The sequence below is a fragment of the Moschus berezovskii genome, chromosome 1, assembly GCF_049115385.1.
Source record: "Moschus berezovskii isolate FMDL1 chromosome 1, NW_MosBer_1.0, whole genome shotgun sequence".
Lineage (NCBI taxonomy): Eukaryota > Metazoa > Chordata > Mammalia > Artiodactyla > Moschidae > Moschus > Moschus berezovskii.
The window spans coordinates 139,191,432-139,263,520 of NC_142460.1; the positions used below are offsets into that span (position 1 = coordinate 139,191,432).

General features: G+C 39.7%; 1 pseudogene; it reads left to right on the plus strand.

The window, feature by feature from the left end:
* The first annotated feature begins 26,435 nt into the window (after positions 1-26,435).
* On the plus strand, positions 26,436-26,724 carry LOC129553891 (U2 spliceosomal RNA; annotated as a pseudogene).
* Positions 26,725-72,089: the final 45,365 nt, after the last annotated feature.

Sequence of the window (72,089 nt, forward strand, 5' to 3'; positions counted from 1 at the left end):
AAGCTCCAATACTTTAGCCACCAAATGTGAAGAGCTCACTCATTATTAAAGACCCTGATGCTGGGAACGATTGAAGGCAGGAAGAGAAGTGGATGACAGAGGATGAGATGGTTGGATGGCATCACTGATTCAATGGACATGTGTTTAAGTAAATTCCAGGGGTTAGTGAAGGACAGGGAAGGCTGGTGTGCTGCAGTCACAAAGAGTCAGACACAACTGAGTGACTGAACAACAGCAGAAATAACAGTGAGTAAAGACAATGATAAATTATATTGGTAAATCAAATATTTTGTTTTAAAAAAACCTACTTGGTAGTGTTTGCTTACAAAAATAAATGAATAAATAGCTCAATTACTTTGTAATTGGATAATAAAGGGCTTATTAACTGGTAAGTTAAAATATGGTAGGGTCCTTTTTCATCTTCAGGTGAAAGACTGAATTGCTGAATTAAGATCTGGTTAGAAAAATGTTAATGTTTTCTAAGAATTTAAGAATGGAATCTACTGATTCCTAATGAGCAAAGAAAAAACAAACAAATCTGTCTTCAGAAAACGTCACTTCAAAGAAGCCCTAAAGGGACTTCCCTGGTGGTCCAGTGGTTAAGAATCTGTCTTCCAATACAGGGGACACAGCTTCAATCCTTGGTTAGGGAACTAAGATCCTACATGCCGCAGGTCAACTAAGCCTGTGCTCTGAAGCCCATATGCTACAGCAGAGAGCCCATGTGCCACAGCTGAGGCCTGACACAGCCAAATATAAATAGAATGATAGATAAATTCAAAATTAAAAAGAAAAACAAAGAAGTGCTAACAGCAGGAAAAAAAGAAACAAGAACAAAAAGGAAAACCGACAAGAAATTTACCTATCAAAAAGGAAAGATTATCATCTTGGATAATTTTAAAATCTACTTGTAGTCATCCATAAGAGAAAAAAAGATGAAAAGAATAAAGCTGTACTTGTATTCCACTCTCAATCTGAAATTAAATACTGTTGATAGAATTGAAAACTTTTTACAGAATTTGCTTTGACAGCATTCTCCTCGACAACCCACCCTCTCCTGAAATATTCATTCAACTTCTCTTTATATTTGTATGGACTTATATTTGTATGACTGCATCCCTGAACAATATACTTATTATTTTAAATTTAACATGGATGGGGATACTATATCATGTCTTCTACAACAGCTTGCTTCAACATTATATTTGTGAGATTCATATATATGGGTTTTCTCATTGTTGCTGATGAATAGTATTCTATTGTTTGAAAACACAATTTTTCATGCTGAATATTTAGGGGATTTTTCTCCAAGTTTTTGTAACTGCAAACAATGCTGCTATAAGTTTTCCTGTACAAATTTCCTTGCTCACATATGTAAGAAGTCCACTGGAGCATACACCAAAGAGCGAAACTGTTGGTTTATGACACATATTTATATACTCAGCTTTACTGCTGCTGCTGCTAAGTCACTTCAGTCGTGTCCGATTCTGTGTGACCCCATAGACGGAAGCCCACCAGGCTCCCCCGTCCCTGGGACTCTCCAGGCAAGAACACTGGAGTGGGTTGCCATTTCCTTCCCCAATGTGTGAAAGTGAAAAGTGAAAGTGAAGTCACTCAGTCGTGTCCGACCCTTAGCGACCCCACGGGCTGCAGCCTACCAGGCTCCTCCATCCATGGGATTTTCTAGGCAAGAGTACTGGAGTGGCTTGCCATTGCCTTCTCAGCTTTACTACATTTCATCAAATTGTGCTCCAGTATAGATATCCCAGATTATGTCCCACCACCAGCAATGATAATTCCCATTAATTTGCATTCCCATTAATTTGGTATTGCAAGACTGCTTAGTATTTATCAAACTTATTGGTGTGAAATAGTTTCTAGTTGTGATTTTTATTTGCATTTTTTGTATTTCAATGAGTTTGAGCATCTTTTCGGAGAAGACAATGGCACCCCACTCCAGTACTCTTGCCTGGAAAATCCCATGGACAGAGGAGCCTGGTGGGCTGCAGTCCATGGGGTCGCTAAGAATCGGACACGACTGAGCGACTTCACTTTCACTTTTCATTTTCATAGATTGGAGAAGGAAATGGCAACCCACTCCAGTGTTCTTGCCTGGAGAATCCCAGGGACCAGGGAGCCTGGTGGGTTACCATCTGTGGGGTTGTACAGAGTCGGACATGACTGAAGTGACTTAGGAGCAGCAGAGCATCTTTTAGGCTATGTGTATTGGCCAGTTGGTTTTTCTACTTAATGCATTTCTTTTTCATATCTTTTGTCCATTTTCGCTTTGGTTTGTGACTGTGTATTTTCCTGATTAGTAAGAAATCACTATATATTCTGAATGATAATTCTTTGTGGAATTTATGCACTTTAATAAATTTTCTGTTATTTTTTCGCTTTCCTTGTGAGATCAAGACTTCTTAATATTAGCATCATCTAGTTTGCCAATCTTCCCTTGAATAAGATATTCTTTTAGAGTCTTAAAATTCTTCCTTAAATCAAGATCATGAAGACAAGTTTGCCATATTATCTTCAAAATGGCTAAGTTTTGGTGTGTTACATTTAGGTTCTTTGATACACCTGCAGCAATGGTCAATGCAGAATTATTACTTAGGCAGATATTATGAGCACAGAAGAAAAGTCTGTTGGGGAATACTTTTATCCAGTATCTTACTGATTCGTGTCCAAGTCCCTGCAGCTCTTTGTGATCTGCTCTCACCTTTCTTACACAGTGTTACTTCCTATGGCAAGCATGCTTCTGGAGCTCTTGGTTACTGTTCAAAATTTTGCTCCCTCATAAACCTACATCCCTTCTCTCCATTAGCCTCTGGTAATTGACCACTCATAAGATGGCACCCTCTTTTCTCAGGACAACCCATTGTACTAACTTCCTAGGAAAGACTTTACTCAGGGATTTCTGATCTTGCCTAGTGTGACCCATTCAGTAGTTTTATCCATCAAATTAAACAAAAGAAAAGAAGAAAATAAACTCATTAGTTTAAACTCTAGGTTAAAGTGATGTGCTCCACTCTACAACCATTGATGCTTCGACCAGCTAATAAATATATATTATTTACTTTCAGTCAATCCACACTTTAATGAATATTATTTTTATGTTATGTTTATATATGTATGTGCTCAGTGGTATCTAACTCTGCAACTCTATAGACTGTAGCCCATCAGGCTGCTCTGTCCATTCAGGCAAGAATACTGGAGGGGGTTTCCATTTCCCTCTCCTGGGGGATCTTCCCTACCCAGGGATCAACCCATATCTCCTATGTCTCCTGCTTTGGCAGCTGGATTTGGGGTTGCAAAGAGTCAGACATGACTGAGAAACTAATCCACAACCACAACTGCATATATATTTTCTTTTATTTATATATGTTATGGGCTTCCCAGATGGCCCTAGTGGTAAAGAACCCACCTGCCAATGCAGGAGACATAAGGGATGCGAGTTCGATCCCTGGGTGGGGAAGATCCCCTGGATGAGGTTACAGCAACCCACTCCAGTATTTTTGCCTAGGGAATCCCATGGACAGAGGAGCCTGGCAGGCTATAGTCTACAGGGTCACAGAGAATCAGATGTGACTGAAGCAACTTAGTACATGCACATGCATGTTATATATATATATAATATTTATGTTATTTACCAAATATATAAATATTAGGGCTTCCCTGGTGGCTCAGACATTAAAGAATCTGCCTGCAATGCAGGACAACTGGGTTCGATCCCTGGGTTGGGAAGATCCTGTAGAGAAGGGAACACATACTCACTCCAGTATCCTTGCCTAGAGAATTCCATGAAAAGACAAGCCTGGTAGACTACAGTTCATGGGGTTGCAAAGAATATTATATCTTATATTTATGTCATTTATCAAATATATAAATATTAACATGGACAAAAATCCCTGTTGCAATGTTGAATTTCATCTTTACAACTCAATTTTGTTATAGATAGTAAAAAAATAAAATTCCTAAATTGAGCTCCCCCAAATTTATGTGCTTCCTTTTTCTCTCCTACTTGCCAGGAGTTCATTACTGGGGTTCCCTTGGCTCCCTCACGTAAGTTCACCACCATTAGAGGAGTCTTCACGTTGTTGAGGGCTTTGTGTCATGAACACCGAGGTTAATATGGCACCCATGTTCTTCATGTTACAAGTCAAGGCCACTTTATACACAGTCAAACTAGGTCATTGGAAATACTGGGGTTAGACTCCCTGGTTTTACCAAGTCAACTCAGCCTAATACATGCCTTTTTATAAACAACCAGGAAAAAGGAGTTGAAAAATTTCTCAACTCTTTTTACTCAAAGGGGAAAAAAAAATCAGGCATTCTAGAGAGGGTAAGGAGTCAAAGATGTGAAACTTTGAGATAAACGCAGCAAGCTGATTTTCAATGCATTCCAGGTGCTTACAAGTCAGAGAATGAGGAAAATTTGTACACTTTAGGAATATCTGCTAGGAGGAGAAATGCATTTTGTGTTCACTTTATAACACAGGAGGAGACTCTACACGTGGACATCACCAGATGGTCAACACCGAAATCAGATTGATTATATCCTTTGCAGCCAAAGTTGGAGAAGATGTATACAGTCAGCAAAAACAAGACCGGGAGCAGACTGGAGCTCAGATCATGAAATACTTATTGCCAAATTCAGACTTAAATTGAAGAATGTGGGGAAAACCACTAGACCATTCAGGTATGACCTAAATCAAATCCCTTATGATTATACAGTGGAAGTGAGAAATAGATTTGAGGGACTAGATCTGATAGATAGAGTGCCTGATGAACTCTGGATGGAGATTCGTGACACTGTAGAAGAGACAGGGACCAAGACCATCCGGATGGAAAAGAAATGAAGAAAGCAAAATGGCTGTCTGAGGAGGCCTTACAAAGAGCTGTGAAAAGAAGAGACACAAAAAGCAAAGGAGAAAAGGAAAGATATAAGCATCTGATGCAGAGTTACAAAGAATAGCAAGGAGAGATAAGCAAGCCTTCCTCAGCGATCAATGCAAGGAAATAGAGGAAAACAATAGAATGGGAAAGACTAGAGATCTCTTCAAGAAAATTAGAGATACCAAGAGAATATTTCATGCAAAGATGGGCACAATAAAGGACAGAAGTGGTATGGGCCTAACAGATGCAGAAGATGTTAAGAAGAGGTGGCAAGAATACACAGAAGAATTGTACAAAAAAGATCTTCATGACACAGATAATCATGAAGGTGTGATCACTCACCTTAGAGCCAGACATCCTGGAATGTGAAGTCAGGTGGGCCTCAAGAAACATCACTACAAACAAAGCTAGTGGAGGCGATGGCATTCCAGTTGAGGTATTTCAAATTCTAAAAGATGATGCTGTGAAAGTGCTGCACTCAATATGCCAGCAAATTTGGAAAACTCAGCAGTGGTCACAGGACTGGAAAAGGTCAGTTTTCATTCCAATCCCCAAAAGGGTAATGCCAAAGAATGCTTGAACTATCACACAATTGCACTCATCTCACATGCTAGTCGGAGAAGGCAATGGCAAGCCACTCCAGTACTCTTGCCTAGAAAATCCCATGGGTGGAGGAGCCTGGTAGGCTGCAGTCCGTGGGGTCGCTAAGGGTAAGACATGACTGAGCGACTTCACTTTCAATTTTCGCTTTCACACATTGGAGAAGGAAATGGCAACCCACTCCAGTGTTCTTGCCTGGAGAATCCCAGGGATGGGGCAGCCTGGTGGGCTTCCATCTATGGGGTCACACAGACTCGGACATGACTGAAGTGACTTAGCAGCAGCAGCAGCACATGCTAGTAAAGTAATACTCAAAATTTACCAAGCCAGGCTTCAGCAATACATGAATCCTGAACTTCCAGGTGTTCAAGCTGGTTTTAGAAAAGGCAGAGGAAACAGAGATCAAATTGCCAACATCCACTGGATCATTGAAAAAGCAAGAAAGTTCCAGAAAAACATCTATTTCTGCTTTATTGACTCTGCCAAACCCTTTGAGTGTGTGGATCACAATAAACTGTGGAAAATTCTGAAAGAGATGGGAATACTAGATGACCTGACCAGCCTCTTGAGAAACCTGTATACAGCTCAGGAAGCAACAGTTAGAATTGGACATGGAACAACAGAGTGGTTTCAAATAGGAAAAGGAGTACATCAAGGCTGTATATTGTCACCTTGCTTATTTAACTTCTATGCAGAATACATCATGAGAAAAGCTGGGCTGGAAGAAGCACAAGTTGGAATCAAGATTGCTGGGAGAAATATCAATAACCTCAGATATGCAGATAACACCACCCTTACAGCATAAAGTGTAGAAGAACTAAAGAGCCTCTTGATGAAAGTGAAAGAGGAGAGTGAAAAAGTTGGCTTAAAGCTCAATATTCAGAAAACTAAGATCATGGCATCTGGTCCCATCACTTCATGGGAAATAGATGGGGAAACAGTGGAAACAGTGTCAGACTTTATCTTTTGGGCTCCAAAATCACTGCGGATGGTGATTGCAGCCATGAAATTAAAGGATGCTTACTCTTTGTAAGGAAAGTTATGACCAACCTAGACAGCATATTAAAAAGCAGAGACATTACTTTGCCAACAAAGATTTGTCTAGTCAAGGCTTTGGTTTTTCCAGTAGTCATGTATGGATGTGAGAGTTGGACTATAAAGAAAGCTGAGCGTAGATGAATTGATGCTTTTGAACTGTGATGTTGGAGAAGACTCTTGAGAGTCCCTTGGACTGCAAGGAGATCCAATCAGTCCATTCTAAAGGAGATCAGTCTGGGTGTTTATTGGAGGAACTGATGTTGAAGGTGAAACTCCAATATTTTGGCCACCTGATGTGGAGAGCTGACTCATTTGAAAAGAATGAGTTCATGCTGGGAAAAATTGAGGGCAGAAGGAAAAGGGGATGAAAGAGGATGAGATGGTTGGATGGCATCACCAACACCTTGGACATGGGTTTGGGTGAACTCCAGGAGTTGGTGATGGACAGGGAGGCCTGGTGTGCTGTCGTTCATGGGGTCGCAAAGAGTCTGACCCGACTGAGCGACTGAACTGAACTATTTTTTCCTCATCCTTTGCATCTCTTACAATTAATTTTTACTAATTAAATTCCAGGGAGCAGAAAAGAAATAAAAGTTGGGTGGAGATACTTGGAAGACAATTTCATAAGGGACTCAGAAGGAATCATGTAGGAAAAAGTACGGCTCCAGAAGAGGTAGGATAGAAACTGAAGCTGTTTTCTTAATTGGCCTGAAGAAATCTCTTAGGTCCTAGAGGAACTTCCTAGAAGTAAAGATAAAAGACATAGTTCTGTTATTGCATCTGTTAGGATAATATCTGTTGAAGTGATAATAGAGGAGTGAAAAGGGATGATTTTATGTAAAAGAAACAAAAACGAGGCTGAATAGCAAACTAACTCTCAGGTTGTAAACACTTAGTCATATTGAAAACAATTTCTGGTGGAAGAAAACTGATAAATATCCACATGTCTGAATCGTCAGAAGTTTTTGGATTATAAACTGAACTAACATCTTGAATGCTGAAAGGATCATTTATAATATTTTGATAGAGTTAAATTTTCAATGAAGAAAAATGAAGTCAGATTTTAAAATAACTATCTGTTTGGTGATTTGGTCCACAAATTACAAATATATATGATAACTTACATTGAAAAAAGTAGAAAATGAAGCAAATCAAAAGAATAATAAATATAAATGTTATCACTTCATAATAGTTTATAATATTCAGATTTAAAACATATGGTTCAGTTCAGTTCAGTTCAGTTGCTCAGTCATGTCCGACTCTTTGTGACCCCATGAATCACAGCACGCCAGGCCTCCCTGTCCATCACCAACTCCCGGAGTTCACTCAAACTCATGTCCATCGAGTCAGTGATGCCATCCAGCCATCTCATTCTCTGTCGTCCCTGTCTCGTTCCACCCCCAATCCCTCCTAGCATCAGACTCTTTTCCAGTGAGTCAACTCATCGCATGAGGTGGCCAAAGTATTGGAGTTTCAGCTTTAGCATCAGTCCTTCCAATGAACACCCAGGATTGATGGTTAAAGTGTAGCAATTCTCTTTAACTTGAAATTTAAAAAATCTCTCTATAGCATACACACAATATATGCTATGAATGAAATAAACATTTACTTAAATGTTTGGAGGTGCCCCCTGTTACAGATAAGAAAAGCTGCTTATACACATGCAACTGATTCAGATAATATTTGTAAAACATTTTCTAAGATAGGCAGATGGGAATACTTTACTACTATGGTATTTCACCATGACAAGGGAGACACTCTTGCAAAGAATATCAAGTCCATCTTATCTTTTTATTATTTGAAAATCAAAATATTAAAAACTTATTAGATGAGTCCTTGTTTCAATTTTTGCTTTAACTGGTCCACAAGACATTTTTCAGAGATCAGATTATTGAAAACGGAGAGCATATTGCAAGTGAATAACACTTTCTACTAAAAAAAAAAAATTCTCAAATATCTGGTATAATGTTCTGTAGTCTCAAAGCAGATACATCATGCTTTACAGATATATGTTCTATTAAACTTTAAATTAAGTTTGAGTATTTAAACTCTACTTTACGATTTTTATCATAAAAATAAATGTGGACTTCCCTAATGGCTCAGACGTTAAAGTGTCTGCCTACAATGCGGGAGACCTGGGTTTGATCCCTGGGTCAGGAAGATTCTCTGGAGAAGGAAATGGCAACCCACTCCAGTACTCTTGCCTGGAAAATCCCACTGATGGAGGATCCTGGTAGGCTACAGTCCATGGGGTCGCAGAGTCAGACACGACTGAGCGACTCCACTCCTCATTTAATTTTTTAATAAAAATGAAGCATAGTAACAGAGACATATTATCCTTGACAAAAATTTGATTCTTTTAACAAAGAAATTTAGAAAGCAACTGCTGCTGCTAAGTGGCTTCAGTCGTGTCTGACTCTGTGCGACCCCATAGACAGCAGCCCACCAGGATCCCCTGTCCCTGACTAGTCAATTATATAATTTAATTATGACAACGTTATGGAAAAGTTTATAACTTTCCATACATTCTCCTCAATCTTTTGTAAGCATTTTTTTTTTCTTGGCAAAGACTGTGAACTCACAGTCATTAACTAAAACACAAGCCCTTTTTTCTTTAATACATAATCTATTTTTGGAATAGTTAAATAAAGGAATCACTTTATTAGGTCATCAGGTCAAACTCATCAGGTCAAACTCTAGTGCTTTTCACCAAAACCCTCTGTGATTTAAAGTCACTTTTCATAGTAAGGTCAAAAAAATGACATACATTAGTAAACCCCTAAATTCTGAGATTCTGCTAACTTTTTTTTTTATCATATATGTTTAAAATGTTATATCTCTAGGGCTAGTGAGTACCTTATTAGCTTACTCTCAAATTTCCATATTTATCTTAAAGTGTCCAGAAATAAGCTTGATAGTATTTTAATTATGATATAAGAAAAAGATAATATGTTACAAATAATGGTCATTAATAAACTCAGAATAATCTTACTAGTTATTCAACATTATACTAATCATAGTTCAGATCTTGCAATTGATAATATGCTATTACTTTTATGGTTCAGTTCAGTTCAGTTCAGTTCAGTCGCTCAGTCGTGTCCGACTCTCCGCGACCCCATGAATCACAGCACGCCAGGCCTCCCTGTCCATCACCAACTCCCGGAGTACACTCAAACTCATGTCCACAGAGTCGGTGATGCCATCCAGCCATCTCATTCTCCGTCGTCCCCTTCTCCTCCCGCCCCCAACCTTTCCCAGCATCAGAGTCTTTTCCAGTGAGTCAACTCGTCGCATGAGGTGGCCAAAGTATTGGAGTTTCAGCTTTAGCATCAGTCCCTCCAATGAACATCCAGGATTGATCTCCTTTAGAATGGACTGGTTGGATCTCCTTGCAGTATAAGGGACTCTCAAGAGTCTTCTCCAACACCACAGTTCAAAAGCATCGATTCTTCGGCGATCAGCTTTCTTCACAGTCCAACTCTCACATCCATACATGACCACGGGAAAAACCATTGCCTTGACTAGACGGACCTTGGTCGGCAAAGTAATGTCTCTGCTTTTTAATATACTATCAAGGTTGGTCATAACTTTCCTTCCAAGGAGCAAGCGTCTTTTAATTTCATGGCTGCAATCAGCATCTGCAGTGATTTTGGAGCCCAAAAAAACAAAGTCTGACACTGTTTCCACTGTTTTTCCATCTATTTCCCATGAAGTGATGGGACCAGATGCCATGATCTTTGTTTTCTGAATGTTGAGCTTCAAGCCAACCTTTTCACTCTCCTCTTTCACTTTCATCAAGAGGCTTTTGAGTTCCTCTTCACTTTCTGCCATAAGGGTAGTGTCATCTGCATATCTGAGGTTATTGATATTTCTCCCAGCAATCTTGATTCCAGCTTGTGCTTCTTCCAGCCCAGCGTTCCTCATGATGTACTCTGCATATAAGTTAAATAAGCAAGGTGACAATATACAACCTTGACGCACTCCTTTTCCTATTTGGAACCAGTCTGTTGTTCCATGACCGGTTCTAACTGTTGCTTCCTGACCTGCATACAGGTTTCTCAAGAGGCAGGTCAGGTGGTCTGGGATTCCCATCTCTTTCAGAATGTTCCACAGTTTATTGTGATCCACACAGTCAAAGGCTTTGGCATAGTCAATGAAGCAGAAATAGATGTTTTTCTGAAACTCTCTTGCTTTCTCCATGACTAGATCTGATTGATAGAGTGCCTGATGAACTCTGGACGGAGGTTCGTGACATTGTACAGGAGACAGGGACCAAGACCATCCCCATGGAAAAGAAATGCAAAAGAGCGAAATGGCTGTCTGAGGAGGCCTTACAAATAGCTGTAAAAAGAAGAGAGGCGAAAAGCAAAGGAGAAAAGGAAAGATATAAGCATCTGAATGCAGAGTTCCAAAGAATAGCAAGGAGAGATAAGAAAGCCTTCCTCAGTGATCAATGCAAAGAAATAGAGGAAAACAACAGAATGGGAAAAACAAGAGACCTCTTCATGAAAATTAGAGATTCCAAGGGAAATTTTTATGCAAAGATGGGCTCGATAAAGGACAGAAATGGTATGGACCTAACAGAAGCAGAAGATATTAAGAAGAGGTGGCAGGAATACACAGAAGAACTGTACAAAAAAGATCTTCACGACCAAGATAGTCACGATAATGTGATCACTGACCTAGAGCCAGACATCTTGGAATGTGAAGTCAAGTGGGCCTTAGAAAGCATCACTACGAACAAAGCTAGTGGTGGTGATGGAATTCCAGTTGAGCTATTTCAAGTCTTGAAAGATGATGCTGTGAAAGTGCTGCACTCAATATGCCAGCAGATTTGGAAAACTCAGCAGTGGCCACAGGACTGGAAGAGGTCAGTCTTCATTCCAATCCCAAAGAAAGGCAATGCCAAAGAATGCTCAAACTACCGCACAATTGCACTCATCTCACACGCTAGTAAAGTCATGCTCAAAATTCTCCAAGCCAGGCTTCAGCAGTATGTAAACCGTGAACTCCCAGATGTTCAAGCAGGTTTTAGAAAAGGCAGAGGCACCAGAGATCAAATTGCCAACTTTTATGGTACATAAACTAAAATGTGTCACTAAAATTGTAAGTCCTTCTATCACAAAAATGGGACTGAAATCTTAACTTCATTAGCTTTTTCAAACTTCATTAAATTAATCAGCTTTCAGCATTCATTCAGCTTTTTCTATTGCTAGCTAAATGTTAATATATTGTTGTATTTATAATATGCTAAGATATAACAGTTGTATTTAATTTTAATTGAATAATTTCCATCAAATTATATATTATGATGTATATATAGCATGTGTGTATAATATACAATACACAAATAAAATTTGATAAACATTATTCATGGTAATTGCTACATTGTATTTTAGTTTATTATATATATACATGTTCAATTAGTACAAATTATGTTTTATAGAATAGCTTACACTTTTAGAGTTTTTCAGGCATTTCCACAGTTAAGTGCCTTCAAGTTATCAAAATTAGAAGATTTTTAATGAGTAATATAAATAAAATATAAGTGAAAAGGAAGAATGCCAATATATTGAAAGTTCTAATAAACTACATATAAGCATGTAGTATGTTAAAACTGATTGGAGTTTTTTGGATAGTTTAAGTCAGAAACTCCCTCCTCAGTCTTTTCTGATTACTACAAAATAGTTTTCTGTTAATAACCAAGAAATTTAAAGTAGATAGAACATGCAATAAAAACTAATAGATTGCAAATAGAGTAGAAGAAAAGAAAATAGAGTATAAAAATAGAGTATAAGAAAATAGAGTATAAAAAGAGATCCTTTTATTTATAACAGCTTTATAGCTATAATATTTTTACAGAGCTATGAAAAATTAATAATTTCTATTTTAAGAAATATCAGGTACTTAGAATAAAATGGAGAAAGTTTGTTCCATGCTCTTATGCAATTCTACAAATAATATGAGCTTATAATTTAATTTGACAAACAATAACTCCATCTACATAGTTTCTAGCTACTAATTGGAGAAAGTGAAAAGTGAAGGGAAAGTGAAAGTCTCTCAGTTGTGTCCGACTTTTTGTGACCCCATGGACTATACAGTCCATGGAATTCTCCAGGCCAGAATACTGGAGTGGGTAGCCTTTCCCTTCTCCAGGGGATCTTCCCAACCCAGGGACTGAACCAAGGTCTCCCCATTGAAGGCGGATTCTTTACCAGCTCAGCCAAAAGGGAAGCTTAATTAGAGAATGACTATATTTATTGATAGAATAAATTATTAAATTATACAATAGGATAAGCAAGATTTTTTCTTTCAATTTTGTTCTTAGCATCTAATATTATGTTTAAAGATAATGATATGGTAAATGATTTATGTTTTCTTACTCAGCAATTAGTTGAGTCTAGTATCTACATAGTGTGGTTATAACAAAATTTTCTGTGTACCTTTATTTTTAATAGACTATTTTTTAGAGTACTTAAGGAAATGGCAACCCACTCCAGTGTTCTTGCCTGGAGAATCCCAGGGAAGGGGGAGCCTGGTGGGCTTCCATCTATGGGGTCACACAGAGTCGGACACGACTGAAGTGACTTAGCAGCAGCAGTAGCAGTAGGTTCAGAGCAAAACTGAGTGAAAGAGTTTTCCACATACTTCTTACCCCCATACAAGCATAACCTCTCCCATTATTGGCATCCCGCTGGGCTGGAGGAAGCACAAGCTGGACTCAAGATTGCCGGGAGAAATATCAATAACCTCAGATATGCAGATGACACCACCTTTATGGCAGAAAGTGAAGAGGAACTAAAAAGTCTCTTGATGAAAGTGAAAGAGGAGAGTGAAAAAGTTGGTTGAAAGCTCAACGTTCAGAAAACTAAGATCATGGCATCTGGTCCCATCACTCCATGGCAAATAGATGGGGAAACAGTGGAAACAGTGTCAGACTTTATTTTTCTGGGCTCCAAAATCACTGCAGATGGTGATTGCAGCCATGAAATGAAAAGACGCTTACTCCTTGGAAGGGAAGTTATGACCAACCTAGATAGCATATTAAAAAGCAGAGACATTACTTTGCCAACCTTTGTTACATTTCCGTCTAGTGCACTGAAGAATTGATGCTTTTGAACTGTGTTATTGGAGAAGACTCTTGAGAGTCCCTTGGACTGCAAGGAGATCCAACCAGTCCATCCTAAAGGAGATCAGTCCTGGGTGTTCATTGAAGGACTGATGGTGAGGCTGAAACTCCAATACTTTGGCCACCTCATATGAAGAGTTGACTCATTGAAAAAGACCCTGTTGCTGGGAGGAATTGGGGCAGAAGGAGAAGGGGACAACAGGAATGAGATGGCTGGATGGCATCACTGACTTGATGGACATTAGTTTGGGTGAACTCCAGGAGTTGGTGCTAGACAGGGAGGCCTGGCGTGCTGTGATTCATGGGGTCGCAAAGAGTCAGACACGACTGAGAGACTGAACTGAACTGACATAATGGTACTTTTTTTTATAATTGGTGAACATAGTTTGACACATCATTATCACCCAAAGCCCCCAGTTTACTTTACATTTCACACTTCATGTTTTATATTCTATGGGTTTGGACAAACACATAATGATGTGCACCCACTGTTATAGTATCCTACAGAGTAGTTTTACTGCCTTAAAAATCCTCTGTGCTCTGCCTATTCATCCTTCTGTCTCACCTAACCTCTGGCAACTATTAAATTTTTTACTGCCTCTATGGTTTTGCATTTTCCAGAGGCATATTTCATATGGTTGGAATCATTCAGTATGAAGACTTTTCAGATTGGCTTCTTTCACTCTGTAATATGCATTCAAAGTTCCTCCATGTCTTGTTATGACTGGATAACTCATTTCTTTGTAATGTTAAATAATATTCCATTATCTGGATGTACTAGTTTATTTATCCATTCGTTTACTGAAGGACATCTTGACTGTTTCCAAGTTTTAGCAATTGTGAAATAAGCTTTTATAAACAGACTTTTGTGCAGACATCAATTTTCACCTCCCTTGGGTAAAAACCAGGGAGTTTGAGTGATGAGTCATATGGTAAGAGTATGCTTAGTTTTATAAGTTGTAACATTTTTAAAATAATAGAATTCTAAGATAAACACTAGGATAACATCTGTATAATCAGATTTTAAAAATACAAAGAAAACAATGCTGTCAAATTGTTTTCCTTGAGTGTAACTAAACAAGAAAATAAAAATTTAAAAAGCAAAAATGTTTTTCTATCACTTAAAAAATTAGATGCACAAATACAGCCACCTGAATATTCCAGAAATATGAAAAAAAACCACCATTAAAACAAACTTATAGAAAGTTTCATTTCCAGTTGTATGGTTACTTAGTTCATTAGGTAGACTCAATGAAAATAACTAGAGTATCAGATAAATTAAAATAAAACAGTTTAAATATGGGGAGGTACTCACAGGAAAGTGAGAAATACTCGTCAAAGTCCATCTGAAGGCAGGAATCTTCAGGTGACTGTTGAAGAAGTAGAAGCACTGAACTTTGCTGTCCATACCTCCGTGGCAACAGGGACTAGAAATGGGTTTCTGGGCTTCTTTATCAGGTAGAGGAGTCTAAAAGGAGACATATCCAACAAACCTCCTTCCTTCAACTTCAAGACAAATGTATTATCTTGAATCTCAGCACTGAAAAAAGAAAATAGAAAAAACAAAAGAAAAAAACATATGTCTGCCTCTAAAACATAATCACAAGCCTACCTTACACCAGTTTGGAGTTAGAATTCGTATTAGTATGGTCTGAACAAACTCAGGTCAATATTTTAATTTTCTGTTACCTCAAATAGGTAATGCACTCAACTTCTAAAAACTAAGAGAAATCCTCTGAGAGTCTACTTTTAACCTAGTTCTCAAAGAATTTCTAATAGGATTCCAGATAACTGAAAATCTTGACAAGTCACAGTAAAGAGGCAGCAGCAATAATAATAGGAAAATACTTTATATACAGGAATTGTCAGACATAGCAAATGAAATAAAATATGTGATAACTATAAGATAATTGTGAAATAATTTTTTCAAGGACTATGAAATTATAAAGAATAAGATGGCATTTTGGATGAAATGGAATAAGCACATTTCACCTTTCCCACTAAGTACATCTACGAAACCAGGACAGAATGCATGGAGCACCTGTGGCAAGTCTAAAATTTCTCTGCAGTAGGAAGAATAGAGACGAACACTACAATTTCAAAGTAACACTGAATAGACAGTGAGTTTACAATTTCTTTTCCACCAGTACTCTTGACTGAATGCAGTGCAGCTGTAAACTCATGAGTGTGACCTGTGGCAGAGAGTGAGAGCTTTTGGATAAGCTCTCTAGTTCTGTCTTGAAGACCAGAAACAGGAACTCCTAATGCTGAGAGGAAATATAGAAATTCATCATTATTTTTTTCCTCACTGCTTGGTTCTATTTTCTTGCCCCAGTCTTCAGGGAACTCTTTTGCAGGAAATACAGAGATATACAGAAAGCTGAAAAGGCTAAAGCTCTGAGGGAAGGGCACATTTTTCTCCTTTGATTGTAGCAGTAGCTTCAAAAGAATAGGACTGGCCCATTGCTTTATATGTCTCTCTGTCCTCACTCCAGTTAGGCCAGAGTGTGGGTCCCATCATGGAAGTACATCACAGAGGATGACAAGTGATTTCACTAGAGATCCCCACCAAAAACTGAAGCTCCTGGAAATCAAAGTACAGGAGGAGATCATGGAGAGGGAGGAGCTTATAAAAGTGATCCAAAAATATAGTTTAGGAAAATCAGGGCTTCTCCTTAATCTGTATATGCATAGATCTCATCCCATTTGTTTTAAAAACTAAACTAAAAAGTTAGAGTAGGTCTTGGACTGACCACTGTGGGACACACATCCAAGAGAGAATTAAGAGCATAACAAAGGTTTTAAAAACTTAAATAACACTAAAACCATAGCTCACAAGGTGTAGATTACAACATGTGGCCTGAATTTACTAAAACAAAAATACCAATATTCTGCATAGAGTTCAAATAAGAATTAAAGTCTCTTAAATTGCAGTCATGAAATTAAAAGACGCTTGCTCCTTGGAAGGAAAGTTATGACCAACCTAGATAGTAAATTAAAAAGCAGAGACATTACTTTGCCAATCAAGGTCTGTCTAGTCAAGGCTATGGTTTTTCCTATGGTCATGTATGGATGTGAGAGTTGGACTGTGAAGAAAGCTGAGTGCCGAAGAATTGATGCTTTTGAACTGTGGTGCTGGAGAAGACGCTTGAGAGTCCCTTGGACTGCAAGGAGATCCAACCAGTCCATTCTAAAGGAGATCAGTCCTGGGTGTTCATTGGAAGGACTTATGCTAAAGCTGAAACTCCAATACTTTGGCCACCTCATGCGACGAGTTGACTCACTGGAAAAGACTCTGATGCTGGGAAAGGTTGGGGGCGGGAAGAGAAGGGGACGACAGAGAATGAGGTGGCTGGATGGCATCACCGACTCGATGGACATGAGTTTGGGTGAACTCTGGGAGTTGGTGATGGACAGGGAGACCTGGCGTGCTGTGATTCATGGGATCACAGAGAGTCGGACACGACTGAGCGACTGAACTGAACTGAACTGAAAGTAATTCACAATATGTCTAAAATGACTTGGTATACAAATAACCACAAACACTTCAATTCATCTGGGAAAAGACAATCAATAGACACTAATGTTATGAGGATACAAATGTTGGAAATATCTGACAAAGACTTCAATGTAGCTATTATACAAATGCTTCAAGAAGCAGTCATGAACACTCTTGCAGTAAGTGTTAAACTGAAAAGTTTCAGCAAAGAAATTAAGAAGAATCAAATTGAAATTTTAACATTGCAAAATATAACAGTGACCTCCCCCTTCCCCAATCTCATTGAATGGGCTCAGTAGCTGAATGAACGTGACAGAGGAAAGAGTCATTCAGTAAACTTGAAGACTGAACAATAGAAATAATTTAATCTGAACAAGAGAGAGAAAAACAGTAAGAAAAATAGTCTCAGGAATCCATGGGAAAATACCAGGAAGCCTAACAATACACCAATAGAGTTCCAGAAAAATAGGAGAAATAAGATAGTGATGAAAAAAAGATTAAATAATGGCTGAAATCTTCCCATGTTCGGGGGAAAAAAATCAAACAAAATGAAACAAACCAACAACCTTAAATCTAGAGGTTCAAGAAGCTAAGGTGAAAAATAAAGCAAAAGTGTTAGTTGCTCAGTGATGTCTGACTCTTTGCAACCCCATGGACTGTAGCCCACTAGGTTCCTCTGTCCATGGAATTCTCCAGGCAAGAATAATGGAGTGGGTAGCCATTCCCTTATCCGGCGAATCTTCTCAACCCAGAGATCAAACCCAGGTCTCCTTTACCATCTGATCCAGGTAAACCCAGAGAAATCTATGCCCAGATACAGCATAATCAAACTGTTAAAATCCCAAAATAAAGAAAAAATATTGAAAGCATTCAAAGAAAATGACACATCAACTAAAGAGGGAATACACATTCACACAACTGAGATTTCTTATCAGAAAACCAAAAAAAACAAAAAGAACTGGTATAAAATTCTTAAAATGTTGAAAGAAAAAAATGTCAATCTAGAATTTTTATCTAAATAAAGTATTCTTCAGTAGTGAATGTAAATTAAAAATATTCTCAGAGGAAGAAAAACTGAGAGATTTATATCTATCTGCTTTGAAAGAATTTTCTAAAAGGAAGCTTCTCGGAAAGAAGGAAAATGATTCTAGAAAAATACTTGTGACTTTAGGAATGAAGGAAAAGCAACAGGAAGAGTAAATATATAGTCTTGAATTAATCTTAAAATTTTTAACCCAAAGGAAACTGGAAATGGGAAGCAGAATAATGCAAAGTAAAGGGAACACACAGAAAAAACAGAAAACAAAACAAAACAAAAATGATAGTTTTAAATCTAAACATATCTATAATTATATTAAATATATGTGATCTGAAGATACCATTAAAAAGCAAAGATGGTCAGAACAAATTTAGAAAATTAAAAAAATTTTAAATTACTTTCTAAAATTAGTCACTTAAAATGTAATGCTATAGGTAGGTTGAAATAATGATGAGAAATGATATACTATGCAAGAACTAGTCAGAAGAAAACTGGACTGACTGTGCTAATATAACAAAGCTGTTCTGTTCAGTTCAGTCACTCAGTCGTGCCCGACTCTGTGACCCCATGAATCGCAGCACGCCAGGCCTCAGACTTCAGAGCAAAAAACATTGCCAGGAATAAAGGACATTACATGATGGAAAAAAGAAGTTTCGACTTACCAAAATGCCACAATAATTCCCAATGTATATGAACCTAACAACAGATATTCAAAATATACAAAGCAAAAACCTACAGAGCTAAAAACAAAATTATAGTTGGAGACTTGAACAGTCTTTTTCAGCAATAAATAAAAGTACTTAAAAGAAAGTCAGCAAGGATATAGAACAAAATAATACTACCAGCTAACCTGATTTACTTCATATTTATAGAACTCCACCGAAGAACAGCAAAATACACTTTCTTTCTGGGAGCACAGGGAATATTCACCAAGATGGATGAGACTCTGGATTATAATACACACATTGACCAATATATAATAATGGAAATCATACAAAGTATGTTCTTTGACCATATTGGAATTATAATAAAAACAATAACAAAAAGAAAACAAGAAAATTCCTGAACACTTGAAAGTTTAAGTTCATGATTCAAAATAATCTATGCCTTAAATAGTCTGTCTCAAAGGAAATGAGAAAATATTTTAACTGAATGAAAATGAAAATATAACATAGTAAACTCTATGGAATTCAGATAAAGCAGTCTTCAAAGAGGAATTTGTAAATGTTTATAACATAAAAAAAAAAAAATTTAAAACTTCTGCTCTGTGAAAAATAATGGCAACAGAATGAAAAGATAAGCCATAGGCTTGGATAAAATATTTGCAAAAGACTTTTGATAAAGGGTTATATAAAAATACACGAAAAGCTCTTAAAACTGAACAATAAGAAATGAACTGGATTTTAAAAAATGGCAAAAAGACCTTACAATATCTCACCAAAGGAAGTATACAGATGCAAATAAGCATATGAAAAGATATTTCACATCATAAAACATCAGAAAAATGCAAATTAAAACAAGATACCACCACATACCTAGTACAATGGCCATTATCTGGAACATCTACAGCAAATGCTGATGAGGAGCTGAACAGTAGGACTTCTTATACATTGCTGGTGGGAATGTGAAATGGTGTAGCCATTTTGGAAGACAGTTTGACAGTTTCTTAGAAAACTAAACATACTCTTACCATATGAATCAGCAAATGCATTCTTTGGCATTTACCCAAAGAAGTAGAAAACTTACAACCACACAAAAACTTGCACACAGATGTCTATAGAAGCTCTATTCATAATTGCTAAAACTTGGAAACAACCAACACATCCTTCCATAGGTGAATGACTAAATAACCTGAAGAACATCCAGACAATGGAACATTATTCAGTGCTAAAAAGAGATGCACTATCAAAACATAAAAAGGTACAGAGGAACTTAAATGCATATTACAAAGTGAAAGAAATCAGTCTGAAAAGATCTTACTCTGCATAATTCCAACTACATGACATCCTGGAAAAAGTAAAGCTATAGAGACAATAAAAAGATCAGTGTTTAGCAGGGTTTGAGTGGGGAGAGATATGAATAGAGTGCAGAGAATTTTTAGGGAGGTGAAACTACTCTGTTCAGTTCAGTTCAGTCGCTCAGTCATGTCTGACTCTTTGGGACCCCATGAACCACAGCACGCCAGGCCTCCCTGTCCATCACCAACTCCCGGAGTTCACTCAAACTCATGTCCATAGAGTCGGTGATGCATTCCAGTCATCTCATTCTCTGTCATCCCCTTTTCCTCCTGCCCCCAATCCCTCCCAGCAACAGAGTCTTTTCCAGTGAGTCAACTCTTCGCATGAGGTGGCCAAAGTATTGGAATTTCAGCTTTAGCATCAGTCCTTCCAATGAGCACCCAGGATTGATCTTCTTTAGAATGGACTGGTTGGATCTCCTTGCAGTCCAAGGGACTCTCAAGAGTCTTCTCCAACACCACCGTTCAAAAGCATCAATTCTTCAGCGATCAGCTTTCTTCACAGTCCAACTTTCACATACATGCATGGCCACTGGAAAAACCATAGCCTTGACTAGACGGACCTTTGTTGGCAAAGTAATGTCTCTGCTTTTTAATATGCTCTGTAATGATACTATAATGATGGATACATGTCATTATATATTTGTTCTAACTCACAGAATTATAGTACTAAGAGTAAACCATAATAGGCTTTGGGTAATTACGATCTGTCAATGTAGATTCACCGACTGTAACAAGCGTACCATTCTAGTGAGTAGTGTTGATAATGGAAATCACAGATGTGTGGGGATAAGGAGGGATATGAGAAATCTCTGTACTTCCACCCAGTTTTGTTGTGAAATTAAAACTGTTCTTAAGTTCTTAGTAAAAACAAAACAAATAACAACAAAAATTTATGATGACTCTAAACAGGAAGTAACTAGGAATGCCTTTAACAAAAGATGTGCCAGACCTTTGTGTGTGATATGATTAAATCTCAGTGAAACAACTTAAAGGAGATCTAAATAAATATGTACTAGGATTGCTGCTGCTGCTGCTAAGTCGCTTCAGTCATGCCCGACTCTGTGCGACTAGATGGCAGTCCACCAGGCTCCCCCATCCCTGGGATTCTCCAGGCAAGAACACTGGAGTGGGTTGCCATTTCTTTCTCCAATGCATGAAAGTGAAAAGTGAAAGTGAAGTCGCTCAGTCGTGTCTGAGCCTCAGCGACCCCATGGACTGCAGCCTACCAGGCTCCTCCGTCCATGGGATTTTCCAGGCAAGAGTACCAGAGTGGGGTGCCGTTGCCTTCTCCATTTACTAGGATTAGAAGATGGGAAAATTGTTAATGTTCCTCAAATTAATCAATAAATTCAAGCAACAACAATCATATTGCCAAATGTTTCTCTATTGTATTTGATTTGCAGGTTATAAAATTGTATTTGGTAGTTTAAGGGCCAAGAGTAACTAAGAACATCTTAGAGAAAAAGACAGAATTGAGACCTCCCTAGCAGATAATAAAATGAATTACATACTGACAGTGCGGTATGTGCATGGGATAAAACATTGCAGCTAGTTAAAAAGTCCAAAAACAAACCATTGTTATATAAACTCTTGATATACAAGGACAACATGTAGTTATGTATAGAAAGAAGTGACACTCCAATAATGGTACTGGAATGACTATCAGAAAAAGAAAAACACATCAATTTTTCTAGCCCACTTTATACACTAAAAATCATCTTCAAGTGTACTAAAGAAGTAAACATGAAATATCTTAAAGATTTTGAGTTTAAAAGTTATTTTAAATAAGGTCTGAAAGATTTTTTGAATATAATACACAATGTACAAGTCTCATAGGAGAAAGTGATATATCCAATGACAGTAATGTTTAACACGTATCTTCATCTAGACACCGTGAAGAAAGTAAAAGCAAATAAAAACAAATAAAGAAGAAAGTTTTTACTATTGATAACAACCAAAAACCTGGAATCCAGATTATATAATCACATAAATCACTAAGAAAGTTACAACCAATAGAAAATCGAATAGCCTTAAATAGCATATACCAAAAAGGAAATGAAAACTAGTCAATAGCATGAAAAGATGTTCAATGTCATTAGTAATAAAAAGTAAATGCAAGTTAGAACCATGGAGTCACCATTTCTCACCCCAATTTTCAGGCAAAAGTTAAAAATCTGACACTGTTACATATAAGCACACATATAGAACAACAGGAACTTTGGTACAATGGTGGTGTGATGTACAAACTGACTCAAGCACGTTCAAAACCAGCTTGGAATTCCACAGGAAAGGTGAATGCACACATAATGTATGCTCTCCAGTTTTCATTTATGGAGTAAATATGTACTAATATTAATAACAAATTACACGAAAGCCAAAATGTCCATCAAAAACAGAATGGAAAATAATCTTAAAATGGAATACTATTTAGTGGGGACACTGAATGAAGGACAGCTACACACACAAATGAATCTCCCCTAAATCGCATACTAATTGAATAAAATAAATTTGACAAAAAAGCTATAGTTTATATTCATTAAGTTCATAGACGGAAGAGATATATTGATAAGCAGTAAAATTATTTATAATGAAAAGAAAATTCAGTTCCATTTTATTCAGTCACTCAGTCATGTAAGACTCTTTGTGACCCCATGGACTGCAGCATGCCAGGCCTCCTTGTCCATCACCAACTTCCGGAGATTACTCAAACACACGTCCATTGAATCAGTGATGCCATCCAACCATCTCATCCTCTGTCGTCCCTTTCTCCTCCTGTCTTCGATCTGTCCCAGCATCAGGGTCTTTTCCAATGAGTCAGTTCTTCACATCAGGTGGCCAAAGTATTGGAGTTTCAGCTTCAGCATCAGTCCTTCCAATGAATATTCAGGACCGATGTCCTTTAGGATGGACTGGTTGGATCTCCTTGCAGTCCAAGGGACTCTCAAGAGTCTTCTCCAACACCACAGCTGCAAAGCATCAATTCTTCGGCACTCTGCTTTCCTTATAGTCCAACTCTCACATGCACACATGACTACTGGAAAAACTTTAGCTTTGACTAGACGGACCTTTGTTGGCAAAGTAATATCTCTCTGCTTTTCAATATGCTGTCAAGGTTGGTCATAAATTTTCTTCCAAGGAGTAAGCATCTTTTAATTTCATGGCTGCAGTCACCATCTGCAGTGATTTTTTTTTTTTGCTTTTGGAGCTCTCAAAAATAAAGTCTGTCACTGTTTCCATTGTTTCCCCATCTATTTGCCATGAAGTGATGGGACCAGATGCCATGATCTCAATTTTCTGAATGTTGAGCTTTAAGCCAACTTTTTCAATCTTCTCTTTCACTATCATCAAGAGGCTCTTTAGTTCTTCTCTGCCTTCTGCCATTAGTGTGATGTCATCTGCATATCTGAGGTTATTGATATTTCTCCCAGCAATCTTGATTCCAGCTTGTGATTCATCCAGTCCAGCATTTCTCATGATGCACTCTGCATACAAGTTAAATAAGCAAGGTGACAATATATAGCCTTGATATACTCATTTCCCGATTTGGAACCAGTCCATTGTTCCACATCCAGTTCTAACTGTTACTTCTTGATCTGCATACAGATTGCTCAGGAGGCAGGTCAGGTGGTCTGGTATTCCCATCCCTTTAAGAATTTTCCACATTTTGTTGTGATCCACACAGTCAAAGGCTTTGGCATAGTCAATAAAGCAGAAGTAGGTGCTTTACTGGAACTCTCTTGCTTTTTCAATGATCCAACAGATGTTGGCAATTAGATTTCTGGTTCCTCTGCCTTTTCTAAATCCAACTTGAACATCTGGAAGTTCACAGTTCATGTACTGTTGAAACATGTCTTGGAGAATTTTGAGCATTACTTTGCTAGCGTGTGAGATGAGTGCAATTATGTGGCAGTTTGAGCATTCTTTGGCATTGCCTTTCTTTGGGATTGGAATGAAAACTGACCTTTTCCAGTCCTGTGGCCACTACTACACTTTCAAATTCTCCAGCATATTCAGTGCAACACTTTCACAGCATCATCTTTTAGGTTTTGAAATAGCTCAGCTGGAATTCCATAACCTCCACTAGCTTTGTTCGTAGTGATGCTTCCTAAGGCCCACTTGACTTGGCATTCCAGGATGTCTGGCTAGGTGAATGATCATACCATCGTGATTATCTGGGTTGTGAAGATCGTTTTTGTATAGTTTTTCTGTGTAGTCTTGCAACCTCTTCTTAACATCTTCTGCTTCTGTTAGGTCCATACAATTTCTGTCCTTTATTGAGCCCATCTTGGCATGAAGTGTTCCCTTGGTATCTTTAATTTTCTTGAAGAGATCTCTAGTCTTTCCCATTCTATTGTTTTCCTCTATTTCTTTGTATTGATCACTGAGGAAGGCTTTCTTCTCTCTCCTTGCTATTCTTTGGAACTCTGCATTCAAATGGGTATGTCTTTCCTTTTCTCCTTTGCTTTTCACTCTCTTCCCTCCTCAGCTATTTGTAATGCCTTGTCAGACAACCATTTTGCCTTTTTGCATTTCTTTTTCTTGGGGATGGTTTGATCACTGCCTCATGTACAAAGTCACAAACCTCCATCCATAGTTCTTTACTCACTCTGTCTATCAGGTCTAATCCCTTGAATCTATTTGTCACTTCCACTGTAAGGGATTTGATTTAGGTCATACCTGAATGGTCTAGTGATTTTCTCTACTTTATTCAATTTAAGTCTGAATTTGGCAATAAGGAGTTCGTGATCTGAACCACAGTCAGCTCCCAGTCTTGTTTTTGCTGACCATATAGAGCTTCTCAATCTTTGGCTGCTAAGAGTATAATCAATTTGATTTCAGTATTGACCATCTGGTGATGTCCATGTGTAAAGTCTTCTCTTACATTGTTGGAAGAGCATGTTTGCTGTGACCAATGGGTTCCCTTGGCAAATTTCTATTATATTTTGCCCTGCTTCATTCTGTACTCCAAGGCCAAATTTGCTTGTTACTCCAGGTATTTCTTGACTTCCTACTTTTGCATTCCAGTCCCCTACAATGAAAAGGACATCTTTTTTTGGATTTTAGTTCTAGAAGGTCTTATAGGTCTTCATAGAACCATTCAGCTTCAGCCTCTTCAGCCTTACTGGTCAGGGCATAAACTTGGATTACTGTGATATTGACTGGTTTGTCTTGGAAACAAACAGAGATCATTCTGTCATTTTGGAGACTGAATCCAGATACTGCATTTCGGACTCTTTTGTTGACTATGACAGCTACTCCATTTCTTCTAAGGGATTCCTGCCCACAGTAGTAGATATAAAGGTCATCTGAGTTAAATTCACTCATTGCAGTCCATTTCAGTTTGCTGATTCCTAAAATGCTGATGTTCACTCTTGCCACCTCCTGTTTGACCACTTCCAATTCACCTTGATTTATGGACCTAACATTCTAGGTTCCTATGCAATATTGTTCTTTACAGCATCGGGGCAATATTGTTCTTCACAGCATCGGACTTTACCTCCATCACCAGTCACATCCACAATAGGTGTTGCTTTTGCTTTGGCTCCATCTCTTCATTCTTTCTGGAGCTATTTCTCCACTAATCTCCAGTAGCATATTGGATAGCATAGTGACCAGCAGTCTCTGGCAGAGGCATGGGTCAGCAGTGGCCTGCTGCAGGTTTGGGGGCACTGTGTGTATCAGTGTGTCCCTGGGGCCTTCTTATCTTCCTGTCTTGCCTCTGAATAAAATTCCTGGAACTTCAACAGTCCTTTTGAGATCATGAAACAGTGAACATGAAAATGAAATGGTAGTATACTAAATTGGTCAAGCCAAAATGTGAAAATCAGAAACTCTGACCACACCATTGGTGCTGAACCAAGTTTTAGACTCATTATTCAGTAAAATAAATAATTTCTTTATGATTTAACACCATGTTATTTAAGGTTTCCATTAGGTCAATTAAAAGTATATCTGACCTACTATTTATAGTGATAATCAAAATAAAAGCATGTATTGAAGAATGTTGCTTGGAATTATAGCATATTTTACATTGACTTCTTGAAAGACAACATCTTTATTAAAAATTTAAAACTCCATATTCATCCAAAAGATGATCCATGCCTACTTATGAAATACCTGAAATGCTTTCAGATGCTTTGCTTTTTAAAAACAATTTCTATGAATATCTTGCTGTGGTAGCAGAACTTGAGCAAACATTCAAATATCTTAGTTTATCGCTTCTTGGCCTTTTGGCTAAGATCAAGTGTGGTATCTGTTCTTATCAGTTTACTATCTGATAAACTCTGGGAGTTGGTGATGGACAGGGAGGACTGGTGTGTTGCAGTCCATGGGTTCACGAAGAGTCGGTCATGACTGAGTGAATGAACTGAACTGAGCCGAACTGAATGTCCTCTATCTGAGAACAACATATTAAACAGATTTTTGGAGCAGGAGGTTGGAATAGAGGCTTGCTCAGACAAATAGTTTACTGTGTAGACTCTTCTTGGTCCACTGGAGAATTCTGGTGGTAGACTGCTAGCTAAAAGTGAAAGTGTTAGTTGCTCAATCATGCCCAACTCTTTATGACCCCATGGACTGTAGCCTGCCAGGCTCCTCTCTCCGTGGAATTCTCCAGGCAAGAATACTGGAATGGGTTGCCATGCCCTTCTTCAGGGAATCTTCCTAACCCAGTCATTGAACCCAGGGCTCCTGCATTGCAGACAGATTCTTTACTGTCTTAGCCACCTGGGAAGAGCCTTAGCTAGCTAGTAAAGTGAAAGTCACTCAGTCACTTCCAACTCTTTGCGACCCTATGGACTATATAGTCCATGGAATTCTCTAGGCCAGAGTGGGTAGTCTTTCCCTTCTCCAGGGCATCTTCCCAACCCGGGGATCGAACCCAGGTCTCCTGCATTGCAGGTGGTTCTTTACCAGCTGAGCCACAAGGGAAGCCACAAGCTAGCTAAGCACCTAGCTAAAATCCTCAGAGGTCAATGGACTTCAAACATGATTATTATCCCATCAGTAACAAAAAATAGCATTTTACATCTTCATTTAAACAGGTAGACTATTTTAATCATAGTTCTGAAATGCTTTATTGTCTCATTAAATTAACAGTTTCCCACAGACTTTCGGTCTCTGGTTTTGGGGTTGAGATGGTAGGGGAAAAACATTTAAAAGTCCTTTACTCCTCCTGTTGAAAACTAAAACTTTTATTTTTATTTCTTTATTTTTATTTTTATCAAGCAACCCTTTCTTTCTCCCTTGTTGGCTTCCTACGGCAACATCTAAGTAAGAATAAATTGGAGTTAACCTAAGTTTTCTTTTAATTGAAAGTAAATCTGATATCTTAAAATATAGATGGATATACCCCAATGAGTATTTCATGAGTATTTGGAGTCTTTCCTATCAAAAGACATCTTATTAACAATCTATTTTTCTTATGTTTGTGATGAGACAGTATGCTATATTGAGTTGACTTAAACAATGTAGTCAGAAAAGCTGTCCTCAAATCTTACTGTTAGTAATATTTTAATAAAAAACTTGAGGAATCATAAAAAAATGTTTATTAATAATCCTGCTTTGCTTCTTTGAAGAAACACTAATTTTTATACAACTGAGAGCCCAATTAATTATTTTTTCCATTCTTATTACATTTTACAGCAGGAAAATCAAAGAGTTTGGGGCTTTAAATAACAATTGTATGGTGTTTGTGAAGTTGAAAAGTTTTCTGCCTGCTCAGATCTCCTCTGTCTGATAAGTCTAGACAATTTTAATGAAACTCGTTCACTTAAACTACAGATCACATTGTGACATGAAAATGATGACAAATATTTCCCAGAAAAGTGAAAAATGAGTATTTATGAATATTTGCTCTTCTTATAAACCACTAATTGTAAGCAGAAGGAATGCATCAAAGAGCTCTGATATATTTTATGTAGATTTTGCATGATATATTAAAACTTTAGAATTTGATAAATTTGGAAGATAGGAAAATAAAATCCGAGATGAAAAGAAACACATGCAAAAATGCACATTTTTAAAATGATGAATAATAATATAGCTAAGACTCATGGACATCCAGTGTTATTTATCAGACTGTACTCAAGCATGGTGCAAGAAGAAAGTACTTATACAGCATGTAAGCCAGTATTTGACCAGCTCTGGCACTTAAACAGGAGGATTTTTGGAGCCACGAATGTCTTCTGCACAGATAGGGTTTTATTTAGTGCCAGGGGCATGTTTTTTTCTACTTACATTTCCTGGAAAATAAGTCCATATTTTGTAACCAGCCTATGAATAATGAAATACATTCTCATGAATGGTGGACTTCAGGATTTCACCTGATTTCACACTTGGTAAACAAGTATATATTTGTATGCCGGTCTTAGGTTTATGTGTGCCTATGCTGCATTCCACAAACCATCTCACAGAAAGCCATCTTCTGACTCCCACTTCCCACATTTCATGAAGGAATGTGTGTATGAAAGAGGGATGGCTCTTCACAGAAGGATTCTAGTCAAGTGTTTCTGTCTTGAAATCAACCACAGGCTACTTTAGAAAGTAGAGCAATTTGGAACATTCTTTTGGAAAACTGGTAACATTCTACTGAAAGATGGAAGAGAATAAGTGCTCTTAGTTCTTTGGAGAGATTTTAGAGATTTCTTACTAATGGATAGGGTCAAAGACTTTGATGATTCTGAACTAGGATGAGAAAGAAGATTACTATGTCCTGGTAAGGAAGGAAGTAGAGGTAGAAATCAGTTGTGTTTGTGATGTGTGGTGTGTTGTGGTAAGGCAAAGGGGTCTGACCTCCAGATGTCTATGCCCCTTGTTTTAGTCAGCATCTAATTTTTTGATTCCTTAAGATATGTGCTTATTGAAATGTTCAAAGCACCCCTGTACCAATTTCCCCTCCCATACTCACACCTCTCCCCCAACACATACATAACTCAGATGGATAAAAGTCCCTCAGGTTTCCTTTCTTGGAGACAGAAGGTACAGTTAGTCTGCAGATGGCCAATGAGATGACCCTGGCATCTCTCAGTTAGACTCAATGGATTCCTTTGACTCCTCAGAGATTGAATGAGATGGAAACTACAGAGATAATTGTAACTAAAGAATCAAATATTTAAATTCCAGTTTTTGCTTAAAGAAAATTATACAAAAATAATCAGGATTCATGTATTGCTTAACATCTAGAAATTTAGATAGATACTGGCAACTTTTACTACCCATTTGATTTTATATTTTTCAAGCAGATTTGGGCATTATTTTTCTCTCTTTGATGCTGGGAAAGGTTGGGGGTGGGAGGAGAAGGGGATGACAGAGAATGAGATGGCTGGATGGCATCACCGACTCTGTGGACATGAGTTTGAGTGAACTCCGGGAGTTGGTGATGGACAGGGAGGCCTGGCGTGCTGTGATTCATGTGGTAGCGGAGAGTCGGACACGACTGAGTGACTGAACTGAACTGAACTGAATTCACTTACAATTTGATATGTCAGTCGGTGGCTATGGTGCCTGATTAAGGCATTCTTATCTGAAAAGAGTGTAAATCATGCAAATAAAACCCCTAGCTCAAAGATAAGAGGATATTTCCTATTCAAATAAACACTGTTCAAAAAGCAAGTAAATTTTTCTCTCTAAGAAAGTATAATGTGGTGTCTGATGTGTAACTTGACTAGTATCAATGTTCATTACTATAAAATCATTTTTATTTATTCATTAACTTTAAAATGATACTAGTCTCTATACTCTCCAAAATATTTTGAAAATAGTAGCAAATTGTAACTTGTGTTTGTACTAATAGTGGCACCACTATAGGTGTTAAACAGAAATAACAGCTGTGCTTTTTACTGAAATGAGTCTTAAATTTTGCAAGGCTTTGTTATGCAAGAGTCTCAGAGCTACATCCATTACATAAAATATGACCACCCTGTAATTATGTGATCATTGTGAAATATTCCATCAAAACATACAAAGAAGAAAGTAAAAATCATCCATAAGCCTAATACTAAGAAATACACTTATGATCTTTAAAATTTTTTTAATACATATAATTGCGAAATGTTTAAGCAGAATATTAACTTATATTTTTCTTATGATACAAAATTAGAGTCAGGTTAGAAGAAACACAACATCAGTTAAGTACCTCAATTATTTAAATACTACTGCTCCATAACTATTGCTTACTTGGATTTATTTCTACCCCCATTACTACCATTAGATTTGAAGAAAACACAACTCCTGCATGCCTTCTGCCACGTGGTGGTGCTCCTAGATCCCTTCACTCTTCTAAATATCAAGTTTCTTGTCTCTACTTCCAAAATACACCTCAAATTCTCTCACATTCCTTCATTTTTGCTGTCACTGCCCTTGTTGAACCCTCCATCATCTTGTACTTAGATTAATGTTAAAGTCTCCCCGCTAGTCTCCTTGCTTCAACTCTGCCCCTTTGGGACTTCCCAGGGGGGCCAATGGTTAAGACTCCCTGCTTTCACTGCAGGGGCTGGCTGATTGATCCCTGGTAAGGGAACTAAGATCCTGTGTGCTGGTAGTATAACCAAAAAAATAAATAATATAATATTGCCTCTCCATTCAACAGTCAAAAATGGCTGATAATAAATGACTGGATTTGTTTGTTTAATCATTCATGGCTTTGCAGCTACTTTAAGGCTAGTACTTTCCTAGGCACTGGGGGTATATCAGTGAACAAAATGAAGTTCTTTTTCTCATGCCACAACTGATAGGTTCTTGAATTCCTATGCTTTCTTAGGCTCCATGTTCTTGCTCAGGGCACTCACTCTGCCTGGACGGACTTTTTCTGAGTCACATACTTGCTTGGGTTACTTGCACCAGTGGTTCTTCAAGATTAACGAAAATGGTCACCTCTTTGAGGAATACTTCTGTGTCTCACACCCTACCAGGCTATGTTAATGCAAATATTTGTGCTTTTTAACATTTTCTATGCATTCCTGTCTCTCAGCACTTGCACTGTATTATCATAGTTAATTACCTCTCTGTCTTCCTGAATTAGAGTGTGAAATCTTCCTAAGAGGGGACTCTTGTGTTTCCACTCTTGTTTATTAGATCACAACATGACCCATGACCTAACTGCATTATTGGAAGGCTGTTGAGACAAAACATCTAGACATTTTAATTTCAACATCACACAGATATGAGGCAGCAAATAAAAAAAAAAAAAAACATCTAATGAAGGGTCTCAGTTCAGAAGTCCATTCTGAGCTTTTTCTTTGATATCTTCTGGACAAGCTTTAGAATCTGGTTGATTGTGAATGCCCCTAATTAAGGTAGGGATCACATAAGCAGAAAACAAAGACAGCCAATGTGTATGCTCAGTTGCTCAGTCATGTATGACTCTTTGCAGTCCTATGGACTATAGCCTACCAGACTCTTCTGTCCACGGGATTTCCCAGGCTAGGATACTGCAGCAGGTTGCCATGTCCTTCCGCAGGGTATCTTCCTGACCCAGGAATCGAACCTGTGTCTCATGTCTCCTGCATTGTCAGTCAGGTTCTTTACCGCTAGCAGAAGACAGCCAACATCAAACCCATTTTTAACCTTCCTGCTGGGTGATTCTCTGCAAATTGTGTAAGTGTGAGATACACTTTTCTCATTTACATCTCAATAATTAATATGGAGGTCATGAAATATCTAGTTGGTTTTCTTCCTGGTAAATGAAAATGTTCATGCTAATGGTGAGATATCCATACAATGTGAGTTTTTATTTCAGTCACTGGTACTTTTCTGATTGTTCTCCTTGAAGTCTGGATCTATCTTTTAAGTCTATTCATCTCCATCCTCTTATTTTTCCAGGCACAGGAATGTGGTAGGGTGTGTTAGACAGTGGTTTATAGTCAAACATAACTGGTCAGATCTCTCAGAGAATATGTTTTTCTGAGATTCTGTCTGTGGAAAGAACATTGAATCCACATGTGTTGTTTTCTCTTGTTGCCATTGACATCCAGAAGTCAACAGCTGGTCTGTTTTTAGCTTTTTAAAAACTTTTCTTTCTTTTTGTTTTAATGTGGCTTTCCTATTTTTCTAAACTTACCCCAGATGCCAAGATTGCTTCAATTCTAGCCTTTTCTCCAGGGCTTTACTTTGTATGGATAATGGGAACATTGCATGATTGTTATCGCTTTCCTCTAAAGTGAAGCCGATAATCCTTATGTTTTCTTAGGCTTTTATAAAGATGAATTGGCTGTTTAAAACTGTTTTAAAGTTGGATTTTATGCTTTTCTAATTGAAGGAGTATTTTAAAAAAATAATTGAAAAAACTGACTTGATACACCAGAACAAAAACATATTCTTCTTCTTGGCTCAGGATTCATTGGCTTGATTTTGCAAAGGCCAAAGACTCATTTTGTTAGTGTTGAATTTATTCACCTTCTTAATCTTGGTTCAGAATATGTAATCTTGTGTGGGGACTGGAGATTGGAGTCCTAAGGATACACCTTCGAGTTTTAACAGGAAGGAAAAAAGACTCATATTAAAACTTGCCTTAGATTTAATAGTGATCACTCTCCAGAAGAACATAGCCCTATATTTAGAGGGAGAAAAATGACTAGAGGCTCTCACCAGCCCAGGTTTCAATTCTAAAAGAACCAAAATACTCAATTTAACCTGAACCCATGTGAATTTCTTGAATTTCAGCCGAGTTTATTTTACAACTGGAAAGTACTGGGACCACCCTGAAAAAACAGACGATGATTTTGCCTTAAAAAATCATTAAATAAACATTGATTCCTCAGGAGAAAAGCTCAAGCCACAGACATCCACACCCAATAATTAGCTAATCGACTCTAAATGTTAAAGATGAATAGAAAAAAATATTTAAAAAGAAACTACAATCTTTATTTGTGGTTTAACAGGTATATGCAATACTATAACCAAATTTTTGTTGCCTAGAATTGAATTGCCAAATGCTTATTCTGTTTTAAATATTTAACAGATTTTTAAAATTAAAATGTTTCAATATAAACTGCTAGTTAAATAATTTTCATAATGTTCTTATTTCTTTTTTCCTGTGACTTACAGTTGAGAAAGCATAGGCATTTTTGCTCAAAAATTATCTGAAACTATTTAACTTACTTCAAAAATGAGCATAAATATTGAGGATCATTTGTTCTTTTACTTCTTGCCTTCCATTCAAATAATTTACTATAAGGTATAAATGGGAATATAAGGTGGTCCACAGAGTGTTTATACTTTAAGTCAATGTGTTATCTTTTCAAATGTTTTATTGTTAATACATCTATTAATTTTTCTCTGTATACGTTTTGTAATTTGATACATATTCCAGGATTTTCTTCTAGGAAGCTGATCTGTATATGTAGTATTATGAAATTGATTATTGATATACAAATTCATTATCTCGGGCACATCATAAGAGTTGTATATTGACTGTTTGTTCCAATTCATAAATTTCACATTTGAAGAAAACAGAGTCATGGTAAATATGCTCTGATAAGTATGAGAGTTTTTCTCAGAAAATTAAAACTAGAACGCAGTTCAAAGATTGTTTAAAAACACATAATTTTCCTGAAGTTCCCTTTGCTTCCTAATTATGAAGGACCCCAAAGTGACTTCGAGGGTGGTTATCTACCTAAAAGATCAAGTGGCAAGGATTGTCACTACAGGTTCTTACATTATTTAATCCCATGGTAGGCTGCAGTCCGTGGGGTCGCTAAGGGTCGGACACGACTGAGCGACTTCACTTTCACTTTTCACTTTAACACATTGGAGAAGGACATGGCAACCTACTCCAGTGTTCTTGCCTGGAGAATCCCAGAGACGGGGGAGCCTGGTGGGCTTCTGTCTATGGGGTCACAAAGAGACGGACACGACTGAAGTGACTTAGCAGCAGCAACCCACAGGAAGTTTCCTTTTTAAGCAAACTCTACTCAGAATTTGGGCAGATATCAGACTCCAGTTTTCCAAGCCAAGTTCTTCTTATAAAAATATAGCCACACAATTCTTATCCCTGTGTTTTCATGAGAGTGACAGGATTCCTATTGCAAACAATGAAAGATGTACAGAGTTATGATCTGAGAAAGATAAACAGACGCTCTTCACTGTTATGTCCTAACAAGGCTTCTGTTATACATTATTAATTACTCTGGAGGTAACTCCAGGATGTTTAATACTTTTTCAAGAGATTTTAAGAAATTTTCCTTACTTTCAGAGCTTATTGATTTTTTTCTTAAAGCTTCAAGTTTGGTATTAAAAATCAAATCCTGTCTGTTGATGCCGAAGATAACTGTTGAAAATTACAGCACTTAAATTGGTGACACTGTTGGTGCAGAAACAAATACAGTTCTGATCTACCCAGTGCTCTTGTATCCTCTTTGCTTGACCAGTACAGATTCTCACTAGCAAATCTGAATTAGCTACTCCAATTGCCTTCCCAGCAAATGATTTCTTACTTCTTAACTGGTGAGAAATTTTTAAAATGTTTTCTTTGCTTCAATCAGAGCGTGAGTGACGAAATTAAAACAAAACAAAACAACAACAACAACAAAAAACCCTTAGATTTCTTTCTAGTCTGTCTGCATAAACCTCCTTTCAACTTCATGACTGTTTCTTCGAACTAGGATCTGGTTTACCAGGTCACAGGACTAAGCCACCCACTCTCTTGATACTCTCAGGTTTGAGTTAGAGGCTGTCATAGCAAGAAGAGATCTTAAGATTGTTTAGTTCAACTCTCTCATTTATAAGATGATGAAACAGAGCCAGAGATGTGAAGGGACCTGTTTAAGGTTATGCAGCTAAGTAGTGGAAGACTTGGTTCAGATTTTTTAGGTGGGGTGGGGCATTCTTCATTATACATTCATTGGGTTATGCAGCTCCTCTTCTTTATAATTTTAATTGTGTATCATGTAGATGTTGTTGAAAAATGGTTATTTCCCCCCTGCCCCTTCACTGAACAATATGAACGTCATTTGCTCTGGATATCTGACAGGCTGATATCTTTGGTGGTGTTAGTTGCCTGTCATGTACACCCCTTTCCTTCCTGGGTAAGGGAGGAATGGGGTAAGGAATTACCCATTACTCTTGATGTCCACAAAAGTAATAAATGGCAGGTGCCTACTATGACAGCTTTTGTAGCAGCCAGAATAAAGGATTATAACCTTAATATTGCCAGACACTCTCAATCAATAAGCCTACACTAGGGCAAGTGATGTGAAGATACAGGGACAAAGATTTTGCCCTGGTGTAGGCAGCAGCGATGACAGTACCTAGGTGAGCACTGGCAACGATGCCAGCGGCAGGCAATGTCCAAGACTGTCAAGGGCAACGGCTGGCATCCTTCAGGTATAGCCGTCATGTCCAACCTGATGTTTCCTGAGGAGCAATTTTAGCTGTGTTCCTGGTACTCAGGCTTTCTTGGTTCTTACTTCTTTCCTGTGCTTAATATTCCCGCTTTCCTGGAAATTTTGTGAGTATCCAATAACCTTTTTGAGAAATTCTTTTTGGATTTAGTTCATCCAAAGTCATTTCTGGTTATTTCCAAGAGGAACTCTGATAGTTATATGGCTTGAATAGAGGAGTTTTGTTTTCTGGATCTTGGAAATATCCAATAAATATGCTTGCTCCGGTACAGATTTCACTAGCAGAGAGATGAATCCAAACCCAACTTAATTTCTCAACTGCCAATAAGTGATGGCTGCCCATTCTAGCCTCTCCAAAATATTTCCTATATAGTTAGCAAAATGTTTCAAGTAAAGTATGTTTCTCTCTCTTTATTTCAGAGGTGGGGTCAGTTATTCCTTCTGTAAGTATTCCAAAGACTTTGCTTTAAAAGCTGTATGCATCATGCACAGATCTAAAAAAAAATTACTACATTTGTGTTATATTCATAAAGGCCTTCCTCCTACTTTTGTTCTTTCTAAGTGATAAGAGCACTGGACCAGAAATCTGGAGAACGTAGATCCTAGTTCTTATCCTTTTTCCAATTGATTTGTCACCTTTGTAAATGTTGTCATCTTTCTGGGCATCAATTTCCCCAGTGTAAAATGTGGGAAAGGAAAACCTGAGGAAAGCGGGCTGTATTACTTCTTCTTATATTATTACTTCTTGCTTCACAGACTCTGATTTTATAAGAAAATGTTGGAACAGGGGAAAATCTGTCCTGTTCCTTTCTCCCTATCTCCCCTAAGTAAGCATCATTATCCATCCTTCAGTAAAATACAAGGAACAATATAAGCAGGAAAAAAAAAAAAAAACACAACTTTTTTTTTTTTTTTTGATAGAGGCTCATGAAATACAGCAACTGTTTCAATTTTCTGGAGATTTGCACAATAATTAATCTTAATTATTGCCTAGAGTGAGCAAACATGTACAAGTCCAAGTTTTAAAAAGAATTCCATTCATTAAGATAAAGGAACCAGGCATAGGTAGAGCGATATTTTTTATGAAGCACTTGACTTGAAATTTTCTAACATCTGTAGAAAGTTAAAAAACAATCACTACAGTCATTTCAGTTACTCTGAAGCCAGCAATACATGAGTAATCCTTAGGCACTTTATGGATCCTACAAAATCATCAAATAGATCTTCAAAAGTGTTTGCAGGAAGAACCACACCTCTTTTTTTCTAGACATGGAAAAACCACGTAAAAAAGACTCTCAGTGAAGCCAGCATTGCAAGTAACAGACACAGAGTTTATTTTTAGAGACTGGGTTGCTATTAGGACATAGTTGGACACTTTTTAGTCTGATTTAAACATACAAGAAATACCTTTCTGATCATTTATAAAGTCTTATCTCCACCCTACACAGAATATAAGAGGTAAGGGTTCTAATAATAGGGACACAGTTAAATGCATTGTTAGGTGCTTTCTCCTTTAACACAATTAATTTGGCTTAAGCAGTATCTAGTTAATGAGGCCTTAAAGTGCCAGGAATGAATAGGTGTGCTCTCCCCTAACTTCAACATGAGGCAATGGCAGACACTGCTCTTTTTAGCTTTTTTAAGCTTATGTGGACACTTTTCCTATTTATTCAGTGTCCCTTTAGTGAGAATGGTCATGGACTTTGAGCTGTCTCCTCCCTAAAAGACCGGCTTCACTGTCACGAGTCCCTCCCCACCCCTCCACCCTTATTGGAAGCTGACGCTGTACTACTAATAAAGAACTGCTGGCAAACAGCTGTAATTAGGAAGTATAAACTTGGTAGTATTAGGAAAAAGCAGCTTAGTTCTGAATTACCCTTGAGCATTTTTAGGAGGCATGAAGTACTTGTGCTTCTAATTAAAACCAGAGGAAATACTGAATGAAGGCCAGCTTTAAATGTAAAGAAGTAGGTGTGTATTTGGACAGGTTTTCTCACCGCTATTTACTTCATTGAAGACCCGACTTCTCAAATTTATTTAATAGGGACAAGCCACTTCATTCAAGCTTTCAAACTAAGAAGGAAGATGGTCAGTTCCTTAGGAGAGGCAATACAGTGTCTCAAATTCATATTAAAGGACATATGGCTGACATGAGACTATTTTCTGAAGACTGATTAAGAAGAAAAAGGATAGGAAGAAAAAACCTTAAGATGCTAAGAAATCTTGGAACCTGGGCAGGAAGCATAATTCATCCACCAAGAAACATGGGACAAGCAGGTATTTCATAGGAAGTTGTAAACTAGTGTGATGCTTACCCATTGGGCTTACTGAGAGGCTGCTAGGCAACTTCTGTCTTAATGGGGGCTCCTTGGTCAGTTGTGGCTTGATGTCCAAAGAATACATCAGGCAAATAGAAATCCCAGTAGGACTTTTTTTCTTGTCTCTCTTCACCTCTGGCATGTGAGCTCCTTGGGGTAAGGAGTATTACTGTTTTATTCACCACTAGATTGCCAATACCTGGAAGATCTGGTACATGATAAGGACTTAATAAATATTTGATATAAGAAGAAAGAAGGGAAGGAAGAGAGGGGAAAAAAGGAGGAAGGAAGGAAGAATGGAAAGAGCAGAGGACCCCTGAGACCAATTAGTGGCAGGAAATTTGGGGGCGTGTGGTTTTCAGTAGTCCAATGAGTGTGTAGGTATCTTTACGAAGTCTTGTCTGTGATGTGTGAAAACACCCAACACTCCCAACTGAGTGTGGTTATAAGATAGCTGACACAACATCCTCTTAGCTGAATTTGCCCCACTGTGTTCACTCACCCCAAGTTCCCTCTGGCTTCCAACTTACCTCCTACTACTTAGTTCCTCCCTCACGGAGCATCTAGACATGTCTGCATCACCCATCAAGCTGCCCTTGACTTGTGTTTGATTGCTGGTCCTCACCTGAGGCCCTCCTTCTTTTTTTTTTTTTTTTTCGGAATTCACCACAACATCTGCAGAAAACCTGTGATTATCCAGGTGTTTTAGATTGAGCAGCAACTTTTATTCTCAACTGTGACCCCAGCCTGGCCATTGCTCAATTGTGTCAAGTCCTGTGTTCACAATGTGATCTAAATCTTAGGGTGAGATGGAGTCTTCAGTGAAGGGAACTCAAGTGTCAGCTTCTGTGGAGCTAGCAACAGCAGAGGTTGAGGAAAGGGGAAGAGAGAAGAAAGGAGTTCTAGGGATGAAGGAGCACAGAAAAGGGGGATGGGAGTGAAAGAGCTTTACATACTTTAAAATCTGGCTCTGGATTTGTCCGGTCTCAAATGCTGACTATACCAGCTCATAAAACGTTTAGAGAGATGGACAACTGTGCAAACAGGGTGAATTGAAACCAGTTTTAGTAATTTCTCAATGAAGGGATTACCTTGTAATTCTCTGTGAACCAATTTTGCAAGCCCGAAGGGAAAATGATTTGTTCTAGGCATGTCCATTAATGCTGGTCCCGTCCTCAGCTGGTTGGAAGGGAAGAATCCATTGCCTTCAAGTCCTTGCCCAGTATGCACAACCATGTTCACTGGCCTCATCCATAAAATACTGTCAAAATAGTGTCTGCCTCCCAAGTTGTTATTGGGATGTCTAGAGTTTTTAGGAGGTTGTCTGGCACATAGTAAGTATCCATTAAATGCTAGCAATGGTATTGACTGTGATGATATTAGATGACAGTGATGATGATTATAAGGATGTTAACACATCATTGGCTGTGACTGATCGGACAAGACAATCAAGGCCCAAAGCGTAACCCAAAGCAAACAATCCAGAAGTTGCACGTTGCTTTATGATTTCTGTGATTGGTTTCAAAAGAGGAACTAGACCAATCTGAGCCCTTCCCCAGACAACCAACCAATGGAGACTGACAAAGGTCAGGGGCTGGAGTAGCCACAGTGAGAAGATTAAGATTGGGAGGAGAAACTGAAATAGGGGTGGGGTGGAGGGTGAAGAAGAGGCATTGTAAGAAATGCTCTCAGTAGCAGGGATACTTTGCATGAGATTGTATGCAGCCAGTACCCAGTCAGTTGTTCTCATTACTTGCTGTTTTCTTGAATGTCTCTTAGGTTCCAACCCTCACTCCTGGCTTTTAGCTTTAAACACATCTGGGTTTGAATGTTTGTGTTTATGAGTAAAGAATCCTGACTGGATTTTAAAAAATACTTTTTATAGTATAACTAATCATACTACAAAAAAAAAGAGTCAGACATTATCTGGCTATAGGACTTCCTTTCAATTGTGGCTTAAAAGTTTTAGAGCATACCAATGATTACAAGGGGTTTCCCAGGTGGCACAGTGGTAAAGAATCTGCCTGCCAATGCAGGGGACACAAGAGACACGGGTTTGATCTCTGGGTTGGGAAGATCCCCTGGAGGTGGAAATGTCAACCCACTCCAGTATTCTTGCCTGGAAAATACCATGGACAGAGGAGCCTGGCGGGCTACAATCTATGGGATGGAAAGAGTTAGACATGATTGAGCACATGTGTGCACACACACATACCCAGAATTACAAACTGATACAAATTCAGCTGTTTATGAAAATTAAATTTCTATGGCTAGGCTCTTCTATGTAATTCTATCCTCACCTCCACTATAAGGTATTGCTAGATATTAGTGATCTCACCAGTGACTGAGGCAGCAGAAGAAAGTGTCAGGTATGCAAACTCTAATGCCTACAGGGATATTAATTCATAGACAGGATGCAATACAATACAGAGTAGTAGGAATGCTGCCAATCAAAGAGGCACACCCACCTGTGCCTTCAGGGCCCCTCCCCAAGAAGGGACTTCATCCTCATATCAGTCTTTTCTTAACTGGTGGAAGTATGTTCTGAATACTAAAGCTAGAAATCCAAAATTTAAAAATTGCAGCCTTCTGTTGAATACTGGAAACTATTTTTTATTTTTTTAAAAAGACGTGGCCCAAAGAAAATGTATCTGCAGACTAAACTTTATCTGAGGCTATCAGTTTGCAACCTCTGATACAATATATAGATTATGAGATATACTCTGGTAAAGAAACAGATGCTTCACAATTTATCACGTTTCTTAAGTCCCTAGCCAACTATTTGGTTATACTTTAGAAAGATGAGAGAGGGAAGACTTTGAGACAAGAGAGGGAAGACTTTGAGACATTTTATCAAAAGTAAATGAAAACTGTATATCAACATGTCAAAAAATTTTTAAAAAATTAACATAACTATGTGTGGAAGCGTGTAATTTCCTCTGTTCTGTCTCATCACAACAAAAATTTGAAGCAATGGACCAGCGTTTCAGCCCTTGGAAGGACCAGTATTATAGCTCTGTGTTACAGCTCAATTTTATTTAGAAAGCAAAGGAAAATACATCCTGAGGCATGAGGGCATGCTGACCCAAAAGATGCAAAGAAAAGAGAGAGACCCCGGCCCTTTGGCTCCTCTTTCTATATGTTTTTTCTCCTTCCCCTTGATCTGCTCTGTGTAAATTGGGCTAGCCAGGAGTGCTGTTTGTTTTACCTGAGGTCCTCACTCCGGTCCTCGGACCTTCCTTTGTTCTATTTTCTTGGACTTTCCCTTCCTTGCCTTCAGCCACTGCCATTCTGGATTCCTTATTCCTATTCTAACTACCTAACAATTATTATCAAATGATGGATCCTGGTGATTAATAATGCATACACAATAAGGCAATAATGCCTTTCATATTTCAATGAAATCATATTAAGTCCCCTATCACACCCTCATGTAAGTTTGCAGTTGTTTTCTTCATTATGTACAGCAATAGTACAGTACAGGGGTAATTTTCAAATCTTTCCCCCTATTTCTTAGATCACCATTAAACCCTTAGCTTTTAGATTGTATTTAAACATGCTCTTTGACTGTGACTAGAAAGTAGTTGAAGTGGTATACACACATCTTTTAAAATTTCCCCTAAAATAATGTGCTCTAGGATTTTAAGTTTCCAGATTAACCCAATTAATTGGAATAGAATATACATTTTCACTGAAATGAAAAGCATGTAATAGATGATACAAGGCATGGCTTTCATGTTATGATTCAGTGATGTCTTGTCTTCTTTAACTGTCCTCTTATTTTCAAGACTAAGTGAAAGACTAGTTTTGATTTCTGTGAAATGTAAATCTATTATAGCCTGCTTTTTGCTCCAAATTCCTCAAATTTAAAGCAAAGTCTTTATAATGGAGAGATCATCTTCCTTTCATACCCTCTCTCTTAAACTTATGTGTCTAATGCTGAAGACAAAAATATAAGAGAATCAGCTACTGCTATGTGAGAACTATGGCTCTAGTATGAAAAAGTACTACTTCTAGTGTTGGTCAAGATTACATAAAGAACTTAGATGTCGTTGCTCCTGTCCTTAGAATAAGAGAAAACTGAAAAAATAGCTCAATGATTTTGGCCCAGTGAGACCCACACAAATTTCTGACTTTGAGAACTATAAATTTGTGTTGCTTTAAGACATCACAGGGACGGGGGAGCCTGGTGGGCTGCCGTCTCTGGGGTCGCACAGCGTCGGACACGACTGAAGCGATTTAGCAGCAGCAGAAAGACATCACACTTGTGACAACTTGATACAGTAGCAATAGGAAAATAATACATGGATGAATCCAGAGAGTCATACCTCAAGCAGAAACCACTAGGGTTACCAGCTGGTGTGTGTGTTTGTTGCTCAGTCGTGTCTGACTCTTTGGGACCGGATGGCCTATAGCCCGCCAGGCTCCTCTACCCATAGAATTCTCCAGGCAAGAATACTGGAGAGGGTTGCCATTTCCCTTTTCAGGGGATCTTCCTGACCCAGGGATTGAACGTAGATCTCCTGCATTGCAGGCAAATTCTTTACTGTCTGAACCACTAGGGAAGCCCCATCAGCTGGAACATCAAAACGCTAATTTTTACAAATTAGCTGAAAGCTGGGTGTGGACTAGTGAGAAAGTCTTGAGAGCCATGGACTTCTCAGAGGGGTCTTACCATTTTTATGGCTTTTACCACTTGGCTCTCATGATGTAGATCTAAGAAAGATCTCCTGTGACTCTGGCCAGAATAGGTGGGAAGACCAACCAGCAAAATAGACCAAGAGCTTTTCCACAATAAAGTCTTACAGCCTAGGTTGACCCTTGTGTAAAGTATACATTTTATTGGTTTTTCCTTGTACCTTAAGGTAAACAATTGAGAAAATACTGGTTTAACCCAGCAGTTCATAAAGGTGGGTTCTGGGATAAGAAGCATCAGCATCTTCTGGGAACCTGTTAGAAATGCAAGTCTTTGGAATCTACTTCAGGACTACTGATCACACACTCTAGCGGTGGGGCCAGACATCAGTGTTTTAACAAATCTTCCAGGAAATTCTGATGCAGCTGATAGTTGAGGCATAAGAAGTTTGAGGAAAAAAGAGCCCAAGATAGATCCTTTGTGTTAACAGGGACTCTTCTGTGATGTGAGGGCTTCTAGATGTTTCCTTGTGCTTCTTTGGTATAGGGAAGGGGGTGAGGAAGAAGGCTACTGGAAACCAGAAGAGTTAGAATGGCCTTTCCAGAGTCTGGAATAGATGCGCAGGGAGTAGAAGCCACAAGCAACTCCCCTAAACCAGGGTTTTCAAGGGGTTTGCAGCATCTGAAAGAATCAAGGGGAAGCGAAGGCAGCAACAGGGTGGACCAACCAGCCAGTTTTGCACATACCAGCACCTAAGGAGGGTACAGTGAGCTTCTGGTGAGGTGTTAACAGAAGGGGAAGGAAGCATAAGCTCTCGGAATTAAAGTCTTTTTTTTTTTTTAGATTTCTTTTCTCAAATCGTCTCTATGATGTGAATTTGATGGACATGCTTCCCTGGTGGCTCAGAGGTTAAAGCGTCTGCCCGCAATGCGGGAGACCAGGGTTAGATCCCTGGATCGGGAAGATCCCCTGGAGAAGGAAGTGGCAACCCACTCCTGTATTCTTGCCTGGAGAATCCCATGGAGGGAGGAAACTGGTAGGCTACAGTCCACAGGGTCGCAAAGAGTCGGACAAGACTGAGCGACTTCACTTTCACTTTCACATTGACTACTGAAATAGAGATGTTGCAGTGATAAACTAAAACCACTTGAGGGCGGTAAAAGCACATTTCTTGTGTTTGTTGCAACTTTAAACCAAACACTACCAAAATGCCCTTTTTTGTATTTCTACCTTGGTCTAGAGTTACACCTCACCTCCGCAGTTAAGATTCCTAGAGAATTTGTCCATGTAGGTAAAACAACAACAACAATTATTTTCAATGCACACATTTTTGTTTATCGGCTCTATTTGCTGTGGCTTGTAAGGATATTGCTCAATAAAGTCATAAGTTCAATGTCTTCTCCTCAAATAACCTATTTCCCGTAAACCCACTGTCAAAACGGACCTCTTTTTCATGACCATCTTGGGCAAGTCCCATAATTTCTCAGAAGTTAAAAAAAAATTGTCAAGTTATTTTGTTTCCTTCTCAACTTTTTTCAGTAAGTAAAATGTCTATCTTATAAAATACTTAAAATTCCAAACTTCATGTAAAGTTAATCATCTCCGTTTTGTCTGCTCTTGCAGTGGGGAAAAGTAGTGGGGTGGTGACACAAATTCAGGTTGATTTCTCTGCCTAGTTTCTACTCATCTGGCTGCTTACTAGGCTGCCTCTGACTTCTGGAAGATTGAAAGAAAGAGAGTGAAGAGAGGTACAGAGATGTCTTTCATTGAAATCTGTGATCCACACTGATTGTCTCTGGCCGTGGAAGAAGTTTATGCCTAATTTCTCTTGCGTTAACTTTTGGGAACTTTGACAGCTGTGTGATTTCACTACTAGGTCGAGGGCCAGCCTAATTGGTGTGAGCCCTGTGCAGATTCTCAGAACCACAAGCTTAGGGGGGCCTCAGGCTTGGTTTAGTGCTGTCATCACCATCTTGAAATTTTAAAATTTTGAACAAGAGCACCCTGCATTTTCCTTTTTCACTGCATGCTAGTGTGCTAAGCAGCTTTAGTCATGTCCAACTCTTTGTGAGTCTATGGACTGTAGCCCTCCAGGCTCCTCTGTCCATCGGATTCTCCAGGCAAGAATGCAGGAGTGGGTTGCCATGCCCTCCTCCAGGGGATCTTCCTGACTCAGGGATTGAACCCCCATTGCTTGCATCTCCTGCAAGGGCAGATAGGTTCGTTACCACTAGCCCCATGACACAGCAAATTACAAAGCAAGTCCTAACTGAGCCACTCCAGCTTCAGCTCCACTGCCAGGCAGTGCCTCTCCTTCAGCTGAAAATCTACAATCTTCCCCTCAGCCTCTTTCTGGTCAGATTACCTCTACAGAAGAAACCAACTTGGGCGGGATTCCATGAACTGAGACCACAAGCCAATATCCCTACTTAGGTTCTTTTGTTGTAGAAAAGCAATCACTTTGGGAATTACAGCGACTGGAAACCTAAGCTAGTGCTACAAGTCCTCTGTGGAACCAAACTCTCCCAAGAGACTTTTATCCTCAAGCATGAGTCAGATGATTCTATTGTTTTAAATGGCAATGGTCCCACTGAAGCTCTCCATGAAACCCCTCTCCTTCAGATAATTGTCAAATTAATCCTTCATCTAACTCCCTGCATTCTTCACCTCAATTCTTTTATATCCTCAAGAGGAATGAGGAGCTGAGGGTCTAAACTTCAGTTTTTGGCTCTCCTATGCAGGGTCTCCAAAAGGGTTTAGCCTCACTCTGAAAACTGCTGGTTCTTGCCCTCTGCTCTTCTGTTCTCAGCCTTTTAAGAAACTCGACAGAAGCAGAGTCTCAGGACAGTGCTTGACCATGTCAGTTATAACAACAAATTCTTATTTAAAGGGAGAGATTTTAAAATTAAAATACTTGAGAAACAGTTTAAGTACCACCAATTCTATAAAGATGTTAATAACCTCATGGATAGAAAAATTCCATTCAAACAAAAGGTGACAAGAATACACAGAAGAACTGTATGAAAAAGATCTTCACGACCCAGATGATCACGATGCTGTGATCACTCACCTGGAGCCAGGCATCCTAGAATGTGAAGTCAAGTGGGCCTTAAGAAGCATCACTACAAACAAAGCTAGTGGAGGTGATGGAATTCCAGTGGAGCTATTTCAAATCCTGAAAGATGATGATGTGAAAGTGCTGCACTCAATATGCCAGCAAATTTGGAAAACTCAAAAGTGGCCACAGGACTGAAAAAGGTCAGTTTTCATTCCAATCCCAAAGAAGGGCAATGCCAAAGAATGTTCAAACTACCGCACAATTGCACTCATCTTACATGCTAGCAAAGTAATGCTCAAAATTCTGCAAGCCAGGCTTCAACAATATGTGAACCATGAACTTCCAGATGTTCAAGCTGGATTTAGAAAAGGCAGAGGAAACAGAGATCAACATTGCCAAAATTCACTGGATCATTGCAAAAGCAAGAGAGTTCCAGAAAAACATCTATTTCTGCTTTATTGACTATACCAAAGCCTTTGACTGTGTGGATCACAATAAACTCTAGAAAATTTTTCAAGAGATGGGAATACCAGACCACCTGACCTGCCTCTTGAGAAACCTGTATGCAGGTCAGGAAGTAACAGTTAGAACTGGACATGGAATAACAGACTGGTTCCAAATAGGAAAAGGAGTGCGTCAAGGCTGTATATTGTCACCTTGCTTATTTAACTTATATGCAGAGTACATCATGAGAAACACTGGGCCGGATGGAGCATAAGCTGGAATCAAGACTGCTGGGAGAAATATCAATAACCTCAGATATGCATATGACACCACCCTTATGGCGGAAAGTGAAGAGGAACTAGAAAGCCTCTTGATGAAAATGAAAGAGGAGAGTGAAAAAGTTGGCTTGAAGCTCAACATTCAGAAAACTAAGATCATGGCACCTGGTCCCATCACTTAATGGCAAATAGATGGGGAAACAGTGGAAACAGTGTCAGACTTTAATTTTTGGGCTCCAAAATCACCAAGGATGCTGATTGCAGCCATGAAATTAAAAGACACTTACTCCTTGGAAGGAAAGTTATGACTAGCCTAGATAGCATATTAAAAAGCAGAGACATTACTTTGCCAACAAAGGTCCGTCTAGTCAAGGCTATGGTTTTTCCCGTGGTCATGTATGGATTGAGAGTTGGACTGTGAAGAAAGGTGAGCGCCGAAGAATTGATGCTTTTGAACTGTGGTGTTGGAGAAGACTCTTGAGAGCCCCTTGGACCGCAAGGAGATCCAACCAGTCCTTTCTAAAGGAGATCAATCCTGGGTGTTCATTGGAAGGACTGATGCTAAAGCTGAAAGTCCAATACTTTGGCCACCTCATGTGAAGGGTTGACTTGTTGGAAAAACTCTGATGCTTGGAGGGATTGGGGGCAGGAGGAGAAGGGGATGACAGAGGATGAGATGGCTGGATGGTATCACCGACTCGATGGACATGAGGTTGAGTGAACTCCAGGAGTTGGTGATGACATGGAGGCCTGGCGTGCTGCATTTCATGGGGTCACAAAGAGTCGGACACGACTGAGCGACTGAACTGAACAGAACTTTGTCTAGGAACCAGTATTAAGTTCTATTGATATGCAAATTAATAAGACACAGTCTTGGTGAGCTTACAGTTAGGGAACAACAGAGACGGTTTTGAGAAGATGGGTGATAGTAAAGTTTTGTCATGGGTTTTGTGAAACTTTCCTGAGCTTGTGGATGAGAGTGGGGTTTGTGGAGCTTCTTTCCCGTGGCTTCCTGATAGATAGATTGCTTTTAAGAACCTCTTTTGTAGAACTACCCCTCATAGCTGAGTCTCTGGCTCCACCATATCCACAGTGGAGTTGGGACAGGATGAATTCCCAATTTACACACTTTTAGACAAGGGGTTCTGTTTTACCCATAAACTATTTTATGCCTATTCAAAACTGAATTCCATAGCAAAGCTTTGCCTAGGGCATCTTGCATTTTTTCTATCTCGTTGCTATGAGGAATCAGTGTTAGAGCCAAAAGACAAAAACCTTTTTTTAGCTTCTCGTTCAGTGTGTGACTAACAGTCCACAAAGAGAAGTGGGTGGATATCAGACTCTGTGTGTTCCATTAAAGGATACAAGAGGGAAGCCAATAGCGGCATTCTCAGTGACACTTCATATCTTAATGTGGAATTTTGTCCCCTCCTCCTTTTTATTTCCCTCCTTGGAGAGTTCCTAGTATGATTAATAAAATCTTATTAAATCTTTTAGGTTATGAGCCCCTTTCAGAATGAAGGGGACATTTAGATCTCTATCAAGGGGAAAAGGTCCTAAGTTCATTGAGTTAAAAAAAAAAAATCCCATTTAGTTGGAAAGGAAACAGGGGAAAGGGTGGATTTCAATCTGGAATTTCCTGTACATAGCAATTATAAAGTGATTCACAACTTGGAAACATCTGTCAAGATTTTGTGTTTTTGCTACTAAAGAAAGAAAATCAATGCATACTGATTACAGAGTTTGATAACTGGATCATTTTCTAAATACTCTGGCTTAAATGGGTGTTATTTTACGTGTGTGTATGTGTGTGTGTGTGTGTAACTCAGTCATGCAGTTTTTCCTAGGGGAGGGAGTCACATTTTATATAAGTATCCTCTGCAATAATGGAGCCAAAACACACCTTCTGATCAGCCCTGATGTGTTTCTTCCCTGAAGCACTGAAATCATCTTGTACCACTTTCAAATCATCGTGTATCACTCTCAGTATGAAGGAGCAATAGTTCTGAAGCAATATCAATTGCTTCCATAGCCCGTGCATTCTGCCATTCTCAGAATAGGGTTCTCATACTTTTAGGAAAGATGTCAGGAAGGCTCATTTCTCATCTGTACCTGCAAATCTTCCCAAAGGATATCTGTTTTTCAGTTCTTCCTTTCTACCTAATATATCAGTCAGTTCAGTTCAGTTCAGTCGCTCAGTCGTGTCCGACTCTCCGCGACCCCATGAACCACAGCACGCCAGGCCTCCCTGTCCATCACCAACTCCCGGAGTTCACTCAAACTCATGTCCACAGAGTCGGTGATGCCATCCAGCCATCTCATTCTCCGTCGTCCCCTTCTCCTCCCACCCCCAATCCCTCCTAGCATCAGACTCTTTTCCAGTGAGTCAACTCATCCCATGAGGTGGCCAAAGTATTGCAGTTTCAGCTTTAGCATCAGTCCCTCCAATGAACATCCAGGATTGATCTCCTTTAGAATGGACTGGTTGGATCTCCTTGCAGTATAAGGGACTCTCAAGAGTCTTCTCCAACACCACAGTTCAAAAGCATCAATTCTTCGGCGCTCAGCTTCCTTCACAGTCCAACTCTCACTTCCATACATGACTACGGGAAAAACCATTGCCTTGACTAGACGGACCTTGGTTGGCAAAGTAATGTCTCTGCTTTTTAATATACTATCAAGGTTGGTCATAACTTTCCTTCCAAGGAGTAAGCGTCTTTTAATTTCATGGCTGCAATCAGCATCTGCAGTGATTTTAGAGCCCAAAAAAATAAAGTCTGACACTGTTTCCACTGTTTATACTAGACTTAAAACTGTAAAATCCTCATCTGCTATTGGTAAAACCTCTGGTGGAAGGCCCAGATTTTCAGTCATATCTCTGTCCACTGCAACTTTGAGAGGTCCAGTCAATTAATACCCCAGTGGAGGGTGTCAGTGGTCTGAGGGTCAAAACTGTCTTACAGAGCATTTGCCTTTTCTGGCTGAACTCCGGACAGTAACAAATGATTAAGTTGTACTCTTGTGGCTAGAGAATTTGAATGCAGAGTTCCAAAGAATAGCAAGGAGAGATAAGAAAACCTTCCTCAGCAATCAATGCAAAGAAAGAGAGGAAAACAATAGAATAGGAAAGACTAGAGATGTCTTCAAGAAAATTAGAGATACCAAGGGAAACTTTCATGCAAAGATGGGCTCAACAAAGGACAGGAACATTATGTACCTAACAGAAGCAGAAGATATTAAGAAGAAGTGAAAAGAATACACAGAGAACTGTACAAAAAAGATCTTCATGACTCAGATAATCACAATGGTGTGATCACTGACCTAGAGCCAGACATCCTAGAATGTAAAGTCAAGTGGGCCTTAGGAAGCATCACTACGAACAAAGCTAGTGGAGGTGATGGAATTCCAGTTGAGCTATTTCAAATCCTAAAAGATGATGCTGTGAAAGTGCTGCACTCAGTATGTCAGCAAATTTGGAAAACTCAGCAGTGGCCACAGGACTGGAAAAAGTCAGTTTTCATTCCAATCCCAAAGAAAGGCAATGCCAAAGAATACTCAAACCACTGCACAATTGCACTCATCTCACACTCTAGTAAAGTAATGCTCAAAATTCTCCAAGCCAGGCTTCAGAAATATGTGAACCGTGAACTTCCAGATGTTCAAGCTGGTTTAACAAAAGGCAGAGAAACCAGACATCAAATTGCCAACATTCACTGGATCATGGAAAAAACAAGAGAGTTCCAGAAAAACATCTATTTCTGCTTTGTTGACTATGTCAAAGTCTTTGACTGTGTGGATCACAATAAACTCTAGAAAATTCTTAAAGAGATGGGAATACCAGACCACCTGACCTGCCTCTTGAGAAACCTGTATGCAGGCCAGGAAGCAACAGTTAGAACTGGACATGGAATAACAGACTGGTTCCAAATAGGAAAAGGAGTATGTCAAGGCTGTATATTGTCACCCTGCTTATTTAACTTATATGCAGAGTACATCATGTTAAATGCTGGACTTGATGTAGCACAAGCTGGAATCAAGACTGCCGGGAGGAATATCATTAACCTCAGATATGCATATGACACCACCCTTATGGCAGAAAGTGAAGAACTAAAGAGCCTCTTGATGAAAGTGACAGAGGACAATGGAAAAGTTGGCTTAAAGTTCAACATTCAGAAATCATGGCATCTGGTCCCATCACTTCATGGCAAATAGATGGGGAAACAGTGGACACTGTGGCTGACTTTATTTTTTTGGGCTCCAAAATCACTGCAGTTGGTGACTGCAGCCATGAAATTAAAAGACCCTTACTCCTTGGAAGAAAAGTTATGACTAACCTTCAGTTTAGTTCAGTTCAGTCACTCAGTCGTGTTCTCCTCTTTGCGACCCCATGAACCGCAGCACTCCAGGCCTCCCTGTCTATCACCAACTCCCGGAGTCCACCCAAACCCATGTCCGTTGAGTAGGTGATGCCATCCAACCATCTCATCCTCTGTCATCCACTTCTCCTCCTGCCCTCAATCTTTCCCAGCACCAGGGTCTTTTCCAATGAGTCAGTTCTCCTCATCAGGTAGCCAAAGTATTGGAGTTTCAGTTTCAACATCAGGCTCTCCAATGAATACCCAGGACTAATCTCCTTTAGGATGGACTGGCTGGATCTCCTTGCAGTCCAAGGGACTCTGAAGAGTCTTCTCCAACAATGTAGACAGCATGTTAAAAAGCAGAGACATTACTTTGTCAACAAAGATTCATCTAGTCAAAGGTACGGTTTTTCCAGTAGTCATATATTAATGAGAGAGTTGGGCTACAAAGAAAGCTGAGTGCAGAATTGATGCTTTGGAACTGTGATGTTGGAGAAGACTCTTGAGAGTCCTTTGGACTTCAAGGAGATCCAACCAGTCTATCCTAAAGGAGATTAGTCCTGGGTGTTCATTGGAAGGATTGATATTGAAGCTGAAACTCCAATATTTCGGCCACCTGATGTGAAGATCTAACTCATTTGAAAAGATCCTGATGTTGGGAAACATTGAAGGCAGGAGGACAAGGGGATGACAGAGGATAAGATGGTTGGATGGTATCACCGACTCAATGGACATGAGTTTGAGTAAATTTCGGGATTTGGTGATGGACAGGGAGGCCTGGCGTGCTGTGGTTCATGGGGTCACAAAGAGTTGGACACAACTGAGTGTCTGAACTGAACTGAACATGTGGCAAGATAATACTATAAATACTAAGTTTATAGTATTATCCCATCCAGTTTAGGATAAGTAAGGAATGTTACCAGTCTACTCTTCGAAAGACTCTCCCAATGTATACACTGAATTTAACCATGTAGCCCACTTCAGGGCTAAAATATCTAGTTTATGAATGGGAGATTGAGCTTTTAGCCGTGACTAGCAAATGCCAGTGTTTTCATTCCCCACATATTTGATTTTTAATAATTTAATACTATTGGTAAGGCTTATGTGCCAGTAGCCATATATTATGTGTAATGTTTATCTAAATTAAATTAGTAAAATTCAAATGGCAATGTTTTGATAAAGAGTTTCTTGGGTGTGACACCAGCATCACGTTACGGTGAGACATTCTGTCTCTCCCCTTCGATCTAAGGAGGAAAACATCCATAACTCAACGAAAGTTCCTCATACCAGGACACTGGCGAGTTCCATACATTTGTATATCAAACGGTGGGTGGACTGAAGACATAGAAGAGGCAGAACCAGGGGAAATGCAGAAGTGGTGCCCAAAACCTTGAATTCTCTGCCATATCAGGTAAACCTGCAGTCCAAGAGAACCCAGTGGCAACAGGGAAGCTGTGCGGGCGACTCCAGCTTCCTTTTGCAGCAGCGCTACCACAGGGGACTGGCGGCGGCAGCAGCAGTGGGAGCTGTGACCCCCATCCCTCCATCTGGAGTGGCACCTGCGGAGGTGGCATCTGTGCACACAACGACCCCAGATATAGCAAAGGCAGCCCCAGGGTGCAAAGGCTCCCTGCATACCTTTCTTCCTCCACTACACCTGTTTCCCTCCACCCAGGCAATCCTGATCACAGTGGAGGTGCCTGCCATCCTGGGGTCCCCAGCAGCAACACCAGTGACAGCAGCAACACTGGCACATCAAAGCACCAGCAATCCTGGAGGCAGAAGCAGTGACAATGAGGGCACCTCACAGTGACACCTCTAACAGAAGTGTTGGAGAGTGGAAAGTTCTGGTTCTCAAACAGCAGGCAGAGGAAGTGCAGGTAAGAGAATCAGTATTTTTTGCTATAGTGCCATCTACTGAAAGATAAAAGAAAGGCCGCAAATTACTGATCTGTTCTGTTGGATTGTTATAAATAGAAACAAGTGAAAAAAGAAAAAAACAGAAAAACAAACAAAGAAACTTTACTTAGAGAGGAAATGTATTCACTACTTAAAATGGACCAGCAGCAGAACAGTTCATCAAACACCATGAAGAACCACAGTAACACTGTACAATAAAAAAAAAAAAAAAGACAATTCTTCAGAAACCAAACTTAAAAGCATGGAATATTACAATCTAACTGACAGAAAATTCAACATAGTTGTGAAGCTCAACAAGTTACAAGAAAATTCAGAAAGGCAATTCAATGAGTTCATGAATAACATTAATGAACAGAAGGAATGCTTTGCCAAAGAGACTGAAACTCTGATAAAAAAAACTGAACAGATATTATGAAATGAAAAAACTAAAAATATGAGATTAAGAAAGCATTAGAAAACAAAGAAAATACTGCAGACAATAAGGAAGAGAGAATTATCAAGCTGGAAAATAAAAATCTAGAAATAATTCAGGCAGAAGAGGAGATAGAACTGAGATCTAAAGATAAATGAAGAAATTCTATAGGTACTACCTGACGTCATTGAGAAAAGTAACCTAAGGATAACAGCTATCCTAAGAGAAAAGAGGAAGGAGGGGACAGGAAGTTTATTTAAAGAAAAACAGTTCAGATCTTCCCAGATCTGAAGAATCTGGATATACAAGCTCATGATGCTAAGAGAACAGCTATTTAGTCAATGCAAAAAGACCCTCTTAAGAAACATTATTTGAAAACTATCAAATATCAATGACACAAACTGTAAGGCAACCAGGGGAAAAAAAGACAGTAACCCACAAAGTTACTCCTATTAGCCTATCAACAAATTTCTTAGCAGAAACTCTACGGCCAGGAGAGAGTGGAATGGCATATAGAAAACTGAAAAAGGTAAAAGCTATCAGCCAAGAACACTCTATCCAGCAGTTATTTTTCAGATATTAGGGAGAAATAAATGCTTTTCCAGACATATGAAAGCTGAGGGAGTTCATCATCACTAGACATGCCTTACAAAAACTGTGGAAAGGAACTCTTCCAAAAGGGTAAAATAATAGAAAATTTGAGTAGATGATAAAAAGACAATTAAAAAAGAAAACCAGCAACACCAAAAAAACACAACTCTGTATCAGAGTGGGCTTCCCTAGTGGCTGAGCAGTAAAGAATCCATCTGCCAATACAGGGGTAGTGGGTTTCATCCTTGTGTTTGCGAGATCACTTGAAGAAGGAAATCACAACCCACTGTAGTATTCTTGCCTGGGAAATCCCAGGGACAGAGGAGCCTGAAGGGGGCTATAGTCCATGGGGTTGTAAAGAGTAGGATGTGACTTAGTGACCAAACAGCAACAACATCAGAATGGTTGTTAAACATTTAAATATAGCATAAAGTTAAGCAGGATAAAAGCAATAAAATTAACTATCAGTTCAGTTCAGTCACTCAGTCGTGTCTGACTCTCAGCCACACCACGGACTGCAGCACGTCAGGCTTCCCTGTCCATCACCAACTCCTGGAACTTACTCAAACTCATGTCCATTGAGTCAGTGATGCCATCCAACCATCTCATCCTCTGTCGTCCCCTTCTCTCACCTTCAGTCTTTCCCAGCATCAGGGTATTTTCCAATGAGTCAGCTGTTCACATCAGGTGGCCCAAGTATTGGAGTTTCAGCTTCAACATCAGTCCTTCCAATGAACACTCAGGACTGATTTCCTTTCGAATTGACTGGTTGGATCTCCTTGCAGTCCAAGGGACTCTCAAGAGTCTTCTCTAACACCACAGTTCAAAAGCATCAATTCTTCGGTGTTCAACTTTCTTTATAGTTCAACTCTCACATCCATACATGGTTCCTGGAAAAACCATAGCTTTGACTAGATAGACTTTTGTTGGCAAAATAATGTCTCTGCTTTTTAATACGCTGTCTAGGTTGGTCATAACTTTTCTTCCAAGGAGCAAGCATCTTTTAATTCCATGACTGCAGTCACTATCTGCAGTTTTGACTGTTTCCCCATCTATTTGCCATGAAGTGATGGGACCAGATGCTATGATCTTAGTTTTCTGAATGTTAAGTTTTAAGCCAACCTTTTCACTCTCCTCTTTCACTTTCATCAAGAGGCTCTTTACTTTCTCTTTGCTATCTGCCATAAGGGTGGTGTCACCTGCATATATTTAAGGTTATTGATATTTCTCCTGGCAATCTTGATTCCAGCTTGTGCTTCATCTAGTCCAGCATTTCACATGATGTTCTCTGAATATAAGTTAAGTAAGCAGGGACAGCCATGAAATTAAAAGACGCTTGCTCCTTGGAAGGAAAGTTATGACCAACCTTGATAGTATATTAAAAAGCAGAGACATTACTTTGCCAACCAAGGTCCGTCTAGTCAAGGCAATGGTTTTTCCCGTGGTCATGTATGGATGTGAGAGTTGGACTGTGAAGAAAGCTTTATGCCGAAGAATCGATGCTTTTGAACTGTGGTGTTGGAGAAGACTCTTGAGAGTCCCTTATACTGCAAGGAGATCCAACCAGTCCATTCTAAAGGAGATCAATCCTGGATGTTCATTGGAGGGACTGATGCTAAAGCTGAAACTGCAATACTTTGGCCACCTCATGGGATGAGTTGACTCACTGGAAAAGACTCTGATGCTGGGAAAGGTTGGGGGCGGGAGGAGAAGGGGACGACGGAGAATGAGATGGCTGGATGGCATCACCGACTCTGTGGACATGAGTTTGAGTGTACTCCGGGAGTTGGTGATGGACAGGGAGGCCTGGCGTGCTGTGATTCATGGGGTTGTGGAGAGTCGGACACGACTGAGCGACTGAACTGAACTGAACTGAACTGAAGCAGGGTGACAATATACAGCCTTCACATACTCCTTAGCAATTGTTTTCCTTTAATCTGCATTGTTTCCTTTTCCTTGTTATTTATGTCTGCTACTTTGGTCTGGCAGTTTTCTATGATATTTTTCTTCCTTTTTTTTTTTTTATAGCTACTCATTTGATAACAAACTCACAACTTAAGAGGTTATTTGAGACAACAAAGCATAAAAATCAAATAGGAAAAGGATGGAAGCCATGAAGGCAACTGAAGATAAGATGCTGTCACCAGAAAAGGGACTATTTTACCTGTGAGACATTTTATGTGAATCTCATGGTAATCACAAAACATAAATCTAGAGCAGAGACACAAAACATAAAATGAAAACTGACAAAAATATTATAGAAAACTGCCAGGCCAAATTAGCAGAAATAAGCACAGGGGAAAAGAAACAATGCAGATTAGAGGAAAATGAAAGCTAAAATGGCAGTATTAAGTCTTCATTTATCAGTAATCCTCCTTAACATAAATGTGTTAAATTCATCAGTAAAAACAAATAGAGTTGCTGCGATAAAGGCAATGCCAAAGAAAGTTCAAACTAACGCACAATTGCACTCATTTCACATTCTGGAAATGTAATGCTCAAAATTCTCCAATGAGGCTTCAACTGTACGTAAACTGAGAACTTCCAGATGTCCAAGCTGGTTTTAGAAAAGGCAGAGGAACCAGAGATCAAATTGCCATCATCCGCTGGATCATCGAAAAAGCAAGAGAGTTCCAGAAAAACATCTATTTCTGCTTTATTGGCTATGCCAAAGCCTTTGACTGTGTGGATCATAGCAAACCATGGAGAATTCTGAAAGAGATGGGAATACCAGACCACCTGAGCTGCCTCCTGAGAAATCTGTATACAGGTCAAGAAGCAACATTTAGAACTAGACATGGAAAAGCAGACTGGTTCCAAATCAGGAAAGGAGTATGTCAAGGCTTTATATTGTCACCCTGCTTATTTAACATCTATGCAGAGTTCAGTTCAGTTCAGTTCAGTTGCTCAGTCGTGTCCGACTCTCTGCGACCCCATGAGTCACAGCACACCAGGCCTCCCTGTCCATCACCAACTCCCGGAGTTCACTCAGACTCAAGTCCACAGAGTCGGTGATGCCATCCAGCCATCTCATTCTCCGTCGTCCCCTTCTCCTCCCGCCCCCAATTCTTCCCAGCATCACAGTCTTTTCCAATGAGTCAACTCGTCGCATGAGGTGGCCAAAGTATTGCAGTCTCAGCTTTAGCATCAGTCCTTCCAATGAACACCCAGGATTGATCTCCTTTAGAATGGACTGGTTGGATCTCCTTGCAGTACAAGGGACTCTCAAGAGTCTTCTCCAACACCACAGTTCAAAAGCATCAATTCTTCGGCGATCAGCTTTCTTCACAGTCCAGCTCTCACATCCATACATGACCACGGGAAAAACCATAGCCTTGACTAGGCAGACCTTTGTTGGCAAAGTAATGTCTCTTCTATGCAGAGTACATCATGAGAAACACTGGGCTGGAGGAAGCACAAGCTTTAATCAAGATTGCCTGGAGAAATATCAATAACCTCAGATATGCAGATGATACCACCCTTATAGCAGAAAGTGAAGAAGAACTGAAGAGCCTCTAGATGAGAGTGAAAGAGGAGAATGAAAAAGTTGGCTTAAAACTCAACATTCAGAAAACTAAGACCATGGCATCCGGTCCTATCACTTCAAGGCAAGTAGATAGGGAAACAGTGGAAACAGTGAGAGACTTTATTTTGGGGCTCCAAAATCACTGCAGATGGTGACTGCAGCCATGAAATTAAAAGACACTTGCTCCTTGGAAGAAAAGCTATGACCAACTAGACAGCATATTAAAAAGCAGAGACATTAGTTTGCCAGCAAGGATCCATCTAGTCAAAGCTATGATTTTTCCAGTAGTCATGTATTGATGTGGGAGTTGGATTGTATAGAAAGCTGAGTGCTGGAGAATTGATGCTTTTGAAATGTAGTGTTGGAGAAGACTCTTGAGAGTCCCTTGGACTGCAAGGAGATCCAACCTGTCAGCCCTATAGGAAATCAGTCCTGATGGTTGGATGGCTTCGCTGACTCGATGGACGTGAGTTTGAGTAAGTTTGAGTAAGTTTAAGGAGTTGGTGATGGACAGGGAAGCCTGGCATGCTGCAGTCCATGGGGTCACAAAGAGTTGGACATGACTAAGCAACTAAACTGAAACTGATTCCTTCAAAGTCTAATTCTCTAAGTTACTAACATCAAGGATAGAAGAACTCAGAAACCCAGGATACACAAAAGAACAGATATTTAATAATTACACTTTAGCTTTTGTAAATCCTTTACTGGTCTCACTCACTCATCTGACAAGCTGAGTAAAATTAGTGGAAGAACACTGATTATATTTTTTAAAGAGATAAAAAAGAAAATGGAAAGTGGAAGTTTCTTACAGTAGGTAATATTTGCACAGCCAGTTACAAAATTTAGCCTGCTATTAAGTGAAATACTTTATTTGAGATTTTAAAGATCAATATATTACAGTGAACAAAACAAACAAGTAAAGCATGACATTTTATGGTAAAATTTCATGCTGTCTTATAATTACAGTTTAAGTCTCAGAACTAAAATAATACATAAAATATACTGTTTCCTCATTTTAAAGATAAACTCTACATTTACACATGCTAAATTCAGTGAAAGCTGGCAAAAACCAGTCCTCTTCCAGTGTGTATAGATAAAGCACTAGGTAGGTTTCTCATTAAGCCTGAATGCTCTTCCTCTGGGGTCCATGAAATAACTCTGTGCTATGCTAAGTTGCCCAGTCATATCTGACGCTTTGTGACCCCATGGACTATAGTCAGTCAGGCTCCTCTGGCCATGGGCTTCTAAAGGCAAGAATACTGGAGTGGGTTGCCATTTCCTTCTCCAGGGAATCTTCCTGACCCAGGGATCAAATCCACATCTGCTGCTTTGCAAGTGGATTCTTTACCACTGAGCCCACCTGGGAAACCCCTACACTGTCTTAATAATTTTCTCAATTTTGCCTGAAGAACTTTATGAGAATCTCTGTTCTCATAATCTCTGTTGCTTCTGCTAAGTCACTTCAGTCATGTCCGACTCTGTGTGACCCCATAGATGGAAGCCCATCAGGCTCCCCCGTCCCTGAGATTCTCCAGACAAGAACACTGGAGTGGGTTGCCATTTCCTTCTCCAATATGTGAAAGTGAAAAGTGAAAGTGAAGTTGCTCAGTTGTGTCTGACCCTTAGCGACCCCATGGATTGCAGCCTACCAGGCTCCTCCATCCACGGAATTTTCTAGGCAAGAGTACTGGAGTGGCTTGCCATTGCCTTCTCCCATAATCTCTGTTACTTACATCCAAATAACCCCAGACTTGAAGTACTGCAGTCTTAAGTAGCTCATTAGATACCCACACTGCTTTCCTTTTCTAGTCAATATCTAATGGAAGTAAGTAGGAAAACCTAGGGTAACTGTCCAAACCTCAGGAAGGTTATGGAAGGACTTAAGGTCAAAATGTGGGAAAACATAAGGTTCAGGTGATAACTCAGTCATCCTGACAGCAAATAAGAATTGTCAACTCAGCAATGCAGGAGAGCTGCTGCTGCTGCTGCTAAGTCACTTCAGTCGTGTCCGACTCTGTGTGACCCCATAGACGGAAGCCCACCAGGCTCCCCCGTCCCTGGGATTCTCCAGGCAAGAACACTGGAGTGGGTTGCCATTTCCTTCTCCAATGTGTGAAAGTGAAAAGTAAAAGTGAAGCCGCTCAGTCGTGTCTGACCCTTAGCGACCCCACGGACTGCAGCCCACCAGGCTCCTCCATCCATGGGATTTTCTAGGCAAGAGTACTGGAGTGGCTTGCCATTACCCTAAAGACATGGGTAGTGAGGGGTACATCTCACTGGCAGACCCCACTAACAATCCCAGGAAATAAAAATAGAATCTAGCTAATAAAGTCTAACCTTCTTTATCTTTTCCTTTGTGCTTCATCTTCATTCGCTCAAAGAGTGTCGTGTGCAGAGGCCTTTCCTGGTGAACTTCAGGCCAGAGTTCCTAGTGTGAAAGAGCTTCGCCAGACACTTCAGCTCATCAGGCAAGGGCAGAAGCGCTGCACAAGATACACTCAATTTAGGATGGCGGCAGCAGGCCTGATATGTGTGCAGAGATGCTGTGCTCAACAGTAGGAGATCTGGAGCACAAGCTTTGCAGCTACACCCACCTCACAGAAACTGCTCCCCGCCCCCAACACCCAACTGCTGAAGCGACTCTGGTAAAGCAGCCCCACCCACAGCCTGTCTGGGGAGAGTCTGGGCTCATAGCTCTAGCTGGTGCCTCTTCATTCTTTGACATAAAAATAAAGATTTCATTTGTTTTGGAGGCAACTTACCCTTGTCATTCGCTTGAACAACACTGGGCGGAGGACTCTTGTTGGAGACCAACTTGGGCGGGTCAGTAACAAGCCCTGTCAGGTATTATTGTTGATATATATCTTACAGCCCATATACCATTTTACATGTATTATCTTTCTTGTAAGACTATGACCCTTGAAGGACATAGTTCCTAATTCATATTTTCCAATCAATCATTGTGGAATCTTGCTATAGTCCATGGGGTCGCGAAGAGTCGGACAGACTGAGCGACTTCACTTTCACTTTTCACTTTCATGCATTGGAGAAGGAAATGGCAGCCCACTCGAGTGCTCTTGCCTGGAGAATCCCAGAGACGGCAGAGCCTGGTGGGCTACCATCTATGGGGTCGCAGAGTCGGACACGACTGAAGTGACTTAGCAGCAGCAGCAGCAGCAGTGGTAAAGAACCCTTCTGCTAATGCAGGTTAGACATAAGAAATGCGGGTTCCATCCCTGAGTCTGGAAGATCCCCTGGAAAAGGGCATGGCAACTCTCTCCAGTATTTTTGCCTGGAGAATCCCATGGACAGGGTAGGCTGGTGGGCTACAGTCCACGGGGTCACAAAGAGTTAGACATGACTGAAGTGACTTAGTATGCATGCATGCGTGTGCCTAATAGATTTTTGTCAAAAGAGGAAAAAATGATAGAAGGTTAGAATTACTCTCATTGGAAATTCTGATATTCAGGGATAGCTTATTAGAAAACAAAGGGAATATGCCTTAAAAGAAGTGATTCTCTGAGATGTCACCTTATAGGTAGAATGAATGTGAAAGTCACTCAGTCATGTCTGGCTCTTTGTGACTCCATGGATTGTATCCCACTAGGCTCCTCTCTCCACAGAATTCCTTAGATAGACTAGTGGTTCTCAATCAGAACTAGTTTGTCCCTTAGAGGTATTTAGTAATGCCTGGTGACATTTTTGTTTATCACAACTGGGGTAAGGAATGCTACTAATATCTTTAGTGGTTACAGGCCGGGGGATGCTGTTAAACAGCCTACAATGCCTAGAACAACCCATTCTCAACTTTCCACAGCAAATAATTACTTGGTTCAAAATGTCGGTGGTACCAAGGTTGAGAAATACTAAACTAACCTTCCCCCTGATCAAAGACATTTTTTTCTTGCTGACTGGAGTAGGAAGAACACCTCTGGACTTCAGTTACTAACACCAATAACTGGTGCCAGAGATAGTATTTGTCCCACTATAGCAATTCTCCTCTTGTTTCATTAGGTAATAGGACATCTTAAGTTTTCGCTGGACCCTCAATTCCCAGCTAGAGACTACAACTCTTATCCTCTCTTGAAGGCAATACTGAGGAGGCAAGATTAAATTCTAGCCAGTGGAAAAGAGTAGAAATGATGTGTGCTTTATGTCCTTAAAAAGGAAGATCTTTGCACTCTTCATTCTTTCTTTTCTGCAAATTATAACATGGATGTGGAGAGTATGAATGATATTTGTCCATGTAGAGATGAATAAAGGGAATTCCTCAGTGGTCCAGTGGTTAGGACTCAGTGCTTTCATTGCTATGGCCTGGGTTCAATCCCTGGCTGGGGATCCAATATCCTGAAAGTCTCTTGGTGTAGCCAAAAAAAAAAAAAAAGTGATGGACAATAGAAACCTGGTCTCATGGAGCAAAGTCACCTACCTACTTTATCCTGCCTGTTTCCTGCTGGCCAATCACACAAGAAAAAAGGCAAACTGCTTTTTGCTTCAAACAGCGCTGTTTGAACATTTTATAATAGCAATCCTGCTTTTGTTTTAATACAAACCAGATACAGTTTTTAGTGTTCTACATGATCACTGGTAGTGATTAGCACTAGCTACATGGTTTAGAAAGCTGTAGACAGGACTGGTTAAAACTGATAAATGCATAATATTGGTAGCCGGAAGGAAAGAGATCACATCTCAAAAGACCATATTATTTGCATGCAGTGGACTTTGTAGCAGTCAGCTAGCTCAGGGATCACACCAACTGAGAAACATGGTAAATATTGAAGTTAGTGTGATTTTCAAGTTGAAGGATTTATTTGGTTGGCCCGAAAGTTCATTCAGGGTTTTCCAAAAGATGTTACAGAAAATCCCGGATGAACTTTTGGGCCAACCCAATAGAATGTGTGTTAATTTTTCCTCCTGTATTGGTATTGTATTTAATTTTTTTTGTTTATAAGCTTTAGAGGTGTGATTAAGATTTATAACCATCTAGCAGGAATACACAGAAGAACTGTACAAAAAAGATCTTCACGACCAAGATAGTCACGATAATGTGATCACTGACCTAGAGCCAGACATCTTGGAAAGTGAAGTCAAGTGGGCCTTAGAAAGCATCACTACTAACAAAGCTAGTGGAGGTGATGGAATTCCAGTTGAGCTATTTCAAGTCTTGAAAGATGATGCTGTGAAAGTGCTGCACTCAATATGCCAGCAGATTTGGAAAACTCAGCAGTGGCCACAGGACTGGAAGAGGTCAGTCTTCATTCCAATCCCAAAGAAAGGCAATGCCAAAGAATGCTCAAACTACCGGACAATTGCAGTCATCTCACACGCTAGTAAAGTGATGCTCAAAATTCTCCAAGCCAGGCTTCAGCAGTATATAAACCGTGAACTCCCAGATGTTCAAGCAGGTTTTAGAAAAGGCAGAGGCACCAGAGATCAAATTTCCAACATCCGCTGGATCATGGAGAAAGCAAGAGAGTTTCAGAAAAACATCTATTTCTGCTTCATTGACTATGCCAAAGCCTTTGACTGTGTCGATCACAATAAACTGTGGAACATTCTGAAAGAGATGGGAATACCAGACCACCTGACCTGCCTCTTGAGAAACCTGTATGCAGGTCAGGAAGCAACAGTTAGAACTGGACATGGAACAACAGACTGGTTCCAAATAGGAAAAGGAGTACATCAAGGTTGTATATTGTCACCTTGTTTATTTAACTTATATGCAGAGTACATCATGAGGAACGCTGGGCTGGAAGAAGCACAAGCTGGAATCAAGATTGCTGGGAGAAATATCAATAACCTCAGATATGCAGATGACACTACCCTTATGGCAGAAAGTGAAGAGGAACTCAAAAGCCTCTTGATGAAAGTGAAAGAGGAGAGTGAAAAGGTTGGCTTGAAGCTCAACATTCAGAAAACAAAGATCATGGCATCTGGTCCCATCACTTCATGGGAAATAGATGGAAAAACAGTGGAAACAGTGTCAGACTTTGTTTTTTTGGGCTCCAAAATCACTGCAGATGCTGATTGCAGCCATGAAATTAAAAGACGCTTGCTCCTTGGAAGGAAAGTTATGACCAACCTTGATAGTATATTAAAAAGCAGAGACATTACTTTGCCAACCAAGGTCCGTCTAGTCAAGGCAATGGTTTTTCCCGTGGTCATGTATGGATGTGAGAGTTGGACTGTGAAGAAGGCTGATCGCCGAAGAATCGATGCTTTTGAACTGTGGTGTTGGAGAAGACTCTTGAGAGTCCCTTATACTGCAAGGAGATCCAACCAGTCCATTCTAAAGGAGATCAGTCCTGGATGTTCTTTGGAGGGACTGATGCTAAAGCTGAAACTGCAATACTTTGGCCACCTCATGCGACAAGTTGACTCACAGGAAAAGACTCTGATGCTGGGAAAGGTTGGGGGCGGGAGGAGAAGGGGACGACGGAGAATGAGATGGCTGGATGGCATCACCGACTCTGTGGACGTGAGTTTGAGTGAACTCCGGGAGTTGGTGATGGACAGGGAGGCCTGGCGTACTGTGGTTCATGGGGTCGCGGAGAGTCGGACACGACTGAGCGACTGAACTGAACTGAACTGAGTAGAAAAAAAAAATATCAGTTTCCAGGGACAATGTTCTATGGAAAGGAGTTGGACAGATGACTCTTATTATAAACACTAGCTATCTTAAGAGTAATGCAGATGTCTTATTTAGGAATTTGAGCAAAGGGTGGGGCGTAGATAAAACAAGTACTTTTTAGCTACCAAGTGCCTGGTACTCTGCTTTATTCCCTTTTGTTGTGGGATATAATTTTGGGGAAAAAATCATTGTTTTTTTCCTCCTGCATGTTGTGGTTGCTGCCCCTATTTCCACCTATCAAATAAGTGACTTTCATCCTTTTGAAGAAGGATACATGCAGCTGGGAAGGCAAAAATCAATTGAGTTCCTGAAGAGATATGTTAAAACTCCTCTGAACCAGGAATTTTTAAAGCCAAGACTTTCATGAGCCAAGTTTTTGAGATCACAAAGTATTTTTAAGCTACAAAAGGCTAAGTCTCTGGAGACTGTTGAACATGGAGTCTTGAGGATAAAGTTAGGGGTGGAGAGGAGCTTGCTAAGAAAAATGTATTTTCCCACGCTAAAGGAGATGAAGTTTAATAAGTGACTGGGGCGAGTGTTATCTGAGGGGAAGGAGCTAGAGTATGAAAACTGAGGGTGGCTGAAACAGCATATGGTACCCTATTGTCAGCCAGCTAAGCTTTGGATGGGGCAAATGCAGACCACAGGGAGGTTTGAATCAGAGTGGACAAATTTTCCTTGAAGCCCAAGAGAGTTTAAACCTCAAAGATGTCCTCTCAGTGTACCTGTTCCCAACCAAAATCATCATCATCATCTAGCAATAGAAGGGTAGAATCAGAGACATTTCATCAGAAATGGTCACAGATACACTATGCCAAGTCTGTCACTAATTTAGACTAATACAGGCAAGTATTCAAAAGATTTCTGTGTTCTTGAGAAGAGATAGAAGAGAGTTGCCTGGGAATCTGGATTGTCCTTACAAGTGGGATACGCAGGATGTGAAGTGATCTTAGACATGGCAGATGGAGAGTCAAGGGGGATGTGGATTTACAGCAGTGGGTATAAATTGGCTAGGGATGGATGAACAAACAACAGTAGACCCCAGCATAGGTCTAAAAGGATGTGCAGAAAAGAAGTAGGTGCATCTTCCCTTCAGCATATACCATTATATACTGAATCTCTTCCCTGAAATAATCTACGTCAATGCTTTGAAGAAAAAGAGCAGAAAGCAATGAAAACAACCTGGAATTGACTATTTACCCAAAAGAAATGAAGAAAAGTTTCATAAGCCTTCTACATAAATACACAGTGACCTCCAGAGGAGGGAGGTGAGAAATCATTCAATGATCCACAAACTCTTGCCTAGTTATGAGGATGTTTTCAAGAAATGGATTCTGAACAAAAACAGTAGTTTTGAAAATCTAAGTGTTAAAAATGAACAAGTAAACAGGAAAGTAAATATTCTTTGAACAGGGCATAGACAGGTAAATGCGGTCAGATGCATTTTGGAGATGTCTGAAACCTCCCAGTTCAGTTCAGTTCAGTTCAGTCGCTCAGTCATGTCTGACTTTCTGCGACCCCATGAATCACAGCACACCAGGCCTCCCTGTCCATCACCAACTCCCGGAGTTCACTCAAACTCATGTCCACAGAGTCGGTGATGCCATCTAGCCATCTCATTCTCTGTCGTCCCCTTCTTCTCCTGCCCCCAACCTTTCCTAGCATCAGAGTCTTTTCCAGTGAGTCAATTTGTCGCATGAGGTGGCCAAAGTATTGGAGTTTCAGCTTTAGCATCAGTCCTTCCAATGAACACCCAGGATTGATCTCCTTTGAATGGACTGGTTGGATCTCCTTGCAGTACAAGGGACTCTCAAGAGTCTTCTCCAACACCACAGTTCAAAAGCATCAATTCTTCGGCGCTCAGCTTTCTTCACAGTCCAACTCTCACATCCATACATGACCATGGGAAAAACCATAGCCTTGACTAGACGGACCTTGGTTGGCAAAGTAATGTCTCTGCTTTTTAATATACTATCAAGGTTTGTCATAACTTTCCTTCCAAGGAGTAAGCGTCTTTTAATTTCATGGCTGCAATCAGCATCCTCAGTGATTTTGGAGCCCAAAAAATAAAGTCTGACACTGTTTCCACTGTTTTTCCATCTATTTCCCATGAAGTGAAGGGACCAGATGCCATGATCTTTGTTTTCTGAATGTTGAGCTTCAAACCAACCTTTTCACTCTCCTCTTTCACTTTCATGAACTCCTTATTACCAAATTCAGACTTAAATTGAAGTAAGTAGGGAAAACCACTAGACCATTCAGATATGACCTAAGTCAAATCTCTTATGATTATATAGTGGAAGTGAGAAATAGATTTAAGGGACTAGATCTGATAGAGTGCCTGATGAACTTTGGACGGAGGTTCGTGACATTGTACAGGAGACAGGGACCAAGACCATCCCCATGGAAAAGAAATGCAAAAAAGCAAAATGGCTGTCTGAGGAGGCCTTACAAATAGCTGTGAAAAGAAGAGACGCGAAAAGCAAAGGAGAAAAGGAAAGATATAAGCATCTGAATGCAGAGTTCCAAAGAATAGCAAGGAGAGATAAGAAAGCCTTCCTCAGCGATCAATGCAAAAAAATAGAGGAAAACAACAGAATAGGAAAGACAAGAGATCTCTTCAAGAAAATTAGAGATTCCAAGGGAACATTTCATGCAAAGATGGGCTCGATAAAGGACAGAAATGGTATGGACCTAAAAGAAGCAGAAGATATTAAGAAGAGGTGGCAAGAATACACAGAAGAACTGTACAAAAAAGATCTTCACGACCAAGATAGTCACGATAATGTGATCACTGACCTAGAGCCAGACATCTTGGAATGTGAAGTCAAGTGGGCCTTAGAGAGCATCACTACTAACAAAGCTAGTGGAGGTGATGGAATACCAGTTGAGCTATTTCAAATCCTGAAAGATGATGCTGTGAAAGTGCTGCACTCAATATGCCAGCAGATTTGGAAAACTCAGCCGTGGCCACAGGACTGGAAGAGGTCAGTCTTCATTCCAATCCCAAAGAAAGGCAATGCCAAAGAATGCTCAAACTAGTGCACAATTGTACTCATCTCACACGCTAGTAAAGTCATGCTCAAAATTCTCCAAGGCAGGCTTCAGCAATATGTGAACTGTGAACTCCCAGATGTTCTAGCAGGTTTTAGAAAAGGCAGAGGCACCAGACATCAAATTGCCAACATCTGCTGGATCATGGAGAAAGCAAGAGAGTTCCAGAAAAACATCTATTTCTGCTTCATTGACTATGCCAAAGCCTTTGACTGTGTGGATCACAATAAACTGTGGAAAATTCTGAAAGAGATGGGAATACCAGACCACCTGACCTGCCTCTTGAGAAACCTGTATGCAGGTCAGGAAGCAACAGTCAGAACTGGACATGGAACAACAGACTGGTTCCAAATAGGAAAAGGAGTACGTCAAGGCTGTATATTATCACCTTGCTTATTTAACTTCTATGCAGAGTACATCATGAGGAACTCTGGGCTGGAAGAAGCACAAGCTGGAATCAAGATTGCTGGGAGAAATATCAATAACTTCAGATATGCAGATGACACTACCCTTATGGCAGAAAGTAAAGAGGAACTAAAAAGAAACTTCCCAACCCCTCCCCAAATATCCTGATGCCCCAATCATGGAATACAGGCTTTTATTGCCACAGAAGGGGGGTTAGATAGAGTTGGAAATAAATTGTCAATTAGCCCCTACATATGATTAAAAAATCTAATTGCACAAATAAGAATAATGGAAGCCAGAGTTTACTAGTACAGGAGTCAGAGTTATAAGAAGTAAAAGATATCAAAGGAGTAACCACAAGAAAAAAAAAAAAATGAAGATTTAAGGATAGTTTTCTCAATCAAAAGATAAAGAAGTTCAACCTTTGCTAGGGGGAGAGTATTATAGGACACAGGGCTGAACTTTATCTGTTTATGTTATCTGAGAATGGGAGCTTTCAGCTTTCCTCCCCACCTGCACTGATCCCAGATCTCTGTGCAATGAATAAAGTCAAACAGAATCAGTGCCACTAGAGTGATATAAACATACTCTGGGTGGTCGGGCTCACAAAAACAACCACAGCTTATATAGAGTCAGGTGTCAAGTTGAATGAAAACACTGAAACATCTGTGAGGAAAATTTACTTATGACACTTTCAAATGTACAAAACATCCATAAACAGAAAAGACACCTGTATAGTTTTCTTCAAATTACCAAAAAATTTTTAAAATTGTCTTATTTTCATTGAATTTTTCAAGAAATTAAATGAAACTAATTCAACTACACTCTTATTCCTCCCCATTCCATTCTTAAAAACACTGTTTTCCTGAGCATAATGAATCCCAAGTCAAAAGACAAAGAAAAGAGACTAGAGTTCAGGAGCCAAGCTTGAAGCCTATACCTGAGACTGGGCTTGAGTCTGGGTCTGGGAATGCTGAGCCTGGGTCTAAGAGGTCTGGGTCTGGATCTAGCACTGGGCCTGGGTCTAGCACTGGGCCTGGATCTGGGCCCAGGTCTTAGGGTGGACTTGGGCTGGGAGAGACTGGCACTGGGACCAGGACCAGCGATAGGGCTAAGCCTGGGCTTGGGACTGTGCCTCATTCTCCCTTCATAGGCACCACCCTCCATGAGGCTTCACTGTTGGAATACTCTCCTGAGGAACACAACCTACTTTGGACAACTCAGTGTTTTGAGTCATGCAAAAGTGGAGACTGTAAAATACCCCACACTAAGTTGCTGAAGTGTAAGTTACTATCCCATGTTGGACTCAATTGACTTCTTCTGTTTTTTGATTGGTAAGGAGATCAGTCCTGGGTGTTCATTGGAAGGACTGATGCTAAAGCTGAAACTCCAATACTTTGGCCACCTCATGTGATGAGTTGACTCACTGGAAAAGAGTCTGATGCTAGGAAGGATTGGGGGTGGGAGAAGACGGGGACGACAAAGAGTGAGATGGCTGGATGGCATCACCGACTCTGTGGACATGAGTTTGAGTGAACTCCGGGAGTTGGTGATAGACAGGGAGGCCTGGTGTGCTGTGATTCATGGGGTCGCAAAGAGTCGGACATGACTGAGCGACTGAACTGAACTGAACTGAAGAGAGAGTCACCATTATGGGTTTCCACGATGTCTGGCACTTAGAACTCTTCTACTCAATTTTCGTTATGAGCCGAAAAGGTGTTATTATCCCTACTCGATATGCAGTATGTGAGAGTTAGACCATAAAGAAGCCTGAGCACTGAAGAATTGATGCTTTTGAATTGTGTTGCTAGAGAATACTTTTGAGAGTCTCTTGGACTGCAGGGAGATGAAACCAGTTAATCTTAAAGGAAATCAATCCTAAATATTTATTGAAAGAGAGGATGAGACGGTTAGATAGCATCACTGACTCAATGGACACGATTTTGAGCCAACTCCAGGAGATAGTGAAGGACAGGGAGGTCCAGCAGGCTGCAGTTCATGGGGTCGCAAAGAGTCAGACATGACTTAGCGACTGAACAGCAACAACCTTCTGAAGAATATGAGCCTGAGAAAGATTTATCACTTGCCCCTAGCTATGTAGGTATTCCTGACTGAACCAAGATCTGAAGTAGATACCTTCTAACCCTGCATGGGAGCTCCCTGACCTATTCCTGCTTTCTGACTGTATGGGCACTTTACAGAGGTGACAGTGCTCCCTGACTTACAGTCAAGTGCTTGCCTTTAGTTTCTGACCTTTACTAGGTTCCTCTGACCCTTGACTTTCTTTCAATATTATGATTTAGCTTCTTTTGTCTTGAGTATGAGCCCCATGTCTATGATTCACTGTTAGATCTTCTTTCGGTTTGGTGCCTAGGGGAAGAGTTTTTCCTTTTTTGCAAGTTCGATGCACGAAGCAGGGCACTCAAAACCAGTGCTCTGATTCAACCCAGAGGGATGGGGTGGTGAGGGAGGTGGGAGAGAGGCTCAGGATGGGGGTACACATGTGTACCTGTCGGTGAGTCATGTCGATGTATGGCAAAAGCCATCACAATATTATAACTATCCTCCAACTAAAATAAATAAATTAATTTTAAAAATAGAGTTTTTAACGTATGTAAAAAATTGATTTAATTTGGACTTAGTCAATGACGTAGAAATTAAGACATACTCTATATAAACTGAGAAAAACTACACCAAATTCTTGATTTTCATGAGTCTGTGTGCATGTGTTATTTAAGACAAATCACAAATCCTGAGGCAATTTTTTTTATCCCCATACCAGAGAAGGCAATGGCACCCCACTCCAGTACTCTTGTCTGGAAAATCCCATGGATGGAGGGGCCTGGTGGGCTGCAGTCCATGGGGTCGCTAAGGGTCAGACACGACTGAGCGACTTCACTTTCACTTTTCACTTTAACACATTGGAGAAGGAAATGGCAACCCACTCCAGTGTTCTTGCCTGGAGAATCCCAGGGACGGGGGAGCCTGGTGGGCTTCCGTCTATGGGGTCGCACAGAGTCGGACACGACTGAAGCGACTTAGCAGCAGCAGCAGTATAATACACTGCCACCTATGCCAGTCTGTGTTTTTAAAGAATGCAAATTAATTTTAATATTGGAGTATGGCGTTTTCAAGGAAGGAAAATCTGTTGTTAAAACATCATATAATTCAAATTTCATTTGTTTTTCACTTTGAATAGTACTGCCTGTGGTATTGCTTCATCTCGGAGCACAGATGGTGAAAACATGCTTATATATTCTGATTTTTTGTATTCCTTATCGATTTCATTCATAATCTTTGGCACTGTCAACTAACACAGTTTCATTTATTGAGATTCTAAAATTTCTGTAGAAATGGTCTGAATAAACAAGTCCAGGAAATTCAGAGTCATGAGAAAATCATTAGTCACAACCATGACAAGTTAATGTAGCGAAGAAAATCAAGAAGAAAGATTCTGTTGACCACTGATTATTACTCAACATCAGTTTCTGGTGAAAGACAAAAATCTAAAAGGTGAAACAGAAAGCCTTATCAGCACTACTCCTGATTAGCATGCTCAGCATGGCTGACATAGGGTTGATTGTTGTCCTGGCCACCAGAGTCTCTGCAAGGACTCATCAGTACCTTGCCCTCTAGAGTTACACTAGGAAAGAAATGAGAATTCTGTTGCTTTGTTAGTGTTTGTGTGTTTTTTACTTGTTTTTTTTTTCATCAATTGCAACATCAGAACGGTAGACTTCACTAAGCACTGGCTATTAAAAACCAATTGATAAACAATGATGAAAAAGAAAAATGAGGATTTCCCTGTCAGTCCATGGTTAAGACTCTGTGCTTCCAATGCAAGGTTTGATCCTTGGTCTGGGACCTAAGATCCCATATGCCATGCAGCCAAGAAAAGGAAAACTGAGTGGAGAGATTTAGAAATATAATCAAATCTTAAGGTAGCAGTAAAAAGGAATTTTGTAGCCAGAGCCAGATTATATATAATAAATTATCTAAATACTAACTTATTATAAATTCTGTGGTTTTAGGAATACAAAATAAGAAATTAACTCATGCCTAAAATCTTATACCACCTTTGTTTTCCCTGAAGGTTAGAGTTTTGAACTCTAATCAATTGAATATCTCTTCTTGAGAGGCAATGTTGCCCAGAAATTGGTACAGAGTTGCTTAAAAGAGAACCAGAGCAAGATGCTGGGAGTGATCCCATGAGGCAGAGTTGCTGTTCAAGATCTTACGTGTTGATTGGCTTGGGGGTTGCCAGTTCGCTAAACCAGCATGGATAAACATCGGAAGTAGGTTTACCTAGGACAGAGGAAACAAAATAGAGTTGCACCACACCAGAAGAAAATAATGACATGAAATATGTAGAACACAGCTACCTTAAATGATAAGGAGAGCACAGTATTTAAGGATAAGACTTTGGAAATTACACATGCCGGGGCTCAAATCTTTCATCCATCAACCATTCGTAGAGACAAAATACATAACTATGCTATGATACAGACTCCTTAGCCATATCTGCCAGGATTGTGGATGAGATTAGAGAAGATAAGCATCATGAACATAGTATAGGGCTTAGCTCTACAAAAAATATAATTGTTTTTTGGTAGCTTATATTAATTCTATTATTATCATCATCACCTCCATTGCACGGTCGGAGTACAGATTCTGGAGCCAGACCATTAGGTTCAAACCCTTTCATCATCATTTACTGACTCAGTAACTCTTGGTAGAATATGTACCCTTCATGTACCTTGTTGTCTTCAGTTGTGAAAAGAAGATAATAATATCTATCTTGTGAATTTGTTAAGAGGATTCAGTGATTTAATACAAGTGTACTATTAGAATCACAAGATCCTATAAATAGTAAGCACTCTCTTAGTTGATATTCTATCT